General features: G+C 42.2%; 5 protein-coding genes across 14 annotated transcripts; all 5 read right to left on the reverse strand.

Moving 5' to 3' along the window:
- Window positions 1-1,910: 1,910 nt before the first annotated feature.
- znf711 (zinc finger protein 711) lies at window positions 1,911-9,037 on the reverse strand. 3 transcript variants are annotated; one of them, XM_030061387.1, is made up of 8 exons: window positions 8,866-9,037; window positions 7,487-7,510; window positions 7,264-7,361; window positions 6,038-6,898; window positions 5,758-5,904; window positions 5,438-5,617; window positions 4,905-5,039; window positions 1,911-4,771 (listed from the first exon to the last, which is right to left on the reverse strand). In XM_030061387.1, the coding sequence occupies exons 3-8, from the start codon at window positions 7,340-7,342 to the stop codon at window positions 3,591-3,593; spliced, it is 2,583 nt and encodes an 860-aa protein (XP_029917247.1). In that variant the 5' UTR covers window positions 7,343-7,361; window positions 7,487-7,510; window positions 8,866-9,037; the 3' UTR covers window positions 1,911-3,590. The 3 variants fall into 3 exon arrangements, with proteins under 3 accessions (XP_029917247.1, XP_029917246.1, XP_029917245.1); XM_030061386.1 differs by having other exon boundaries at window positions 7,487-7,566; XM_030061385.1 differs by having other exon boundaries at window positions 7,487-7,569.
- A 439-nt stretch (window positions 9,038-9,476) lies between these two features.
- On the reverse strand, window positions 9,477-20,359 carry LOC115366576 (SLAIN motif-containing protein-like). Of its 6 annotated transcripts, none has more exons than XM_030062090.1 (9): window positions 20,179-20,359; window positions 18,836-19,503; window positions 15,773-15,909; window positions 14,598-14,720; window positions 13,421-13,561; window positions 12,800-13,129; window positions 12,118-12,261; window positions 11,270-11,567; window positions 9,477-10,503 (listed from the first exon to the last, which is right to left on the reverse strand). In XM_030062090.1, exons 1-9 carry the CDS (start codon window positions 20,272-20,274, stop codon window positions 10,449-10,451), a joined length of 1,992 nt encoding a protein of 663 aa, XP_029917950.1. In that variant the 5' UTR covers window positions 20,275-20,359; the 3' UTR covers window positions 9,477-10,448. The 6 variants fall into 6 exon arrangements, with proteins under 6 accessions (XP_029917950.1, XP_029917951.1, XP_029917948.1 ...); XM_030062091.1 differs by having other exon boundaries at window positions 11,270-11,507; window positions 18,836-19,506; XM_030062088.1 differs by having other exon boundaries at window positions 18,836-19,506.
- A 6,533-nt stretch (window positions 20,360-26,892) lies between these two features.
- LOC115366550 (solute carrier family 25 member 53-like) lies at window positions 26,893-28,866 on the reverse strand. Of its 2 annotated transcripts, none has more exons than XM_030062055.1 (2): window positions 28,533-28,866; window positions 26,893-28,325 (listed from the first exon to the last, which is right to left on the reverse strand). In XM_030062055.1, exon 2 carries the CDS (start codon window positions 28,321-28,323, stop codon window positions 27,451-27,453), a length of 873 nt encoding a protein of 290 aa, XP_029917915.1. In that variant the 5' UTR covers window positions 28,324-28,325; window positions 28,533-28,866; the 3' UTR covers window positions 26,893-27,450. The 2 variants fall into 2 exon arrangements, with proteins under 2 accessions (XP_029917915.1, XP_029917914.1); XM_030062054.1 differs by having other exon boundaries at window positions 26,893-28,345.
- Window positions 28,867-29,760: 894 nt separating this feature from the next.
- LOC115366795 (ribose-phosphate pyrophosphokinase 1) lies at window positions 29,761-34,391 on the reverse strand. Of its 2 annotated transcripts, none has more exons than XM_030062427.1 (7): window positions 34,072-34,391; window positions 33,444-33,627; window positions 32,561-32,659; window positions 32,031-32,155; window positions 31,607-31,780; window positions 31,212-31,371; window positions 29,761-31,086 (listed from the first exon to the last, which is right to left on the reverse strand). In XM_030062427.1, the coding sequence occupies exons 1-7, from the start codon at window positions 34,191-34,193 to the stop codon at window positions 30,994-30,996; spliced, it is 957 nt and encodes a 318-aa protein (XP_029918287.1). In that variant the 5' UTR covers window positions 34,194-34,391; the 3' UTR covers window positions 29,761-30,993. The 2 variants fall into 2 exon arrangements, with proteins under 2 accessions (XP_029918287.1, XP_029918286.1); XM_030062426.1 differs by having other exon boundaries at window positions 33,438-33,627.
- Window positions 34,392-39,538: 5,147 nt separating this feature from the next.
- frmpd3 (FERM and PDZ domain containing 3) lies at window positions 39,539-57,126 on the reverse strand. The gene is made up of 15 exons (XM_030062110.1): window positions 57,071-57,126; window positions 56,358-56,512; window positions 56,069-56,171; window positions 55,668-55,713; window positions 54,684-54,788; window positions 51,330-51,437; window positions 49,953-50,084; window positions 49,431-49,550; window positions 48,848-48,984; window positions 48,170-48,296; window positions 47,646-47,735; window positions 47,224-47,403; window positions 46,826-46,961; window positions 45,194-46,072; window positions 39,539-42,595 (listed from the first exon to the last, which is right to left on the reverse strand). The coding sequence occupies exons 1-15, from the start codon at window positions 57,109-57,111 to the stop codon at window positions 39,783-39,785; spliced, it is 5,172 nt and encodes a 1,723-aa protein (XP_029917970.1). The 5' UTR covers window positions 57,112-57,126; the 3' UTR covers window positions 39,539-39,782.
- Between the last annotated feature and the right edge of the window lie 13,473 nt (window positions 57,127-70,599).

Here is a 70,599-nt window from a genome sequence, read left to right on the forward strand (position 1 = left end):
CTCGTATCAGCTGGGGAATTTCAGACAGCTGCACATAATATGATATCACCTGCAACTCTGATGCTGCTGTTCCTAATATCGTGAACATTCCAGTAATACAGTGTCAATACTGTTTTGTTTCCCTGTCCTTTAGATGAAGTGACCCATTCCTGCCAGTGCTGGCTATACTCATAGACTATACAACACAATGACCAGCAGTCATAACACAGCAGTTGCCATTGTGATGATTACTTTAAAGTTTTGTTTTTCCTTCTTTTTTTCATAACACAATATTGATGTAATAAGTGGTCATTATGATGTATGTTGGATGACTATAGCCAGCACTGGCCAAATGCTTCACTTGGTGTTGGGCAACAAGGGGGTAAGGAGTCTAGTTAAGGTGTTACTATCTTGAAACTGTGAAGCATTATGTCCTTGTTTTGTTTATATTAGGGTCAAACCCAATACAAGAGGTCAGAGGTCAAAGAGAACCTGGTCATTGTCATTAAATTTGCCAGCATTCCCATGTTGTTGCACGATATGCCAGGGTTTCCACCACATGAAATGTCCATGTAGGCTTCTATGAGCCATTTGGTGGCTATGGAGGAATCATGACTAGGTGAAAATTAAAAATGTGCAATGGTGTTTGCACAGCGAGCAGTGGTTTTGTCTGCATGCATTTGCAGGGGAAAACATGGTGCTTGTAGGCTCTGTTACATTGTGTTACAAATGTTACAGATGTCAGTCACTTGTAAACCCATGCACACCCCAACAACGTGAAAACAATAACAAAAGCAGGAGTATGATCAGTGTTGACTGATGGCTTTATTGAAATAGCAAAAACAACAACAAAAAATAATAGTATGCATGCCACCTTTACTGCCAATAAAACCCATTTTGAGCATTATGGTCATATTCTGTCTTGGGTTGCATATATGTTTTGGAATAGCAGATTTTTTTTTTTTTTTAAATAACATTGTAAAAGAAATTTAAACCTCTGAAACACCAATTTGGAGTTTTATATCACTTTAAACTGATGAGTGACTGGGGTCCAAATATAACTTCTAAAGCAAAGCTCAGGCCAGTTCAAAAATGACACAGCCTACACTGTCTACAGGGTCAAACTATGTAAAGTGTGTATGTGTTTAGAGTTCATAGCTGTAGCTACAGACCTACATGTGATTGACAGATGATAATTAACTTAGGAATTCAAGAAGCCAGGATGAAATAAGTATGTTTTGTAAGTCATGTACTCATTTATTTTATTAGGAAATAATTCTCCATGGGTGCATGAGGAGGCATCCTGACACGCTTGGGGCCAGTTGCCAATGGGAGCTCATGCCAAATGTGTACTCCTCCACTGCATGACTTGTATTCCTTCATTGACTCATCAAGAGTTGACTGCTGAATTAACACTGCTCACTCTGCCACAAAACATTAAGCAGAAACTGGTTTAAGGCATGCAAACAGCATTCTTTACAATGACAAATAGTGCTCCAAGGTCCATTGTGTCAGCTTTACTCAAAACTGGTGAAAAGGGTGCAACTGCTGTTTTAAGGCCACAATCATATGAAATCCTGTTAAAATGGACAAACCTCCGCTGAAGCAATGTGAGAATGTGAGAGCGATGTGGATAAAAGGCTGATGGTTGAGGTCATCACTACAAATTTGAAAAAGCTTCAATATTTCACTAAAATGTCCAACCTGGACAATTAATACTTGCATACAGAACTCATTTATTAAAACTATGCAGGATAATGTCACCCCAGGGAAAACAGCAAACCTAATGGAATAAGACAGGAATGTATGGTGCAATGTAACCTTTTTTCTGTGCCTTCATTTTGGTGAAAAACTAAACCAGAGGCAGAGAGGAGATAGGCTGCCATCTAGAGGACATTTCAATTTGCAGGACAAAATCAACAAACAGGATATAAAAAGATAATTGTTTATTTTGGTTCCTCCCCACCAGTAGTTTATCCACAATCAGACTGAAATAAAAATAGACTAAGGTACACGAAATGCATGGATCTTTAATATATACCACAATTAATTTTATGGAGACAGCATATGTGCATACTTTTAAGACTAATGCCAATATGTTGACCATTGAGTTCAAGGGTACAATCCCATGTTTGGGATTCAGTTATGTAGGACCAGGGTCTGGAAAATTGATGTTAGTGAGCACAAACACAAAACCCAATCACTTATCCATAGAACATAACAATAGATGGTTTCAGTCACCACTTTCAATGACAATTCAATTTCGATGGAATAATGTACATTCCCACCTGCTAGGAGATAATACTCACAACACTCTTTATCCACTCACAATGTTCAGTAATTGTTTATTATCCAGGGACTATATGTTTATATATATTCCCCATACATGTAATTAAAAAAAAAATAATAAAAATAAAACACATTTAAAGTGCTTTCTACCGACTCAAACATAATCTCTCAGAGAATGGTACTGATACAGCATGTTTGAGACTTAAAAAATCACTTGTTTTCTGATTAGCTGAGTTCAGTGCTTGGGGAAAAAAGACCAACAGATGTTAAGGCATGATTGCAATCAAACAGTTAGCTGAGAGAGCACGTCTGTGTCTTAGGTAACATCACACACATATGCCTCCTACAGTGGCAGTCAGATACCACTTCGGGGGGTTCCACAAATTCTGACGCCACCCCTCGGTCAAGCTCACCTAACATTAATAAACTGATTAATAATCTGCACCATAGAAGGGACAAACGCAGATTTGTCAGAAATGCATTGTACACTAAAGGGATATTCCACTAATATATCAACGGCACCTTTTTCCCTCCATTTCTCTAGACATTGATGATCTGACCAGTTATAAAGTCCATATTCAATGTTTAGCCATCTGACTGAATATACATTGTACATGATAATTTAAGTGGCACACCATGAGTGTGCAGGCTTAGGAGGAACATCAGTGTACAGAAGTACAACTATTAGATTATGAAATATCCTTTTAAGGTGCGTTACATATGTAAACATTGTTCCAAACCTTTTTTTTTTTTTTTTTTTAATCTTGCAAATGGCCCTGCTCCTTGAAGAAATGACATGATGGCATTTAAAACAAATGTCAGGGTAAAAGCTGGTTAGTAGGGGGAAAGGGATCCTAGTTGGTACTCTGGAGGCAAACTTCTCCTGTACTCATTCCACATCATCTGAAGAACTGGCATGACGTTCACAAAGCACCACTTTCTATTTTACAGGACACAGTCATCATCTTGCAGCATTTCAGCTGAGTGGGTATAAAAATATAGAAATTTGAAACCCTGAATATATGTTCATATGTGATTTTTTTCTGCAACAAAACAAGACAAAATTTACAGCTGTCCCACTAAGTGTATACACTTTTTTTTAAATTCACCCCCACCTAAAAATGCACTCTTGCATTGTCCTTGGGGGTAGATTAGACCCATTTCACCACAGAACACAGAATGGTCAGTTAGAACGGCATTATCATCATCAACAGTCTATATCCATCGTTCCTTTGTTAATAGACTAAAATTATCTCTGGGTGTGTGACACAGATTTACTCAGGAAAGAGGAGTGTGTGTTTGTGTGTGCACGCGCGATGACATTACATCAACATGTCTTTGTGATGCCTGGCTATGTGCTGGCTCTTCTCTGAAGGCCTCCTAAAGCCCTTGGTGCAGTAGTCACAGCGGTGAGGGTAGTCCTTGGTGTGGATGGAGATGACATGGCGTTTGAAGCCAGAAGCGTCCGTACTGTTGTACTCACAATACTGGCACTGGTAAACCTTTCTACCACTGTGTGTCTTCATGTGCTTCTTCAGCTCCGCAGGCTGCCGGAAGCCTCGCCGGCAACGCTTGCACTTAAACGGTAAGTCCTTAGTATGCAAGGACAGGATGTGGCGACTCAGGGTGAAGGTGTCGGGAGCATTGAAGTTACAATGCCTGCATTGGTGCACCTTGTTGCCCTTGTGTGTCTCCGCGTGTTTCTTCAACTCTGAGGGCCTGTGAAAGCCCTTCTCACACACGTCACACTGGTGAGGGAAGTCCTTGGTGTGCACGGAGATGATGTGGCGCTTCAGGTCACTGGAATTGGTGCTCTTGTGCTCACAGTGCGGACACTGGTGGGTCTTATGGCCTTGCACCATCTCTATATGACGCTGCAGCTCCCGTGCATCAGCATAGGCCTGGGGGCAGTGGCTGCACTTGAAGGGCAGGTCTGCGCCATGCTTGCTCTTGATGTGAGTCTTTAGGTTGGACTGATCTGCACAGCGGAACTCACAGTGCGGGCAGTGGTAGGGCTTCTCACCTGTGTGGGTCCGCATATGCTTCTTCAGCTCTGATGGGTGACGGAAGCCTTTGGCGCACTCCACACACACATGTGCAAAGTTCTTGCTGTGCACAGCAAGCAGGTGACGGTTGAGCAGGCCCTGCTCGGCCGTCTCATAATCACAGTACTTGCAATGATGCAGTTTGGGCTCCCGGTCCTTCACGATGAGCTTATCGGAACCCAAGGGGCTGGACTCATGGTAGCGGCGTGTATACTCTGTGTATTCGGGAGACCGCTCGCTGTGGTGGCTCAACAACTTGTGGCTCTCCAAGTGGTTGTGGAAATTGACTTTCTTGTTTGTGGTGAAATCGCAGTCTGTGCACTGGTACTTCTTCTTAAGCAGGTGGTCAGGGTGGTTCTTCATATGGCATTTGAGAAAGCCTCGGGAACGGAACTTCTTTCCGCAGATGTGGCATGGATAGACGGTCAGAGGCATGCCATCAGGGCCGATGATAACAGCTGGGAGAAAGGTTTGAGCAGATAGCATGCATTAGTTCAGAATAGTATGAAATTTGGGGTCAGCCACTCTGTAATGCCATTCCCATCATCACACAACCCTCTACATGAGCCCCAGTGTTAATGCTGCTCATACCAGTCTGACACTGCCGTGTCTCTCCCTTCTTCTTTTTCTTAGCCTTGGCTTTGAGGGCCCGGTTGGTGCCCAATCCTTCTCGGATCTGTAAAAAAGGCGTGGCTGTTCCATTCTTCACTGGATCAATGCTGTTACCTGCATGGACATCAGCAGAATGGAAGACTTATTACCATGGAACCTGATCAGAAAGCCCTATGTGAATGTTAAAGCTTCTTCTGTTATATTTTAATGCTATAAAAGGTGGTGTACAACCAAGTTTGTTATGTTCGAAGAATTTGCCCAGGACACAGGCACAAACTTCTTTTTTTTTGTTTTGTTTTTTTGTTTAGGGAGTCATCTAGCTTGCTGCTGTGCAGCTTCCTCCTCTTGATCTACAACCACCTTGTTATACACCTGTGCAGCCATGTTTATTTCATCTATGATCAGTAACAGAGAAAATCTGTTCAACTCCCTCCTACCACTGAAAGGGACCTGGGTGACTAAGTGTCAATTTCAACTGTTTGATCGGGAGGCTGTTTCAAAAGAAAACGTACTGATGTCGTCATCATCATCACTTTCATCATCGTCGTCATCATCGTCATCTTCTTTTGGATGGTTCTTGACTGCCATGTAGACCATCTTGTCACGGCCAACACCCAGTCTGCCTGAAGAAGCAGCCTCCAGATCAGGATGGCCGTTCTGGTAATCATCCTCTGTTATCACCTCTGTTCCACCTGGGGAAACAATAATAAATTATAAAAAAATATATAATATATTCAGTCAAAGACGTGAACCACAGACAATTGTTCAAGGTTGAAATCTACAGGTATTGTTGTATGTTGCCAGCAGATTGTGAAATTAGTCATCCACTTGCCGAGATCATCATCTGCCTCAGCTTTGAAAATGTAGACTTTTATGACCTCAGATCCATCCTCATCTTTGGTTTCCTTGTCCTCCATCACCTCTGTGCTGATCTCCAGGGGAGTGTCTCCTATGTCCAGCTTTTCACCAACCTCATCCACTAGAATAATACAAGAACATGTTCCCGCCTTGGTTATTCAAAATTGTATCTCAGTATTGATAAAGATTATGTTACACAAGAGCAGTGTTTAGAAATTAAAGTGTGCCATCATATGGCAAGCTGCCTCACTCACAAGAGATCATGAGGTAGTCCTCAGAGCTGCTTCTTGCATCATCATCCTCGTCTGTCTGCAGCGTGACAGCTTCAGTTGGCAGCTGCTCATGGATAATTGTCTCGGAGTTGGCCTCTGCCACCATCACCCCCTCAGACACAAGCTGCTGGTCCAGGGTGTTGTCCTGGTGCTCAGACAGGAGCTCTGCCACAAAAACCTGGTCTGGCATGTCATCATGGTGGTGGCTTGGGTCCTGGATGAGGTCTGAGGTCAGGACATGGTGGTGATGAGGGTCAAGAGCTTCCTCTATAGCAACCTCTGTGCCCAGAATATTCTCAGGCATGATCACACTGTGTTCTGAGGTCACCATGTCCTCGTGGCTCATTTCATGGCTCTCTACCCCTTCAGACTGTAGGCCTTCTACATCTACCTCTAGACCTTCAACCACCTCTGCCTCCAAGCCTTCCACTTCCACCTCCTCTTCCAGGCCCTCAACAACATGAGCTTCCAGGTCCTCGACGTCTACCTCAGTTTCCAGACCCTCGACCACCTGGGCCTCTAGACCTTCCACTTCCACTTCACCCTCTAGGCCCTCAACAACCTGAGCCTCCAGCTCTACCACCTGGGTCTGCAAACCTTCCACCACTTCTGCCTCCAGGCCTTCTACATCTGTCTCTAAGCTCTCCACCACCTCAGTCTCAAGGCCTTCCACCACCTCTGTCTCTAGGCCTTCCACCACCTGAGTCTCCAGGCCCTCCACCTCCAGGCCATGCTCCAGCAGGATGCCCTCATCTGTCATCACATCAGACAGAAGCATACCCTCAGGAACGGAAACCACAATGTGTTCCCCGTCGATGTGAGCCAGGCCTCCCATTCCTGCAACTGCAAATACAAATATTGGCATGTATTAAATTGCAAATCTGAATTTGATTATTTGTCTGTTGTATGTCTTGTCCTGACACCATGTTGAGGACCATGCTGGAAGTAAGTATTGTAGATAGTTGTATATGTTATCCTCTGGGTATAATTTACATCTTATGATTTGATGTATCTTTCTTACATGAAATAAAATCAGCCAACCAATCAAAATACATAAAGGGAGCAGGGAACGAGAGCTGCATAGCACAGAGCTTCAATTAATGAAATCATAATATTATTCTATGGAAATATAACCTATATTTGCATATATGAAATGATGTGCTGTTTACACTATGATAGACTACATCAAGCCTGCTCATCCTACCCACCAAAGTCTTGCATGATCATAGTATGGGGCATCTTCAGCTCCTGAGTGTGTAGCTCCAACACCCCTCCACCTTGGTCCATGTCTTTGTTCAGAAACAGACTGGAAAATACAGTTACACACAAAGTTTTGTATTTCATCTGGTTGTGTGCATTACTCAAAACGAAAGTGAATATAAAACTGGGAATGCAAAGTAGGTCGCGCTGATTAGATAATGACATACATACCTTCACATTTGATGCCAAGACTCTCTAGAATAAAACCAATAGGTTATTTATCATGCTTCCTTCCATCAGGAGAAACAATCCTTCTGACAAGGGGACACACAAACAAGTGGTACAAATAAGCATGTATGCAGCATGCTGATTTTAGAATGAGGATAGTGAGCATGCTTTAAGTAAATGGGGTTTGAAATAACCAAGTCTTATAAATGCAAACAAATAGAAAATCAAAAGTAAGTGACTGTACACATTCAAAGCTGTAACAAACTGAAATATACTTATTGTGGTATTAAGCTTGAGATACAAAGCTGATATTTCTCCACACCAGTGCAACAAAAGAGAAAAGCCCAAAGTACAACCATATCACTTGCATGTGCGACCAAAAATTTATTGTGTGCCTTGCAAATTATATTTGTGAGTAGCACTGGTGCAACAACACATATCTGCCTGGGTGCAATTTGTGTGCCAACTGCGGAAGTCCCCTGTCTGATGCCATTGTGGCGGACCGCTGCTATGTGTCTGCCCATTGGCTCCAGCCGGTGCCTATGGGGAGCAGTACGGGCAGCTCCACCCTGAGGACAGCTACACCTGGAGATATTTGAGCCTCATAACCAGAGCCCAGCCAACACAAAAGTCTACCTCCTGAGACCGACCTCACGGACAGTGTAATAGCTAGCTTGCGAGAGTGGAGCGGCACTATTGCTTTATAGGAGGAAATGCATCGTCGTCACATGACAGTCTAAAATGAGCCCAAAGTCTAATGCCTGCAGCGGCTTGGAGTATGTGCATTTTCAGAGGGCGAATACCTCATTTTGGAGCGAAACTCGGTGCCACTGTGCAACCGCCGACCTATTATGGTCTATCTGTTGTATTAAAATAGTGATAAGGTGTTATACACAGGGCTCTATGCAACAGACTACACATGCTCCGAGTTTATGGCCGCCAATGAAAGCACTGCAAATGTTATGCAATACATACTAGGGCGGCTACCGCCCTCCACCCACTGGGGCTAACTAGCAAGTAGGCTAGGGCTGTCACCCATCGCCATTTTGTTTAGCCTAATGGCTAACATCAGGATTTCGATAATCGATCCCTTTATGGGCAGTGGAGCATATTTTCAACAGTACAATACAGCAATCTTGAATTGCGCACAATAATTGACAAAACAATATATCGTCGTAGCACACTTTCAAACGAATTTCGCTGTATTATGAGCGACAACGACCGTCTGGTCGGCTAGCTAGCTTGCTAACCTAGCCACAGCTGCCTGTGCCGCATTATCTACCATGTTGTTTTCAGACGAGGCTGAAAGAGGCCCGCTACGGCCGACTGGGCCCTTGCGCCGTATTCAGTGTACCTTTCTAATCAATTCAAAATAATTTTACCTGATAACGACGTCTTCCGAGTATATCGGCGTTTCTCCCACTTGTCGGTTTTGTCTGTTATTGTTTTGGTTTATTTTTGACGGTAAGCTAAGTGCGGCCTGCAGTTTTGGATCCCCGGGCACTCTTTGCTAGGCCTCGGCCAATCAGGTTGCTTCCTGACAAGCAGAGGGAGGGCGGGGGGCAGACAATGCGTGGCCTCGTTTACCGCTGATCCCTTACTATTTGCGTCATGCATAAGAGAGCAGAGTTGTATTAACACAATCATTCTGTTGATGACAACTTATTTATTGGATGCTCTCTGTCTCAAAATAGCCATGGTACCAGACTGCTTAATAAAACTTTAGATGTGGTTACAAACTATGCGCTGTAAGTCGGTGTGCGCAGATGAGGCCTGTAGGCCATTTTGTCAAAAGTGGTGGGGCAGCATTGAGCATTCAATTCAGAACTACTTGATAGACTGACGCACTGCAATTAACCGGAAGCCAGTGACAGGACTACAGCCCTTACGTCCAGTTTGTCAGGGATGCAGTGCTGTAATTAAAGTATTCATGATACAAATTCATTTTGGCTGTATGTTTTCTGGATGAAAAATAATTACACAGACAAACGGGGTTTTAGGGTAGACTTTATTAATTTTCATAACAGCTCCTTATTTTCAGAGGCACTCTGCATGAGGGTGCATAGCTGTCTATAAGACAAAGGCCTTCGTGCATAATCATTTTCTTTATTACAGTGGTATCCAAAAGCAAATACTCAAATCCACCTCTAGATATGCAGTACAAACACCTGGAAAATGCAGTACCTTAACAGTACCGTCTTTGACCAAGGTTACTTCCGAAATTAGAAAGAGTTGCAGCTGAAATGCACCTTGGCACAAACATTTCCTCTTTTTATAGTGGTAGTTATAAGGGCAGTGTGGTCTACAGAAGTTGCATTGCTGTGTCAGCAATGAGCAAAACACAAGACAAATCTAAAGAGATTTTTACAACAAACCACCCAAACATTCATAAATCCACACATATCACTGTGGGGAATTTGGAAGATTGGACATATTGCAAGTACAGAATGATGTAGAGGCTGCACCATATAATGTAGAGAAGAAGAAAAACAACAAAACCAAGCATGCAACTTTCATTTCATCTTCATCTAGAAGAAATTCACAGAAAAATGGACAAACCAGCCATGTCTTCATTTCAATTACAAAAAAAAGAATAAAGTCATTACAACCCTTATTATTCCAGCAGTCTCTCACAGTTACCATAAAAATAATTGATATTGACACAAACAAATCTTCTGGAAGCTCTGAATTGGTCCATACTATAAATGGAGTGTGTATGTGTGCCTTCACGTCTGCCTGTATCTCCTTCCCTCTCTGTTGGTGGGGTGAGAATGTTTCATGCAAGGGAACGAGATGAGTCGTATCTACAGATCCAGTGCAGCCCAGTGCTCCAGTCTGACACGAGGGACTGGGAGGCAGTACAGTACATTTACGTACAGCGGTTGTGTTCTTTGTACTACGTGAGGTAAAGGAGAGAGGTGAGGTGGAGGTTTCAGCAGTGGCCATCCTTCATCACCGGTTAAGTTCAGTAACACCCATCTTTCCACGATTCATCTGAGATCTTAGTCATGCCCAAAGACCTATCAAAAAAACAAGAAGTTAGTATTCTTGCACAGGAGATGCTATACAGATGAAACTTGTTCATCAAGTTTATCCGAGTAATACTAATATAATATTTTCTCAAACGCACAAAAAAGCACAAAATTGTAATGATTCAGAGTTTAAAACAAATCAACAAAATAAAATAACATACAATAAAATAAAATAACAAAAAACATCTCTTCCACCCACTTATGTGTAATCTGGTGAGGTTTCTATTCTGATCACAGTTCAATACAATGAAGCCGGATAGGTAGTCACTTGTGCAGCTCCAGCCATTAAAAAATGACACGTGAAAAACTCAAAAGCAACAGCTTCTTCCAACAACAATCACACAGATACCCAATGTCATCCACAGCCCTCAGGGATGGTAAGTTTTGTTGTTAAGTATTTGCTAGCAAAGAACACCAGAAACTTTATTTCTTCACCCCAATGAGTATAAATTCGGGCCAGACAGATTGAGTTTGATGGTACTCTTTGGAAGGAAATACTTCACAACAAAACTCTTTGCAACAAGGGTGGTCGATTATGTCAGGAAGCTGTTACTGGAAAAAGTTGTTGAGGAATAACCATACAAACCCATTGTGTTGAGGTGCAGGGACAGGAGAGATTGTGTCAGTCTGGAAACCACAATAAATTACACGCAAACTGGATGGATAGACTACACTAGGGCTAAGTTGTATGTATGCCATGCTTCATTCATATTCTCCCGTGTCATATTCTACAGCGTCCAGTTGAAGTGCTCACCTCCTGGCGGGTTGTGAAAGTCTGCTCCTGGTGGATCCTGCAGGTGCAGCTTGTCCACGGCCCACAGCTGGCTTCCCTGCCGCAGAGGAGGCTCTCCCAGGCAGGTATGCTCCCCCATTGGCAGAGCCTGGGGACTGGACCCTGCGGACACCTCCTGTGGACGATGATTGGATGACAGGCAGACCTCTGGATGGCTGACGAGTTGCTGTCATGGAGGCCACAGGGCTCATGGCTTTTACTGGAGCCCGGAGGGAGAGAGGAGACTGGCCATTGTTACGTAGTCGACTACAAGTCATACCTTGAGTGGAAGAAAGGCATGGTGATATGATGGAGTCTTAAACCAGCTTCAAGATTTTTTCAGACAGATCTGATAAAGGCATAAAATAATAGATTACAAAACACATCAGAAAAACAGGAATTGTCAATGTAGTCGAGTTCCAAAACCGAGTTTGCAGCAGTAAGGAGTTGTAGGCAAGCCTGTACCTTGGAAAGGAGAGTAGTGAGTTACCAAGGATAAGTGTGGAGCAAAGTAGTGGAACACCTGTGCAGCAGGAGGGTGAAAGGGGTCCCTGAGTGGTGACAGGGCAAGGAAGGTTACCTGTGCATTATCAGGGGTGCATGAGGGAGGATGACTCTTTCAGGGAAAGAGTCAGGTAATCAGAGCTCATGAAACTAGATATGACCCATGTATAGGTTGGTTAGTAGATGAGGACACCTGAGGTACTGTAGCATTTTGGGGTGGGTGATGCTGTGGGACAGGAGTGACAATGTGCAGGGCTATCTGTAGGACAAATGAAGGTACCATAATATGGTACCTGGAAGACTGGTGAGGATCAGGTGAGGGTTACCTGTGGAGGGGGAGTGACTCAGGCAGGACATGCGGTTGCCGGAGCTCTGGAGGTTAGCCTCCATGCTGCGGCTGTTTCTGACCGCCTCCAGGGAACGCAGGCTGGTGCGAGGGGCCAGATTAGGCATGCTGTGCCTCAACTCCTCTGGAACCACACATACACACTACATTTAACAACAATGGTATATAGTTACAGTTTTGGTACACAAGTAAAACGCTAGGTTGGTAACACTGATCTTTACAGGGCTGGGTAAGAACACTGATGATTAATCATGATCTTCATTTGAACAATCCAACATCAATTCTTAAAATCCAGAGATCAGTCTCTTTCAATCTGAGCCTTTTTTTTTTAAGTAGATTTTTCCTAAATGATATTTGTAGCGTGCCTCCTGTGCTGCAGATGTTGTCTGCTGCATCATTAACCAATGGAAACTCAGCTGACCAAATTACACATTTTACACAAATAAACTAACGATGGTGGGAGATCAACAACGCAAAGCCATAAATAAGCTACAAAACTGTAACTAAAACTCATATTGTTATTGAAAGATCCCCATCTAAATCGATATGGAACTGAACTGAAACCTTCATTGCATCGGAAAACGAGTGCCAATACCCTGCCCTCGATCTTTCTAGGTTGCATCTAGTGTATGGATGCAGTACAGTTACTGATAAATACCTACCCTCACTCTTGGCAAATTTGAGCAGCTCTGGGCTAGGGCCCTGCAGAGAGCGTCTGGGCGTTCTTGCACGTGGGGCACCAAGTCGGTTGCTGTATTCCTGGCCGTGGTTGGAAGTGGAGGGCGACAGGCACCGGGGTGAACCCAAGGGTGAGGGAGTGAAGCGACGCCGACGCTGGGGCAGGGAGCAGAACTCATCTTCTTCATCTTCCATACTATAGCTGTCAAACTCTTGGTCGCTGTAGGTGCCACCCCGGCGCAGGGACTGCAGAGAGGCTGTGGAGCTGCGCCGTGATGCAGAGGCTGAGCTGGAAGCATAGTCCTGCCTCAGGCCTAAGATCAAAAACACCAACTGAATTAAAAAGACAAAAGAAGTATACAGGATGTGCACATATGGCGCCATCCAAATGTGTAGATACAAAAAGTGAATTAAATGGAAACTACACACATTTGTGTATAATAAGGATCAAGATAGGCACACGCAAATGTTTACACAAACTTTGTTTGCTTCTTGTCTTCTTTCTTCATCAGCTACCTGTGATAAACAGCACTGTACTCTTTCACCTTTGGAATCATAGTTATGGCTTTCATCCAGAACATCATGTACGCAACACTTCTACTCACTCTCCTCCTGTAGCCGAGCCATTATCTGGACATCAGTAAGGTCCTGCAGCTTGTAGCCCATGGAGATGGAGTCATCTGATGTGCTGAGCTCACTATCTATGGAGGACTGAGAGCTCAAGGCTGACTGCATGCTCATAAGGCCTGCAAACACAATAGGATGACTCTATTACAAACTGAATCTCACACCTCAAAGCCAGCAAAATATAGACTTTTTTGCAAGTTATCTCCACCTCAGTCAGGAAGAGACAGAACTATGTAAGTGAACACAGTCTGAGATTCAACACTCGTGTGTTTGTCTGACAATCACATGTGGCTCATGTTTGGATAAACATGCTCCTCCTGCCCAGACACCCCTTACTTCAACCCCCAACCCTGTCCAGAAGTGTTGCTCTGGAGAGGACTGTCTGCTGATGTTGCACAGGAGAAGCTGTATGCAAAGCTCCTCTCCCCTCCCCTGCCAGGCATGTCCGTCTGGCACACAAGCCGAACACTCAGACTGAGACAAACCGGTCACAACAACATCCAGGGGCATTTGGTTATGTAAAAGTCTGGGATTAGATAGGGTCACCGCCTACAAGCCAAGCATTTACAAGTTCATGCAAAGATTTGTTATTCATAATGTCTGCGCAACAACATTAGTGTTGTTGCTCTTTGCACAGTGCAGTGCTAAATACTGTGAAGTACTGCATGGAATAACAAGGGTGCAAAGTATTTATAACCAACACCACCACAACCCCAAGCTCGTTAACATCATACATTCCACAGAGCTTAGTAAAGCACAACACAAAACAATGTAGTACCTTCAATAGACCTTTTTTCACAACACCCATTTGACATGAAATAGCTGGATAAATACAGGTGTTACTAATGACATTAATTAAGCCTTGGTGTTGTGCAATGTGGCTCACTGGAAAGGCTCTGGTACATTCACATGGAACAGAACCTTAATTTATGTCATCAGAAACACCTGTGTTTACCCTGCTATTTCATGCCAAAATACCTGCTGTGAAAAGGGGTCTCTTTCCTTTCATATTCACCGACAGCACATTTTGATGCACTGCTGCACATAACATCTCAAACACATCAGTTGACCTGCATCCTTACAACACCTGCCATCAATCCCAGTGCTGTGTTGAGTAGAAAATGAAGAGCACTGTGTGTTAATGTCATGCCATACCTGAGCTGCCACAGGTTAGTAGGGATTTGTTAGTTGATTTGTGGTACCCAGGAGAGATCAGGCCTGAGCCTGCAGAGCCAGCGTCTGCTGAGGGGCTGCTGTACATGTTCCTCCATCGAGAAGCTGCAGAGAACAGGAGAGGAGACATTAGAAGTCCCTTGAGCAAGTAGGCTTCAGTAGGATGAGTCATTCACCAGAGCAGAGAGAAACAACACAACCAAGTATGGTAAAGACAAAACAACATCACTGAAATCACATGTTTAATACCAGAACTTTATCATACTTTATCATGCCTATTGTGATTATATGACATAGTAATAGGTGTGCTCTTCTTTTTGGTGACAGCCTGACTGATATCTTATATTCATATGCAAAAGGTACAGTTAAAATACGGTTTAAAGTGCAGTTAAATTAGGGTGTTGTTTTCATTACTTTCACTTGTTTCATACACCTTTCAGGGCAGCCATACTGCTTGTTCAGTTTCGCTGAAATTTGTGCTGTGCCGCCAGGCAGTTTCATGGCCTTACAGCTGTGTAATGGTGCCATTTAAAAAGGAGAGCTGACCCAGGGGGAAGGTAATCCAACCCCGTCCATGACTTCATGTGCTCATTCAGCTCTGGTGTGAATAGCTTTGTTGTTCAAGTTCCGCAGTGTGCAGGAAGCGCGAGCTGCGAGCAGGATAAATAATGAATGGGGTGTGCTGGATCAAACACAACTTCTGTCCACACAAGGAGGTGCACACACACACACACACACACTCACTGTCCATTCTTGAGCACTGTAATACGACTAAGACACACACATACACACACACACAAGCTCAGAGGCAGGCGTGTGCACAGTTGAGATGAGCTGTAAATAAGACTGCAGTGCATTCACAGGAGGGTGTAGGTAATCTCCCTGCAGTGAATGTGTTGAATTAGGTGCCTTTGAACTTGATTTAGGACAGGTGTCTCTGAGGCAGTAACACAAATTCACAGAACCTTTAAACAAGAGATTGGGGTTGTTTCAAAAAGGAAGGCTGTTGAAATTTAAAGTATAGATAAGCTTCGGGCTTGCATAGAAAAGAAATAAGATTTTAACACATAACGACATTTTCATAAAAGAGTCACACTGCAATGTGTTGTTACATCAATGATCTATGGCTAGTATAGCCAGTAATATTGCATGCATACTCTGATCCAAACGGTTGATCAGGGTCCGACAAGCCACTTCTGTCTCTGGACTGGGGTGGTCAAGAACCTTCCGACACCACTTTAATGGAGACTCTGGGCCTGGATCTGCCACTTGCTTCTTAGGAGATACATACAACCTGAAAATAGGAGGGAGAAATTAAACAAATTAAATTAACTGGTAGAAAGTAGAGCATTAACAAGAAACCAAAAAGGATGAGAGAAGGAGCAGAATGAACAAAGAAATGAGGAAATGAAAAATACAGGAGCACAATAACCATGAGGCAGTTGTAAAGAAGCAAGTCTAATTTACATTTTATTAAAACATGCCTGTCAAGAGAGCATTCAACTAGGCGTAGAGTGGAATGTGTGGATAAGAAAATGCTTTAGCGCATTAACATTTTTCACTGGTCTGTAAGGTATGCACCTAATAACACAATGTGTTTAAGGGTGTCTACAGAACTCATGACTAAGGCATGAGAGGCATAAACACATTACCCTTACAGAACTTTTGATCAGCCAATTGCCACTAAGAGGTTATCACGCAAAAGGACACCTGAGGTAAGAACGTTTTTACATCAAACAAACATGCTGGCTTCACAAGTATTGAAGTGATGTGATCAAAGCACACAGTGAGTGAGTAAATCCTCAAATTAAGTGGTGGATCCTTGTACACCCTTGCTTCCATCCTATTGGTCTAAAACAATCTTGCTCTCTCTGCCATGTTTCACTAAGGTCAGTCTGTACTGTCAACTCCTGCCCGATGTATTAGGCTTCCATTACATCCTAGCCTAGGTAGTAGCTATGTTCCATCTTTGTAATGATCCAGTCTCTTATTGAAGTCTTCAGTTTGGGCTGTGCTATCACTGTGCATTACACTTCACCGTGAGAACTCAAAAATAGAAGGGAAGCCTGCTTCTATGCAGCAACACAGTATCACTATATGAAATCAATTCTTGAGACTGGCGCACTGGGTATATCTCTGTAATTACTTCTTTGCTTGGTGTCTCTGGTGCTTCCTCTGAGATCTGTCCAGAGCTGCCCCGTGCTGGAGTCTGGCCACGATGAGAGCAAACAGCCACTGATTCACCAGAACGTTTGAACGAGCAAAGCAGTCACATGGGCTGAACCTTTGAGGCGGGCACACAAAGGCCCACACAGACTAGTTCTGGACTCATCAACTACTAATCATCTTCCCATTGGGCAAACACAAAAGGACCAATCTCCCACTGGGAAAAGCAACAGTGCAGACAGCAATATCCAGGTCACACGTCATGCCGCAGAGCACAGCTTCTGTGCGTGTGTGTGTGGGCAAGCAAAAGCCCTGGAGTTTACACTCTCTGTGGCTTCAAGGCCTACATGGGGAATCTTATGGAAAGGAGGCCTGGCAAAAATATCACAATTTTGTCTGAAAGAGAGTTAAATTGCACATTCATGCAGTACTTATTTGATGGGGTCTGACTTCTCAAAAGCCAATAACAACAAGAGCCTTTTAAGTTTCCCTCATTGCCTGTGTTTCTGTCCCTGTTCCAGTGTTGGTCACAGAAGGGGCCCTGGATCACATGCTGTGCAATCCCACCCAAAGCAGTTTATCCATGCTACAGCATCCAGCCCAGAGCAGATCAGATTATGTCGCTGCGTGGATTACTGGATGTTGTGGCTATGATAACCTCATGAAGCACATATGGTATGGCTAATGATGTAAAACTGGAAATAAGACACAAATGCTCTGGCCGTTAAGCCCGATGGCTGAGCTGCTAAATTAGCCACGAGAAAAACAATACGGTACCTGTTTGAGACAATACAAAATGGACAGCATCAGTAACACTCCAACACAAACATGTCTTAAGTGACCTCTGGCATCATGAGGGAGAATAAAATTAAGATGGCTTATTTGTAATTAGTCATCTATTACTGTTCCTTTTGGGCACTTAAACCCGGCTAATTCAATTCCAGAAAATGAGCAAAGCTTCTCTTGTCCCAATACAAGGCTGATTGGCATTTGGTAAGCTTCAACTGAACCAGAATGCAGGAATGAACTAAAGCAGATATAGCTTTGTGAATATTTAGGCCACTGTATCACAAATCTTACGGATTACTGATATAGGTCTGGTCAAGGGAAAATCACACACATCTGCAGTGAATATCTAAAACAAAAAAGAAAGAACGATAAATGGTTGTTTTGCATTTCTTACTCTGGAGTGGTTTAGCCAAGCATGAACAAATAACAGTCGCTTTGTGTCCAATTGAAATCTGCCAAGCAGACAGCAGTTAGGTCATGCTTGTTGATTACCCAGCCTATGAGAGCTACTGTAGTCTGTATGAACCAAGATCAGCTGAAAAGGAGCACCAGCCTCCTCCCACTCCACTGTTCACGTGTCAAACGCTCTGGGACTAAATCACTCTGGCTGGCTGCTTTAAGTACAAACCAGGATGCCCTTTCCTTTGCTGCCTCCAGTATTTATCTTCTCTCTCGCTCCTCTGACACTCGCCTTTTCTCTTTTCCTCCTAGTCACACATTAAGAGTCGTTGATCAAAGAGCTTGCCACTGACAAGCTGAGCTTTGCAAGTACAAGAATAGCTCAAATTACACCTTCTTTGCCTCTGTGGATGGGAATAAAAAAAAAACCCTCAAAATTCTTCTATGCTTTTTCTATGTGCCAAATATTAAGCCAGATTTCAATTCTAAATAACCTAAGATGGTCATTCTCACTTGGGGGAGTAAACAATATTAAAAACATTTACATAAACTGAGCAAAAGACTTGTGTGGCTGCAAGGGCTGTTGTTTGTTTGCACATTCAAATATAACATAACTGAATGTAACATACTGTCTGCTACCTGTATAGACAGCAGTGGGCATCTCTCCACTGAGGCTAATATCATATGCTCTACATATTTTGTATGCTTCTCCTTTTGTCAAACATCTAAAATGACTATAAACAGCAAACTGATCTACCTAGCTCTGACAGAGCTTGGTGAAGTGCCAAAAAAAAAACAGGTGGAATGAGTGGAAACTGTCAGAGCATAGCTGGAGATTAGAGACTGGTACAGATGATGAAACCTACCAACTGTCCTCTTCCTCTACATCTGCACACTCATCTTCCAAATCTAAGACGTCCACTTCATCCAGGGCAGTCTGGTCAACCCCTGAGTCGCTCTCTGCAAGTGTTTCTGACTCATAACTATCCTGAGAGGGGCTCTCCGGTGTCTGAGTTTGCACTTGGCTCTGTCCTGGTCCGTTACTGCAGGGCAAGGTCAGAAAGCCACCGCACAGCCCTCCATCCCCCTCTGCATCCTCCTCTTCCTCCAGCCTGGTAGCCACAGGAAGAGGGGACATCTCCTCACTGCTGCTGCTGTCTGGGGGAGGAGACAGCTCAAAGTCTCTGGCACCCAGCTCACCACTGTGCTCCAACCTGAGGTGGGAGTTTGTCACCCCTGCACAAGATAGCCTCTCGTTGAAATTGGTGCTGGCTGTGAGGTTGCTGTTGCTGCTGGCTCCTCCGTGGATGATGTTCTTGCTTCCCCTGTTGCGGAGCGTCTGATTCTGGACCTCCAGTCGGCGAACAAGCTCCTGCAGCTTGCGTACCTCCTCCAGCTCCACCTCTGCTAGGTCCTGCTCCTCCTCCTCCTCCTCCTTAAACCCAGGCTGGGAGCTCTCCATGAGACCACTGGAGCTACCATTATCAGGCTGCTGGACCACAGTGGTGTTGTCCGGAACCACCATGCTCCCACTCTGCTGAGAGGAAGGACACACCAGTCACAGAATGATCACAGCGCTAATCCAGATGCTAACTTCATAGTTTACAACACAAAAACAAAATCCAGGGGACATGCATGCTCGTTACTTGTTAGTAAATACATTATGAAATTAGTTCTTTTGAATATTACAAACAATGTAACATCCACACACAACATAAGGCAGCTGTAAACTGGAGACAGATGCTTTGTGTAGAATTATTATCTGAGACATGCAAATGCAAACTGTTTCAACTATCGTTGGATTACTGTTTCCTCCACGTTGCTCATATTTGATCGCGCCACTTACAGGCTAAACTAGCTAATTTCAGCTACCAATCAATAATTAACACACGCCGATCATTTTTTGCCGTAGTAACTCTGCAATTGCAACCACTACAGACGAGCTAATTATACGCTGCATCAAAACGGCTGTGTGACAGCATTTGTTGTAATAAAGCATGTTCATTCATAGGAAAACGATGGAGCAACTTCATTAACGTTACCTTGGCTAAGCTAGCATGCTAGTAGCAAAACAATCCTACCGGTGAGTGAGCCGTGTTGTCCCTGCGAGGTTGACTGAGCTTGCCCGATGGTCAGAGCCTAAACTCTCCTATGCACCAGCGATTGCATGAATTGTGCTGCTAATTACAACCACCGTCTATGCAGCTACCTCGTTATTTAAATGGTCCAAAGTCGTATGATTGTCGAGACACCGGCATAACCCTGAGTCCGCGTCCTCTTGTTCCCACTGCCTCACCGATAGCATTCACCATCTCTATTTTGCTAACTAGCTTGTTGATAGATCCTAGTTAGCCCAATGATCAGACCCACAGCAAAGCTAACCGCTCCCCCTACCGGCTTTCTCTGTTATTTGGCGCCCCCTATGGGAGACACTTAGTGCTGCCACAACAGGATGTGTAGTCCCTGGACTAAGCAGCAGATGTAGCTGCGTAAAATGTTCAATATTTTGTATAATTAACAAGTAATGATAATTGAAGTCATAGCATTTAAACAAGCGGCTAACTGGTGTTTACCGAGCAAACCGTTAATAACGGTCACTGGTGAATTCCGGTTGGAGCAGTAGAGGTGGAAACTGAGTTTGCTAACGTGATTTTTCTCTAAGTTTTTGAAATATTTTTTTTCAGCCAAGTACCTCCTGAGCAGTGTAAAAAAGGAAAATAGTAGAAAAAGTCTATAAATTCATCAGTGTCTGAAACAACCTGATACTGACGATATTTTGCCGGCTCTGTCTTTGTTGTTGTTGTCTGCCTTCCCGGTCTTAGTGAACAAACATCCTTGCTCAACTACTACGACAGCAGATTTAAATCACAAACACACACATTTGACACCCACGGGAAACTGGAGGGGAATACTGAATATAAAATGTGATTTATCAAACGCCTAAAATAAAAAACGCCTACATTTTTATTGAACTTATTATGTCAAAGGCTATTTGTTATTATTATTATTATTTAGGAATTCAAAATCTCCATGCAGTAGGCTACTCCAGAGTACCCCCATTGGAGAACCACTGTACTAAACTACTGTATTTGTGTATAATTTCCAGGTATTTGTACTTTACTTGAGTATTTACAGTTTATGAGACTTTCTACTTTTATTACAATACATTCAGAGGAAAATATTATACTCTACCCTCTGCATTTATCTGACAGATGTTGCCTAGTTTCTTTGCAAAATCAAGTTTTATGCAAAACAAAACATTGTGCAATGTTAGAGTTAGTCAATATGGAGCATTTAGGATCACAAAATAATTTTTCCAAGTACATTTTACTGCTGTGAGACTTATACTCAATTCTTTTCTTCAGTATCATTTTGAGGGCAGGAGTTTGTTAATGGAACAGGCCTATTTTCCCCCTGTGGTACTGCTACAAGAGTTATTATTCATTAGTTTTATTTATTTAGTTTTTATTGTATTTGTTTTTTATTTCACTGTCAGTTTTGTTTTGTTTTGTTTTGTTTGCCTTCTGTGAAGGCAGCTGACTCCCAGTCATGTAGACATCCAAGTCTAAATAAACACCAGCACCAACTTCTCCTCATGTTGTGCTCACACAATTAATCAAATTGACAAGCACTAAAACTAAAGACATATCCTGTACATTTTTTTTTATTTTATTTTAGTTGGTTTTGTTAGTGCACTATATCATTTCAGTTGTTTTTTTTTAGTCTTGCTTTTATCTTTATTTCAGTTTACTAAAATGTTTTTCACACCTAGTTTTAGTTTTTTGTTCAGGTTTAGTTAACTACAATAACCATGGGCACTACTTTTACTTTAGTAAAGGATTCAAGTGGCCTAGTTTTTACACCACAACAGCACAGCTGATGAAGTGCCATAGAGTAACATGTGAGTCTAATTTCAATGGTCTATAAAAGAGAGGGATAGTATAACAAATGCATATACTGTGTATACTGTATATTTAGTACATATTATATTAAATAGGTGTATTCTAAAGTATTGGTTATATTACAATGGTGTACAACAAAGTCTGTCAGTTAGAAAATATAGCCCTGAATGTTTTACATCAAATGCGAAAAAGATACTCAGAGCATGTCAGCCCTAGAGAAATAGTAGGCCTAATCTATGCCCACGAGAAAAATACATATGTAGACCTCTGACTTCTTAGGTAATAATATCGTGGAACCCGTGAGAAAGTCGATGGCAGTAAATCTACACTTCATCTTGTGGCATATTATCCCTGTAGCTGTTTGTTGAACCACACGGCTGTGGTCAGAGGAGGATACTAGGGTGTGGTCTGAATAAATATAACAAAACACTCCATTGCAGATAGACTGCAGAAATCAAAGGAAGGAAATAAGTTGATAATGTTCATACCTTCATTATCTACCTGGATAGATGTCGCTGTTCAGTGACAGCACCCCAGGTTTTTCTGTTTCTATTTTTGCTACACAAGCTGAACATTCAAGGAAGCAGTAGTGACACTGAAAGTACCTGTGTAACTTGTTTTGGTGTAACTTGATTTGGTGTGCTATCACACTACTGTTAGAGAAACAAAACAAGGATCAAGCACAACTGAAGCCAGTAAGACACAAAGCAACCCAACAAGGCTATATCTAAATTACAATTAGAAGAATACCTGGAGCAGATATTAGAATAGACACATGAAAAAGTGGTGTTGTTTGGCAAAACAATTCCAGGGCTGACGTTGTTGTCTGCGTGCATACCACTTAGTTGTGTTTTTATCCGTTTCCTATCATGTACAGCTATGTCTGACATAGACAAGTTTGCACAGACACGTCTGCACCACAGAGACGTCAAAAAAAGATAAGACAAAGATGCATTTCTTACATTCTTTTTCTGCTTTAGAAACATTAATCCCTTGGGAATCAAAAACCTTTTTTTCCCCAGGGTGAATTCATGTTAAAACTTCTACAATCTCATACACATAATTATCACCTGCAATTAATGTCATCCTGTTTTCAGCAGGCATAGACTTGTTAATAAACCAGATGGAGGAGTTGACGTGATGAGTGTGACTCCGAATCATAGAAAATTTAAGTACAACTGACATAATCCATGTGCAACTGAAGCAGACTGAATATTGTTTGTTAGTACCTGTGATTATTGTCTTGTAAGAAATAGCAGTTACATGGGAATGCAACCTCTCTTTCACACAGGTAAGCAGTGTTACACCTGGCCTGAGGTGTGGAAAAGTGTGTTGCAATAACTGAGCTTACAATGTAATTTCATTTTTGCTTCCACACATGTGCGACATGTGATTGTCATATCCATCCTCAGTTACAATTAGTCCTGTCTTGATGTGGCCTGTTCAATATGTTTTGAACAAACCTGTTCCACAAAAATTAAATAATAGCAACTCAGACGTATTACATGGAGATTTTTATTAGAACAAAAATATAATCTTTTAACTTTAGTTTACAGAATATTTCCTGAATGGTAACAATTTGAGATGTTGTCAACATGTTGGAATATTTTTTGACAATTCAACTGACACAATTTTATTTTTATTTTTTCCAATCTCATTGTCTCTTCTGTTCACTCCTTTAAAAATTGCATGAGAAAGCACAATAATAAAAAAAAGCCATCCCTTCGAGTAATTTTACCAGGGATGACCACCAGACCCTCACCCATATAGCATCTAATGTATTCCCTTAATCAATTACACATGGTGGCAGGAGAGCAGAGGCAGAAGCAGAAATGATGGACAGATTTCAGAAGTGGACTGGAAGAGATGCGTCATTTTTGTTGTTTTGCAGCCTCTTCCTTCTCCTGTTTAATGACTGTGTGCGTTAAAAAAAAAAAAAAAAGGAGAGGGACAGACAGAGACAAAGACAGATACGAGATCATCAGTACAAGGTGTGGTTTGGAATGCAAAGCCAACAATATGTTCTTGTCACAATACAGATCTGCAGAACTATAAAATTCATTGAAACAGCACCGTGCACATTTGAATACTGCAATAATCTAATGTTTCAAGGGATAAAAGCAAGGATAACATACTATGCTGACGATATTTGCTCGCTGATGATGTGGACGAATTTGAATTTCCCAATGGAATTCTGACTAGATAAAAAATTACGTTTACAAGGTTGGAGATGACCAAGATTTTTTTTTTTTTTTTTTTTTTTTTAATTATCATTTATAAAGATGACAATTTGACTCATGTTAAGCGTACTTGTATCTCAAAGACATTGTGTGTTGTAAGGAGTTGTCTATAATGAAATATTATCCTGTGATCAAAAAAAAAAAAAAAAAAAAAAGTTTCAAATCTTGATGCACACAGCACAGAATACTAGTTTTCTGAGGCCTCGACATCAAAAATGATTTGCTGTGTATGATCTGACAATGCAGGGCTGAGGCAGCTGGTGCGACAGATGGCTCTTCTCCCAAGTTTGGCTCTGTCACTATTAATCTACCACTGCTTCCAGTCAATGGTCAAGTGTCTCTCTGCTATGAACTCCTCACAGTTACTGTCCTCAAAATAAGCTGTGTATTGGCTGGAATGACAAAGAAAAATAATGCATTATGCCTGACTTTACTGTATGTTTTCCGCAACAACGTATGAAAATGTGGACTAAATCCCTAAAATGTGTCAGTGTTTGGCTTGGGAGTGAAAAGCAAACTAAAAGCAGATGTGAACTCATGTGTCATGGTTGCAGTAAAGTAAATATTATTTGGAAGTAAGATCATTGATTGATTAACAGCACATATGAGCTTATAAGACAGTATTTCAGGTCCAAACTGGACAGTAAAAGACTACAATTCTGCTCTAATTTTTAAGATACCTAAAATGCTTGATTAAACATTGACAGCATGACACAACTATAAAAAGCAGCAGTACTATTTATACATAAAAGTTTCAACCTCTACTTTGAATGTTGGAAACTACTAAGTAACACAAAGGTGAAAAAAAGAGGGTGTGGTTATATTTCACACTTCTAAACAAGCCACTACTGGTTGGGATAAGGGGCTGGTTCTTTAACAGGCAGCAGCATGTGTACCAGGAGCAGCACATCCAGTTGATTGTTCTTCACTATGCTGTGTTTACAGTGTTTTTTTTTTTTTTTTGATATGATGGGGAGGGAGGTGTTAAGCTGCAGTGAACAAGGAAGTAATGACATGAGATATGGGTGTGATAGATTTTTTCCCAGGATCGTACTCCTTATACTCTGTACATACACGACACATACCCTCTTCGGTGGGAAGAGGGTTCTTTTCTTCCGTGTTGGTCTTCTTTAGGCTGCTCCTTTTAAAATGCTTCACCTCCTCCATGGATGGTTTTTGCTCCGTTTGACAAGATTGCTTAAGGAGAAATGTGGCAGAGACAAGAACAATGGCACTTTGAATAAAAAGATACATTCTGACTGTTAAAAGAAGATGACAAAAATTGTTGAGTGTTCAAAAGAGAGAGATAGAGAGAGAGAGAGAGAGAGAGAGAGAGAGAGAGAGAGAGAGAGAGAGAGAGAGAGAGAGAGAGAGAGAGAGAGAGAGAGAGAGAGAACACAATATCAATCCAAGCAAATAACATGCAGGTAAGATCCAGCCCCGCCTCAGCCAAAGAGAGACACAGCAATCCAGACTGGATTTATGGAGTTGAGTCACTAGAAAGAACACACGTCCACGGCACCTACTTTCTCAAGATGAGGAACAAACAGTTCTTATAGCTGCAAGAGCTCAGGTGTCATGTTACACCGTACTGTTACATTTCCAGGTTTTTTGCATTCACCTATGCCCATGAAAAACCTTCCTGTAACACCTGGGTGACAGAAGCAGTTAGTAGAGACGTAAGAGCCTCATGCAAAAATGAAATGTCTTACTTTTTTTAACAGACTGTAATCACATTGGTAAAAGTTTGAAGAAGCCATAGCTTTTTTCTCCCATCCAAAAAAGCTGTGCGACCATGATATACACATTATGTGCTTGTATGCACAGTGTTTTCACTTTAAAAAGTAAATTTGATTTGGTGACCTGACATAACAGTACTGTAAAGTCCTGTCAATCCCATATTGGCATGGTCTACATTTTCAGGTACTTCACCATGTGAAGGAATGTGAGTTATCTATCCAGCAACATGGGCAAGGATGTCACAAGTGGAAAGATGTCATGACACACAATGATTAAATTATTATTACGCCCACACAGGAGAGAGCGGTGAAAACAGCCTTGCATGTAGTGGAATGTAAGGCTGTTTGACAGATAGACTATACAGCCCCTACACAATACAGGTAAATACTGATAAATCAACATGACAAGGAAGAACGTAAAAGCACAAGAATAATTAGTAGAATAATTACTATAATAGTAAAACAGCATGTCATTACTTTATTGAGCTTCATTATATTGATTTTATCATCTTATTGACTGGAGAAACTGGTGAGAGGAGGTGACGAGAAACTCAAGTGTTACCTGATCCATGGCTGCGAAGTGAATCTTTGCATGAAAAAGTGCGTCTGTAAAAACTGTGCAAAGCAAACGGTTTAAATAGAGAACACACGCCCTTCCACACGACGACTTGGACACCAGTCCGCTGGCATCCATTGGCTCCAAAGCCGAGAGGAAGGAGATTATTGGATAAATATCATACTGGACTTCCCACTTTTATTATAGGCGTCACCTTGGACGTCAGACTTAAACCTGGAACTGGTGCAGCTACAGAAAGCAATGAATTCAATTATATGTTCCCCGTGTACCTTGGCTTGTGAATTTAATGGATTGAGGCCAAATTATTGGATGCTATTGGGGATACTGAGCACCGAGTGGGTCTGCAGAGTTTATAGGGAAAAATCACCTTTTTTTTTTTTTTTTTTTAAACGTAACCGTACTGCCATCTAGCGTATTGAACATTATATGACAAAATCCGTACTGTAAATGTCGGCGGCATTTATCGCAATGACAAGAAGATGGACATGCACTACAAAAGCCACAGATGTACAATAGTTTATTAATGCACATGGAGAAAAAAGTACTAAAACTTTTATTGTATCATTCAGGTAGGTTACAGTGTTAGTGTTAAGGTTACATAGGTCTATTAATGCATAAAATGTATTCTTTCTCTCCCACACAGATATACACTGTTTCATTTTATGGGCTACATGGCAAATAATACATTTTGTTACTCCACTCGCCTTTTCATTGTATTTGGTCACATTTGTGTAGTGTATCACAGTAGAAGTAAATCCATTGATATATTGACAAAGCACCTTGAGAATTAGCTCATCTCCTACTTTGAGGTGATCAAAATGAAAGGCACCCAGGATCCTTCACGCCTTTACAATAAACTTTGGTGTATTAAAACCTGATTTCTACCATAGAGAGGGCTTTTAAATCTCAGAATCCCACAATTAAGCCCCAAATAGCTGCAAAGATGTATGCTGGATGAACTTTGTCAGTATCTGGAGAAAGAGATGAGTACCCATTCAATTCTTTATGCACCTGTGAGCCCCCTCAGCTTGCACTTCTCTCCTGCTTGTCATAGATAGCAGTGGTGATTCCCCATGTGATGCAAGATCTCAGAATAACAAGGGAGCCTCCTCTGTACAACAGAACCACACTCCGCTGTCGAGATTCCCACAGCATCCTCCAGCAGCTCCTAAGCCCATGCACCTCCCCTTCAACCTGTGCTTGCATGTTTGCCACGAGCACAGACAGTGGGTACAGGGGCAGACTGATTGCCATGGAGGTCAGGGTTCCAGACAGGAAGGAGGAGGCTGTGGTGGAGAGCCCCTGTCCCTCCACAGCGGCACACATGGGCCCCTTCAGACCAAAGTAGAGGCAGCTTCCCAGGGCGTTACGGGCTGCGATGGGCAGGAAAGCCCTGTAGTAGCCGGAGGCAAGCCTCTCTGACCTCAGCCTGATGAGGACACTCCTCAGGGTGGGCAGCTGACGGTCATTTTGGCCATTCTGCAGCACATTTTGGACACGCTCAAAGGGGGTGAACACCACAGCCTCTACCACACCTGCACCCAACCCTGCCAGGGCTGGGAGAGCAGAGGTAGGAATAATACTGGGAGGTGAGGAGGACAGCTGATGGAGGAGGGTGTCCTGCAGGCCAAAGAGCAGCGTGCCATTCAACGTCCTCATCAGCAATGGAGGGGCCACTCCCCTGTACAGCTTGACCGGTCCCTCCTTGTAGAGCTGGCTCACCGTCTGGCTCACCAAGGTGTTGTGGATCTGCTGCCGGAAAACGGTCTTGTAAACAGGGAAGACAATGATGGTGGGGAGAGTGGAGAGCAAGCTGGAGGTTCCTCCATGCAAATAGCTGCGAAAACGAGCCACTGGGTCGCTTCTGTGGGGCTCTTCATCCTCAGTGCGCACCATCGCTGACATGAGAAATATTCACCTGGTGATTTTACAATAATAGCTTTAGGATGACTGACATGCGTCGCAACGAGAATAAAACAAAAATCTGTGAGATAACAATAAAGTGGTAGAAAATGACAGCTACGCCTAGTCGTGTTATAGGCTAATGGAGTGATTTGGATGAGCCGATGGCTGCAATAAACAAATCAGAGAGGAGATTTACTTACTTTAACTGTCCGCTGTCAGTTGCCGGCAACAAATGAATGAAGAAGAAAAATATATAGGCTACGATTGTCTACTTTAGTTTCATTTTCATTATGCGTCTATACGGTAGCCTGTGTGCCTATAATTACACTGTGCCTAAATATACACTGACGATACTAAGTGGAGTGTACATCCGCTCTGCCTCTAACAATATCATGCCTTCACCTCGTGGACAAAGGACAGGAACATAGTAACAATAATAATAATGAAACTTATATCCGACGAGGCGTGCCGCTATAAAACTGGGCCACACATTATGAGAGGCTGAGATAAAGTGCAACGAAATGTACACATGCGGCTAGTCCCGCCCCCTCTGGAATAACCACTGGTCAGGCGGGTCCTACCACACCTTCGATGATTGGTGCTTTCACTCGTCAATCAACGTGTCAGCCGGCGATTTCATTTCCGGAAACTGACGCTCCCTTTTGCTGTGTTACGGCATGAGGACGCTCCACGAGGACATATTCTCAAGTATCCGGATTAACGTTGAAAAAGACGAATATATCCCAGGAACTGTGATTTGAGTGTTTCAATCAAAGCTGAATGTTTTTAGGCTTGTGACTCCGCCATGCACGTTGATGGGTCTAAAAGTTTGCAAGAGGGGTATATCATATGGCTTTTTTTATATTATGACTAATGTTACGCTGATCTAAACTTATGAATGATTTGCTCACCTTTAACGAAACATTGTTTAAGCATTAATACAGTTGGATTCCTCCTGCAACTCTCACACACTCAGTTAACATGGCCTGTATACACATGTAAACATACCTACTTCTGAGACACACTGACTACATCATTGAGGACCTCAGCATGCATTAGGGTTAACTGAACGGCACAGTGGATGTGCTTGACAGTACAGAGAAGGGCTATGGAAACTCAATACCCAGTGAAATAATAGTTGTAAGAGTTAACCATCTTTACTCGCTTAGCTGCCTTGCTCAAAAAAATACATTTTGCTTCATTCAAAGACTGAGTGCCTCACTTTTTTTTTTTTTTTTGGTTGTCTTCATCTGGATTAATATCAATGAAGACATTCGGGATTTTGTCTCTAAATGAAATTTAACATCCCTGATTAAAAAGCACCTGTCATACGAACCACTAATAAAATCTACTACTTTTGTAAACTGAGCAAATCTGACACAAAATCAATAACCTTTTTTTTTTTTTTTTTTTAATATTTCAAGCATATTTAATTTTCACAATCTTTATTAAGAACACATTCTGCAATCAGATATATGGCGCATTCACCCTACTTAAAAAGTAAACACAAAGGTTTGGAATATGCACATAACACATCCTTTGTCCAGACATACAAAAAGACAAAAAAAAAAAAAAAAAAAAGCAAGTGAACATTTCTGAAGGAAGCTCCAGCCTGCAGAGACCCCAACCTAAAAACCCAACAGCTTCTCTAGAGAAAGATCTATCTAGGACCTGGAAGGGCAAACCCACTCAACCAGTGCACCTCAAGAGTTGAAAGAAACATCCTCCAAAACCTCTTTAAAACTTGTCTAGACAAAAACAAGTTAAAGCTTTTAATCCAGTTAAAACTCTCCAAGCCATTCTATGATGTGCAATTACACTTTTTTTTTTGTTAAACAAAACATTATTTTATAGCATGTCTATTATATTTGATTGGCCATGAGTTGTACGTGAACCCCTGCCATTATAAGGTCATGCATCTTGGCTTGCCAAATGCCAGGATGACATCCAAAATATGGGGGGAGACAGAACGTGTGTGAGCGTGAGTGTATGTGTAATAGGGTGGTGGTGGGATCAGGAAGAGGAAGTAAATTCAGTTCAGACTGCTGAGGCACTCTTGGTTGAGTGGAGCTTCAGTGGCAATGTAAACTAGAGCTCTACACATTCACTTCATTGAGCCTTAAACTGTTCAAACAGATGCAGAGAATTTGACGGCAACATGAAAAAAAATAACCTCTGGACATCAAACTTTGCACGTCCGTTCATTGTAACATAGTCAAAACATTGTAACAGCTTCATCTTGGCCAAATGCTTTTCTTGACCACAAGAACTGGCCAGCGGATATTTGTGAGCGCTTTCAAGTGTGACATGAGCTCAGAATTACCCCTGGAGAGGTGCAATGGTCAGGCCAAACTCTGAATCTAAATGTTATGAAAGGAGAGAAACTTCACAGTGGATAAAGATTCATTCACGTACAATAAATAAGCTGGCCTAGATCGGTGACTCAGAGTTGAATGCTTTGGTGCCCCCAACTCGAGGGGACACTGCTCAGGAGAAAGGGACTCGTGAATGGGATCAGTATTAGTAACAGACATGACTGTTCAATAATTATTTCCATGGTTAGTTAGCAGAAGAGCTTTGCTAATGGTTGTGTTTGGGCAGGGAAATTCCCTCTTCTCTTATTTGGTGTAACAGCTCATGGCTGATGGAGGACACTATTTGTTACAAGGGGACATGGCTGAACAGGTACGACACAGACTCGCCATTGTGAGTTCTGCGGATTGCCTCTGCCAGGATCATAGAGATGTCAATAACCTGGAGGAGGAGCAGAGGGAGTGTTGTTAAGACCAAAAAAACATGACGGCACAAAAACTTCAACGTCCTCAACAACTGTGTTTAAGAGGAAGCCAGTGAATGTGAGGTGAACTGCAGACCCTGACCTGTATCTTGGGGCAATGCTTCATTTTCTCCTCCTGAGGGATGGTGTTGGTGACCACCACAGCTTCAAAGCAGGCGTTGTTAATACGTGAGATGGCTGGGCCTGAGAAGATGCCATGTGTCAGAATGGCGTACACCTTGGTGGCCCCAGCAGAAATTAATCTAGGGAAGAAGAAACAGTGAATTTAACAGTGATAAAGACCAGTCACTGTATAATCCAAGCGGAAAAACTGCATTGTTTAGTAAACGCAATTCAGTAATGACATCTTTATAACTTTAGTACAACAATCTTTTACACAAATGCCATGGAAACCACGGTAACTTGAAGCTTAGAGGCAAGTATTGATCTTGCATGGTGAAGTTCCCTACGTAAATGCCATGTAAGCATGACGCTTACTTGTCAGCAGCATGGCAGATTGTGCCACAGGTATCTGCCATATCGTCCACAAGAATAGCAACGCGATCGGTCACATCTCCGACCAGAACCATGCGGTCGACCTCGTTCGCCTTTTTCCTCTCCTTGTGGATGAGGGCAAAGTCCACGTTCAGCCGGTCTGCTATAGAGGTGACCCTGCAATGAGAAGGACAGCGTGCCTCTGTCGGTGCTGGTGCGAATATGAAACAGCAGAAACAAACCGTAATCGTACACCTCCATTTCTATCCACACTAAAGATAAGTAAGGCACACACAAGTTTGAATCCAAAGTAAATTTAAGTGGAGATATGGTGAAGGTTCAAGACTAGCTACGCTCAAGGGTACAACCCCTATGGCTAAAGTCAGGTTTACACAGTGTGTGTGGATGGGGAGAGGTCGCGGCATACCTCTTGGCTCCTCCTGCGTCAGGGGAGACAATAGTACAGTTTTTCCACTCAGGGATGTTCTCTTTAATCCATTTGAGAACAGCTGGCTCTGCATACAGGTTATCAACAGGAATATCAAAAAATCCCTGGGAGAAAGCATACAGAGTTACATGGATTGCAGTCACAGAGGCTGAAACACAGCACTAACAAAAGAATAGTTGAAGGCTCATGTCACCTTTGTCTGAATGTAATGCTATGTACTGTGTGAACTGCAAGACTGCAGTACATCAAGTTTCTAGTACAGGGGTGCATACATTTAGTTTAGGATCCTAGTGACAGATTGTGTATCTTGTCCTGGAAACCTGGCTCAGGAAATAATACTGCTTTTGTGCCCTATTTTGGGCCAGTACCAGCATTTAAAATAAACTGGCACTGATGGTTTCATGTTGCATATCAAAATAGTTTACTGAAAACGAAGAGGACTGATCAGTAGAGGGGATATGAATTTGGCACTGGACTGTTCTTGTGTCTTTCTCCTAACTGCTGCTTACCTGGATCTGCGAGGCGTGCAGGTCCATTGTAATGATATGATCGGCGCCAGAGACTGACAGCATGTTAGCCACCAACTTGGCAGAGATGGGGGCACGGCTCTGCAAGGAAACAGATCCCTTCAGTCACATGAAGCAAGCTGTCAGCTCATAAGCATGGCTTGTTTCTAAATATAGCATTAAACTGTACAGCTTCTAGGAGGTGCAGCAAAATTATACTGTAGTTTAAGAAATGTATTTGGTAGATACAACTGCTGCATCACTATAGGTATATAATACCATTGACAAAAATGTTGGGATGGGAGCAAGTGAGTGATATACAGGCAAAATAACTAAACAAAATGTAATAACTTGGCAACCATAATCAATCAAGCACAAATGACAGATAAAGTTAGGGCTGGGCGATATTATATTACAACATTGTGATAACAGACAAGATATTGCCTGGTGCAATATCTTGCCATTGTGCTGCCATTTACTAGTTTTAAATTCTGCATTACAGCAAAGAGATGTAATTTTCTGACCCTAAAAGACTGTTACAGCTGCTCTGTTGTTTGTCTCTACTTGCTTGGTCATTATATCCAGAGTCTGTTTTCCAAAATCTCATGCCAAAACATCTCATGAAAGCACCAATCCGTACACTGTCACAACATTGTTGCTGTGGTAAACAATGAGGAATATCTTGGTGTTTGATTTTGTCCATATTGCCCAACCCTTCTGAAAAGAGAAACAATAAATAAATAAATAAATAAATAAAATAAAATTTAAAAAAGCAATATGCCTTGTCGAGTGGCTGAGGATGGACGTGGCTGCAGGCTTCGGGTCAATGATGTGGGATGGCAAATGGCATGAGAGAAGTAACTAGACAGATATCCCTCACCCCCACCTTGTCCTTCTTGTCTTGTCTGGCGTAGGGAAAACAGGGGATGACAGCCGTGACCCTGGAGGCTGAGGCAATCTTACAGGCGTTGATCATGATCAACAGCTCCATCAAATTATCATTGATTTCGCCACAGCCGCTTTGAACAATGTAGACATCCTCCCCTCGGACACTCTCCCCTATCTCCACACTGCCAGAGGGGAGAGAAGACAGGAGAAAACACCACTTAGCGCTAACACACCATGGCAGGCAGGAGATTGATGAAGAGCAGAGTAAACAAAGGCTTGTGTAGGTGTGCTATGACCTGAAACAGGGCATAAAAATGCTAAACAGAGGCGATATGAGTCATAGTATAACAAAACAGTTTCACTATGGTGTAAAACAGGCTGTAATCCTTAGCTTATTACGGCAAATTTGTTAGCATGTTGCTCAAAATAACAGCAGGGCAGACGCTTAGCAGAGTTAGCATGTGTCCGCTGCCATGTGTGGACTACAAGTTCCAGAAACCACCGCGAGGGAAATTCATCGTGACACCACGTTTCTAATTACATTCGTATAATTTATCTGCGCACAAACGTTAAATGCAGCGCTAACCACTGGCTGTTCCAGTTAGCCGCCACCGTAAACGACTTACCATGTTTCCTGGTTGCTAAATTTTTTAGTTACGACCTTCCCCAGCTCCAGACCGAGGCGGTCTGCTATTTTCTGCGATAGATCCGGGTGAGAGCTGCCGCTAAAAATTTTGATGTTCGGCATTTTGGCGCGTTCCAGGGCGTCGTTGTGCAGGAGCGTGGAGCGGGAGCGAGCAGCCGCCGAGTCACAAATGTCGAAGCGTTCTGGATGAAAGTTGTAGATAGATCACTACTAGTTGATGGCTACTCTTACAGAGCTAAGTGTGATCCCTACCTATCCACCTCCATTATGTCCCACATCACGCGTGCAACGCTTGTCCGAGCGAGGTGGCACGCACGTTTTCACTTACGTCCAGGCGTAATGCCGTCATCGCGGTGCTGGGGGAGGAAAGAAGAGCCCGTGTCCGCCCGTGTCTACATGCACTTGTGGCCACTTTATTAGGTCCGCCTGTACCTTCTAATTCCTCCAGTACAACTGTTCTGCCATAAAGTTTACTTTCATGATGCCTATAATGCTCAGGTTTTCTTTTTGCCACAGTAATAGAGGTGCACATTCATTTCTATGTTTGGCATTGAGCGCATAGTTAGTGGTGCTGACGGACTGGACTGCATTTTACTTGCATTGAGAGCTGTTTCTAATATTCTGTCCGACCTCATGTATATAAATAGGGAGGACAAAAAATTAGAAACACCTCTCAATATAATGTCCAGTACATGACCTTTGCAAACTACAACCTCAATAATAAACATGTAAGCATATAATAAATTTACAAATTCTCCACAATGCTAACAAAAACTGAACATTATAAACTTTTTTTTTTTAAAGAGAGACTTTATGACAGAGCTGTTGCAGTGAAATGCATTAGACTGCACAGGTGGACCTGATAAAGTGGACATTGTGTGTATATGTATGATGCAAAAAATGACAGGGGCTGGCCAAACACAGTGCAGGGATTACAGGGACACATAATACTGGTAATTCAAATTTAGTCAGATAAAATGCTGAATGAGTTAGGCCTTATATATGGATTATATGCAAATACAGAGATTTGATATAATTTAGGACATTATACTTCATTGTTAAATTAAGTCATGTAATTTCTGTTTGGCATGCACTGAGGTGTGCAGGGTGGAACAGGCTCCCAGCTGTTCCATGTCACAGAGCCCTAAGTTACTGTGCAGCACTAGTCCAGTTGGATAAGACCTTATTTTAAGCAATGCCATCTAAGGTTTTTGCTTTTTGATATGACCCTACAGAATCACGCATAGTATCGGTCTTCCATGGCACCTGTACCCTGCAGGTGAGGAGGCAACAAACAGCCATCGTTGTATGTTGTCATTGTACTTTAATCTTAAGTGTTTAATAATGAGCAACTCCTCATTTTTACCGGGCCCTGCTTTAGGAAACATTACATATAGCCATGATGACAAATGTTGGGATTCCCTGTACAATCTTGCATCTCTCCTCTCTTCCAGCATTTCCAGCACAGCAAAATTCGGCTTCAGTGAAGTGGAATCTAAAAGTCAAAGTGAGTTTTATTGATATTTTTTATTGAAACATGCAGTAGCACCCAATGGAGGCTAGGTGTGATTGGTCTGTAAACTTGTGAATGTGTAATATTTCAGTGAGTAAGCAGGAAGTTGGATACTGTCCTGTTTTTTTTTTTTGTTTTTTTTTTTACAGGTGTGTATTGCTGTCATTAGTAATCTAAATACAATATTTTCACAATGACAATGTTTTTTTTTTTTTGGCAGAGGCAAAGGGGGGAAATGCTTGCTTGCGAGCAATGCAAGTAATACATAATTAATACATGAACTGCTTTTAAATGTTCACAGCACAAATCCCTGTTACTCTAAATGTATTTGAAAAGAGGATTAAAGGGCCGCTAAGTCAAGTCAGTGAGGTGTGGACTGCATGGCCTGTGGAGTCAGTATCGTTTTTTTTTTTTTTTTTTTTTGACAAACCAACTGCAGCATAACAGAGCCTGCAAGCAACAGCCAAAGAGGTAGCTCTAATAATTAGCTTTCACTTGAAGCTTCAGTATCTCTTTCTGAGGAACGGGCACCCTGTCGCTATCTCTAGCTTACTGCATGCAATGTCACTGCCAAATTCTCTGAAAGGGTTTATCTTCAATATACTTTATTGCTCTTAAAACATGAGATACTTTGTACACAGACAGAAGACCACAGTGACGACAAGATCATTGACAGTAAATAAAGACAGAAATGAGTAGGTGCACATAAAAAAAACAACAATGGATTAAGCCATGGCGGGCTCATCGTGTGAATGAAGCACAGACATATCCACACAATTTGGTAAAGCAACTGAACAATGACAACCACAGAAAATGTTTATTATAATGTTAAAATGTTCAAGTGCTGATGAGAGAACATTGCCTGATATTTTTGTTTATAAAAATAAACACGTCCCATGCTTTATACTCATAATATACTTTTTAAAATATATGTTTTGCTATTAGTCTCTATGATACATTACTACTATAAATAATCACCCTACAGACATGTTTCGTCTTTTTTTTTTTCCTTACAAAATTGTGAAGAGTTTTGGATAAATCTTCATGTTACAAGTATTTGATGTTTTAAAAGTGTTTCTCAGTCTCACAAATATTTTATCTTAGGATATTTACATTTCCAGTGTAGAATAACACATTTCCATATAGAATATCCATTGCAAAACATTGTCATATTGCCACCATGGCCTTTCATTTTTATGTGTTCTTTCCACTTTAGGACTGGAAAATTTTCTGTACAAACAGTATCATCACCTTCAATGGTCAAAGTTTCTGCCCCTGAAAGTCCAACAGGTAAGGGGGAAACATGCAGTACAGTGAAAGAGAAAACACCACAGGGTTATGGAAAATGCCAGCTTAACAGCAAAGAACACTGTTAAAAGAGAGGGTCTCCAAACACCGTGACTGGGTTTTGAAACTAAGAAAAGCAGCGCAACAAAGCTGCGACCAGGTATTTATTTTTACATTGGTGCTAAAACCCATTAGAAATGTGCCAGAACAGTAAATGTGATGTACAACACAAATAAGGATCTCTGACATACCAAATGAGACTGTTAAATTTGAGTTTTGCAAACAAAATTGGTTTTTGCATATATGCCTCACACCATTAGTAACACATAATTTGGCTAGAGAGCAATCGGTTTACTGCAGTTGAGTTTAGCTGAACACATCTGGAAAAATCTGACTGCCAGCCAAACCAAACAAAGAGCCTGTCTCTCCTGTGCAAATACATATATAATAAGAAAATGAACCTTTTGTTCTAACAAATAGTACTTAATGTCATTGTCTCTGTATTTCTCCATATACAAATATGCACTACTAATAAGTTGTATGTAAAATAGTTAATCACTCGAGTGGTTAAATATCTTAACCACTTGATTGATTAAATATGGGTGAGCATTTGTATATAGCTGTAATTATTTCCATAGAGTGTCTGTCAGTATCTGTTAGATGACAAATTATTTGCCCTCTATCAGACCAATATTTTTTTCCAGGGGATGTGCATTTACTGTCATCAGTGCATGAAAATAATGCCATACAGTACTGAAAAACAAGTCTCGCCAATGTTCTGAATTTCTGAAAACATATAAGCTTCAAAACACCCAGTTTGGCGTTTCAGAGACAATGCATAATATTTTGTAAACTTTTCATGTAAGTTTCTCAGTGTAGCGCTAATTTACCCCCGCAGGACTGCAAATGTTTCTGGATGCTCTGGATGAGTGGTTTGAAAGCACCAGCAACATGAGACTTTATTTCTTTGCTTTGTGGCAGCTCTGTTGTTACCACTAATTAAGTTTCAGAACACCCTCTTTGAACAGCGTATTTAGTACACGTTTGTGTTAGGCCAACACAACTGGAAAGCCTCTATGATTTGTCTCGAAGTGTGACAAGAGGATGAGACACAAAGAAGATTTCAGACAGGAAACAGAGGTGTTAGTTTTATTAAAATACATAGAAAACTACTTTGTGTGATTCTTATATATTTGCTGGATTGCACAATGTATAAGCACATAGAAAGCAAAATTGTATATATTGTATCTGAAAACCTGAATAACAAAGGATCCTATGAAACAGGTAAGCTTCAGCTTGGAGAGGATGAACCGTGTAAAAGTGGTGGTGTGGACTCAAGTGAGTTCTTCAGCAGCAGAGTGAATAAAAAACACTGAACATTAAAAGATACATTTCAACTTCAGAGCTAATTTTGGAGGTTGTGCAAAATTCTAGAGACAAGCTTACTCACTTGCAAGTGGATTGCTATTTAAAATTGTAATGATTCACATCAAGTGAAATGCAAGTGGAGTGTGGATCATCGATCACTGAGTGTAAAATACTCTGTGCGTGCGTGAAGTACAGTGTTGGTATAACTCCGTTTATGTGATGCCAGTTGAGTGAGGCTAATAAACTCCACTCGCTGATTTGACTGTGAGTTGGGTTTCTGCTACATCGTCTGCCCTGAGCAGGTGTGTGACCTGCACTGTTATCTGTTAGTGAGAGAACGGGCTTCTATCAGTCAGTGTTGTTTAATATATGATACTAATCTTTCAGAGGTTTTCACTTTTCAACACTGTCAGTGACATTCAGACTCGTATTTCAGCACGTCTGACATTGATCTCCATTTTGCATTACAACAGTTAGAAAAATCAACAGACAAACACATCACCATCTAACCAACCAACGCTTTGGACTACCTAATTCACAGAAGTCGCTACTTGACGAGCTCTGTGGTATTTTTGCCCAGAGCATACATTTATTTCCGACGATTCATTATGGTTTTTATATTTCTCTTAAATCAATACATTTCAAATATTATTCTCACCTGTTTTCTTCACAAAAGTGTATATTATTTGCTAAGAAGACACAACTCAAATATACATTACATAGAAAATAGTATATCATAATGATTTCTGAAGTGTGAATATTGATGTGGGGTGGTTAGCCCTGTATCACCCAGTCTGTTATAGGGGTTCTTAATCCGTTGTGCATTAGTTTGATGTGATCTTTATATTTCCAAACAGGATCCACTAGGCTACCACAGGGCCTGTAAACATGAGATGGAACAGCTGCATTGCAATTTTTACTGAAGACGAATCATTGCACATCTTGTAAAAAATGTAAACAATAAATAAATAATGAATTTGGAGAAAGTAGCCACCCATGCTTTCAACTGTTTCGATTACATCCCTGGTACGTCCATCTGCGGAGCCCTGAAGAGGCCACAGAATTTTTCTTTTTTGTGTGCACAATGTACCAAATTATGCCCATGAAATGCTAAATTGATGTCACGAAATTCTAATTTGTGAATGAGATTCACTTATTTTAAGCTCTCAATTTTCTATCTTGTGCTCTCGTCTAAAGAAAACATGCCATACACTGAAACTCTACTGTTGCATGTGCACACAATACACCTTAATCAAAGAACTATAACTCAGATGGCTGCTGTCAGCTTATCCATTAATCATAGGAAGGTTTCTTTAGGCAAGGGTACAATATAACTAAAATGTGGGCACAATTTTAGGAATCCGAGGGCTTGAAAAGTCAAACTGAGAGCATAAAAAAGTAAAGTGTGTGCACAAATTAAGATTTCATGACCTCAGTTTAGTATTTTGTGGGCACAATTCAGGGTTTTGTACACACAAAATAATATTTTTTCTCATGGCCTTGCCAGGGCTCTGTTTATATCTTTACTGGGCAGGAAGAGTTTTGATGGGTCGAGTGAGAGAGCTCATATTATTGGTGTTGGTGGAAATTTGAGGGCTCACTGTCTTCGTCGGCAAGCTGCTTGAATGTCCCATTGATTCCTCTGCTGCGCGCAGAAGCAAAGTGTAGTTGATAGCTACTTCCTCAACTTTTCTCAGCAGCTGCAGCCTTTGGGTTTCTGAACGCACACCTCTGACCAGTTTGATGAAGGTCTGAGTTAGGTCACACAACACTTGAAAGCTGGCTGTCACAACAGCAAGCATACGAGTTGGGCTCTTTTCAACACTGGCCACTCGCCGACAAGATGCCCGAAATTCTTTGAAGCGAACTGCTAGCTCCTGTTTATACTCTGCAATCCGTGAGGGCTGGAGACGAGCCTCTCCCTCAGCTTGTGGGCTGTTAGCACATTGACGCAGGATAGCTAGCAACTCATTAGCATCCAACTGGGCATTTAGGAAGCCATCAGGGAGGCTGAAAGTCTTCCCCTGGAGTGCCTGTACTCGGGCCAGGCTCCCCTCCAGTGTTCCACAGGCTCTAAGGTCAATTTCTTGTGTCTGTGGCTCCTCCTCCTCTTCCTCTTCTTCCTCCCCACTGCAGTCTTCTGCATTAAGAACCTGGAGAGTTTTGCTGACTACAGGCAGGGTACGTGAGTCTAGCTGCATGCCTGGAAGGACCTGAAGGGGTATGGAGTATGAGAGCTCATCCTTCTCACTGCTTTCATCTGCTGCCTCACACTTCCTGTAGCAGAAGCAGAATGAGCAGCATTTCTCCCTGTCATCACTATCTTCACTGGGCAGGGCCAGCAGCACCTCACTAGCTCCTTCTCTATTATCACGTAGTAGCTCCTCTCCCTGAATGAAGAACACTCCCTTCTTGCCTTTTCCCTCTGCCTGATGAGAATGAGTGTGGACTGGCTCCACAGGGGTGGGGAGCCTCAGTCCTGTGGCTCTCACTCTCTCCATCTCCTTCTCTAGACTCTTGGCTTTCGGCTTCACCTCAGCATATACAGGTGTACTAGTGCTATTATCGACCTCTCCAATGCTGTATCTCCTCTGGAGCTTCTTATATTGTGGACCTCCCATGCAATCTGTTTGAGATGTGCAAGTGGGCAGGCAGGAGCCCTGCTCTCGCCTTGGCTCTCTAGATTCAAGGCTTGTAGAGCGTATTCGTGTGGTCTTTATCTCTAGGGTCTGAGGTCTTCTTGTACCACCTTGGGTGTGAGGGGCTTTGGGGACTGCTGGAGGGGTTTTCGCAATATTCCTCTCTCTGCCCCTGTGCTGTGGTTCTGTAGTTGAGCCAACTGGTGTGTCAGGTAGACGCATACCTCTGCACATTCTCTTACAGTCACAGCTACGTCGCTGCTCCCTGGAGATTCCTGGAGCCTTCAGGACAGGACTGGTACGGAGCTGGCAGGCACAAGGAGTACCTGAGGGCACTGGAGAGGATCCTTGGGGCAGATACTCTCCCTGCGATGACTTGGGCTTCAGTAGCTCCTCTAAGAACTCCAGCTCATACTGACGAACTTTCTGCAACTGAGCCCGTCTCTCATCTGTCTCTCTTCGCATTCTGGCTGGGAACGTAGCTGAAAGCAGGTTTCTGAAGCTCAGGAAAGGAGCACTGCGTTGGGACTTTCCCTTGCCACTCCCCTGTTTCTTTGAGTCACTGGCTGGGAGAGTGGAGACCTTTTCTACAGAGGTGCTGGGGTGTGTGGGATCTTCCAAAATAGGTAAAGATTTTGAGGGACATTTCTGTGGCTCAGGGTGTGCTTTTCCCTGGGAACCCTCAGTCTTGCCCTCAGCTGCTTCTTTTCTCTCCGATTTTACAGGCATGCGAGGGGAGTACTTGGTTTGGATTTGATGGCTGGGTTTAACTAATGTGGGATCTGCTGCTCCCCCTCTCACTGCATTATCTTTATTGTTAGCCAGCTCAAGGCCTTTTGCACGAAGCCGTTCATCGTCTGTGGGAGAGGAGGACTGAAACACTACTACCTTTTGAACCTGTGGATCTTTTAGTCTTAGCTGAGGCCCAGGCTCCACACGCACTGGGCATGTGCAGAAAAGGTCATCAATTGGCAGAAGTTCTTTAGAGCTTGAAGGCTTCATGGTCTCACTAGAGGCAGTCTCGGCATCTTGGCACATGATAGTGGGGGTACTCTTGGCAGAGACAGTTCTGTCCACAGGTAATAGGATAGGTAAGGCTTTGTTGGTAGGGTCTGTATTAGGAGCTGCATTTGTTTTCCCCTTTACGCCCTCAGAAAGATTTTGGCTCAGTTTTTCCCCGGAACAATTTGATGACTTCTGATCTTTGCTGCCTTGGCCTGTTGGTGATGGATCAGACACTTTAAGTTCTTCTGGTGACTTAGAAGGGAGATTAGGTGTGTTCGCTTTGGTGGACTCTGGTTTTGCTTTGAGATCTGTGTTCTGTTCTGTCTGAGTGTCTTCATTGCCCCCATGTTCCCCAACAATACTGAGTGTTGCAGTCTCTTGACTGGGGCTGACTTTAAAGGGAACAGTCTTGCTGAGGATTACTTGCTTGGGTGGACAGCCGGCACGGATCTGACCCACAGAGAAGGCCCCAGTACCTATGGTCTGTGCAGTGCAGCCAGGGATAGCCAGGGGGAAGTCACGGCGACAGAGGATACGCTCCTTGTTGATGTGGTGAGCCAGTAGGTAGGCCTGGTTCTGGTGCTGCTTCATGGCTGACACCATCTCAGAGACATCTGTTAACTCAGAGGAGTTGGTCTCATGGCCTGAGTCCAGTGATGACTCAGGTGTAATGGCAGCCAACACAATCAGCCCTAGGGAGGAAGGGAGCACAGCATACTGGGTTATCAAGAAACAATAAATATTATAATTAAGAAATCAACTTGTTATACATCTATTCTTTTACTGTGGATAAACAATGAAACATTTGCACTTAGTAAATGCACCCTGTTGTCCTTTAACACAAAACAGTTGCAGTGATAATGCTAATAGGTTACATTACTATGTAATGCTTACCCACTAAAACACAAATTTCAGACATTTTCACTGTTTTTCCTAGTAAAAGGGTTTCACATCAGAAATAATCTTTGTTTCAACCTGGCATCAGGCACCAGCCTTACTTGGAACACTAGTGCACATCAACAGGTCAGTAGGGTATGAAAGCATTTCTCACTTGCTATTACAACAGCTGTGGAACTAAATTCAATTTTTGAATGTTCTGTTGAAATTATTTTATTGAGCTATAATTGCTGAGTATTCTCTGGAGGCAGCTGAGAAGTGTTGTGGTTAAAGTGGATTCATAATTCATGGAGGGACACAGGTTCAATCTCCATTGTTCCAAAGTGTGTCAGCCTTTGTGGAAATGGCCTTGAGCTACAGGACACGTTATGTATTAACCACCTCACTCAAATGTTACAGAGTGTGTGAAGCCACCTATGAGAATATCAAATGGGTACCTCTCATCAAAGGCACTTCCAGAAGTCTCAAAAGTACAGTTTTAGTATCTCAGAGCTATTCCATCTATACCCACTCTCAATACCAAATACCATGATAGTGTCCCACAGTACACCACTGTTTACCTACATTTAGGTTTGTTTGATTTCCAACATTACCCTATTTTCCCTATTGGTCTCAACAGCAATAGGCTACCGGGATCAGTTCTCCTCTGGTTTGAAACAGCTCATTTAGCACTTCAGACATGAAATTGTATCAGCCAACAGCCTTGTTAGCCTTAGCCTTGTTGTGTGAGGCACCAAGGGTTGAGAATTGTTTATTACTCAGCACATCGGTAGCTATATTAGTATATTATGCAGTATAACTCTTCTCTTAGTCTTGTGATAGATTTCTGTGTTATAGACCCCAGCTACTTTTTTCAGCCAGATTAGATACACTGCAGCAAAGGGTTAAGAGTATTGTTATGCTACCAAACCACCACACTAGCTGACCAAAATATCAATAAACACATAATTAACACACAGCGGGGTATTAATAATAAGATTATGCTTCCAAACTGTGCTACTAAGTCAGTATACCTTCATTCTGATTCAACATTAACCTCACAAACATACAACAGACAAACAATATATCAGTCAGCACACTATAAACAAATGCTAACAAACCAAGTATACTACAAACAAACAAATGGCCCCTAACCTAAAATAGTCACAACTATTTCCTTGAGTGACACAGTACTCCCATATCTTTTCTTTTCAACTGTAGCAACTCACTTACTCCCACTGCTGCTGCATTGGACATAACCTTTATTTCCTGCTTTAACCCCATTCACAACCACCCAACCCAACTACAAGTGCTAATTTTGCTTCTTTTCAGCGTCCAATTTCCATGAGGTGGACTTTCCAACCGTGTTGTATACCCAAGCATTTTCTTTTCTTACATTTACTGTGTCCAGTCATGGCACTGTAAGCTCATTGTAGCTTACATATCTTATTCGTGTTAGCTGACAAAATTATATCTGTCCATTTTCTCTAAATTGCTGATGCCGGACACTTAAGCATTTGCAACAGACTCATGTTAATGTCCGAATAAATTAAGTCTAATAGCTATCCTTGAACAATAGGGAACGATAGGATCCTTGCCTTATCCTTATCCTTACAGTTGATTCAGATTTTGCACAGATACTAATACATCATAGTCTGTGCAAAAAATGTAGTTCAGTTTGTCTCCATAATGCATAACTGACTCCTTTCAGCCAGGGTAAGTCCTGTCTGCATTTTCACAGTTTAACCCTGGTACTTTCAAAGGCCACATTAGCTAAGGCAGCAGAGTACACCGCAGGCACCTCAACTTTAACTTGTCTGGTAGTCATCATCCCTCTCTATGTTCAGAGTCTTGGCCTGCCTTTGCTCTTGAACATTCTCTCTGCCATTTAGAGGTAAATGAAACCATCGTATGCTTTTGACAGACTTTTGTCGTATTTAACTAATGCTTAATTCACCCCAATTTAGGTTATTGTATGATTTGCTCAGCAATGTTTTGTTACAAGTTGCTGTAGTAGCATAGTAGTTATGCTGTCTTTCTGTGCCCCCATGGATGGGAGGTGCAGCCTTCCCTGCAGCCTTTCTCTCCCTACCACCCTCTTTGATGCCTGAATAATCAGTAAAATATCCTTCAGTAACACCCGAGCATTCTATGTTAAGGCCATGCTTTTTTGCTATGCAGATTCATTGTGACCATAAAGTTCCAGTATTAACTATTGATGATTTACCTGCTATCACCCAAGCAGACCATTTCAACTGAGTAATAGCAAGCTGTTTTACTGTAAATGTATTGTTATAGCAACAAATCATATATAATGTTCAATGATAAGAAATTTAAATAACATTTTATTGAATTAGTACTACTGTTAAGTCTGTGAGTAAGATGAGGGCCTTGGCGTGACTCAGACTGTTGACCTGCAGTCTGTGCTGGCTGTTGAGGATGATGGGGGTAGTCTTCAGAAGCTGCCAAAGCCTCTAGTGCTTGCAAGGTAGACACCAAAGCATCATCAAGCTCCTGGGCATGATCGCGCACTGTTCTTGTGGCCACATTATCAATCAGTGTCACAGGCACATCTTCCTTGGCCTGGACCAACTTCCCAGAGGCAGCTCCTGGGCCGGCACTGGTCTGAGCCTTCCTCCCTCTCCTAGGGTCATCCTCATCTGAACTGTTGTCCCTGAACCCAGGTGGTGGGGCAGCAATAGCAGGTGGTGGTGGTTGCAGCTTCCCTCCTCCATTATCTACCTCCTCCTCATCCTCTTCTTCATTCCCTGGTGGAGGCAGGGCCATGAGGTCGACAGCACCTCCATCACGAGAGGCACACATGCTGGAGCACTGTTTCCCTGAACTCCCACTACTATTTGCTGTTGATAGACCCTCTGCCCTAAGCCTGGCTTTGCACGAGTCACAGAAGTATCGTGTGGTTTTCTGGGACTGACCCAGTGTTTGGGCTCGGCTTCTATAACTTGCATTTTCCACTGCTGGGCTTTCTGAAACCCTGCCTATTTCCTCTGTACTTTGCAAGGTGGGGTCAGACTTGGTGCGGGGCCTCCCAGGGGGCTCCTGGGAAATGAAGTTCTCATTGATGTCAAGCTCAGCTTCAGCCTGTGTTTGGAGCTCCTGAAGCTGCTGCTGTTCTCGAAGGTGGACATGACACAGGCCTAGGTGTTGAGGCTCAGCAGGAACAAGGGCCCTAGAAGACCCTGGCTCTCTGTGTGAGCTTTCCCTCTCGTCTCCTCGTCGTCCTCCACTTGATGAGCCTGCAGCCCCAGAACGTTGATGGGCACTTCTGTAATCTGAGGACAGAATTGTCAGAGCAGTGGAGAGTTTGAGGAGTTAAGAACTACTGTAGATCCAGATGGGAAAGCAGAAGCGACGGCTGGTGCTCACATGGGGGATTTTTTGTTATTTCAGAGATGGATGTTGAAGGTTGAAGATTGTTTGAGGTTGGAGGGTTAGATTCTGGTGGAATGCAATGGGATTTTATGATGATCCTTCATTTAGGTGAACTACAGGTGGAGACAGAAGATGTCAGAAGGTCTGTGCATGCTTGAACACTACATGTTTGTGATTACAGCCATAAAGACAAATGCATTGTAAAATTCCGTAATGTTACCCTGTCTTGGGAAAAGGAAGTGGATAGTCCCATTCCCATGAGTCAGGATGGAGATGAGAGGAGAGACAGCAGAGGGCGCTATGGGATGGTAGTACCATGATTATCTGGTTACAGCTGGTAATGGTTTCAGTTCAGATACAGATGGAGAAGCAGGTCAATGTCCATGTAGACTGAACACATAATGAACGATATCAAACACTCTCTGACATGCAGTACCTAAAATAATGTTAATTAGACTCTGAAAGAAAGATACTAAGACTTATTAGCCAATATATATGTGCTATGAATGTTTCATACTACAGTTGAAAGTAAGTTCTTGTCAATTTTTTTTTTATTTCTTTTTGTGTAATTCTATTGTATGTGATGTGTTGTGCATTTTTTGGAATCAGTTCACAAAAACCAGTTGAAGTCAAGAAGGTGACGTCAAACATACCTGCCTTGGTCAGTTGAGACTGACCCGGTGTTCGGAAGTATATGGTTCTTTTAGGGTCCACAAACAACTTGTAATAGCCAGAGATGAGGCTTGCAAAATTACTGGCATCAGGCCACTCCATCAGTAGGACCAGGGGCTGCATGGGGTGGCAGGGAGGGGAATTAGGAGACTATTTAGGGGACAGGCAATAAGCATTGCCTGCACTTATTGTAATGATATACCTGTTGAAATGAAAATGTGTTGTATTGTTGAATAATAGTCCACAGAAATCATTAAGAATTTATGTAACTCTAATGTCACATGGCTATAAAACAAGGTGCAAAGGCTGCAAAGGTAACTTGTCTTGTTGTTACTTGATTTTATGGTACCATGCAATTTTCTTGATGGTGCTGTGATACCTTGGCCTCATGGATGGACACCTCCACCCGAGCCACTCCTTGATTCTCCCGATAGAGTTGGATCTTGGCAACCCTGCTGAACTCAGCCAGAACTGTTGTAAGGTTGTTTTTCAGATCAATCACATGACTAATACCATGTCGTGGACCCACCAGCAGAGTTGTGGCAGACTGTTTCTCATCCTGTAGTAGAAACACAAGAGGATTTTCAACCAGATATATACCAACACCACACAGAATGCAGTTAAGCACATAATCAGTGCCAAAAGTTACATTCCTTAGAAATGTTACAGCAAATGCAAAAGAGATTATCTTATCTTGTGTGACATACGCTACTCGCCAAGATTTTAAAAGGAAAATGCATCAAATAAGATAGGAAGTGTATGGGATACAAATGGGTTGCTCTAGTTGCAAAAAGTAATTACCAGTCCAACAGTGTGGAACAGCAATCCACCAAAAGGTGGAAGGTCATTGAGAACACGCATGTACTGCAGCTTTCCTTGGAGAGGAGGGACCTGTTAGCAGAATAATAAAGGAGAAACATTCATCCTTGAAAAAGGAATCTTCTGCTTCAGTACTCTGTATGACCTCCTGGGGGCAATGATGAGCCACTGATTTCGCTTATGCAGTCTTATGCAACAATCACATCTACAGAGATAGTGGGCTCACCCTGAGATAAAGAATTGGTCATCCTGCACACATAATCATAGAATACAATGAGTTTCAAATCCCCTCTAAACAGGCAGCAATGTTTTAGAGATTTAAATATTAAATCAACTATATGGTAGTAACACAGGGTTTATACAGTTCTACAGTGCTAAAAGTATGTTACAATATAGAAACACAACAGAGGGCAATAGAATCATCCACCAGGAATGGTCTTTAAATATACCAAATTCAAAATCGTTACAACAAACAGTTAGTGTCAAGCAGTAGTTATGGGCAGCACCTTATTCCCTGATGGTGGTGGATGCTGATAGGTCTTCAGCAACTGAGACAGGGTCTTACACACATTCTTCTCCTTGACTGTTGGAAGCAGAGTGAGAGGAAGAAAAGGCTCTAGGCCCCACTCTTTTCTGTAATGGAGAGCAAAAGGACCGATGGCAAAATAAATCACCCCACACACAAAAACAGTGGAATTATTTAATCAAAGTCCAGAGACGGTGTCAGAACTGACAGAACAAGCAAATCTTTTCTTCCCATGGGAGTGTCCCTGCTACAAAACTCGACAAGCTTCACTTACATCCTCTCCCCTACTGGCTTGACAAGGCCACCCTAATACTATTACAGTCACAATGGCTCTGTTCTGCCTCTGTGGATATGACGGCAAAAGCTAATTAGTTGCTAGGTTGAGGTTTTGAAGACCAAATGAGCAAATTGAGGGAGAGATGTAATTTCAAAATGCAATGGATTTCTTTGTCTCATAATAACCTTGGGAAAATGATCCTTAGTAATTTCAGTTTTTAATACTATGGGGATTAATTATTAATCATTTAGATATTATTTAATGAACAAACTTGGTTATGGAACTCACTGATATGAGGTGAGAAATTGCAAATGAGATTAAAAAAAAAAGAAAAGAAGTCTGTAATTTCTCAAAAAAATCATTCAAAGTTTGTGGACTTACTCCACATGTTTGAGAGAGATCTTCTGATTGGGCCTTGCCGAGGACACAGTGATGTAGATGTGGAGTGCAGCCAATCGTAATGTGATGTCAGATTTCCAGTCCATGCCAAAGCGTTCCTTGATGACGTCATTGCGACTCTGTGGGCACATGAAGGAACGATTTTTTTTCATTCTGTGTCCTGCTGATGGCAAACAACATTGATGGAGACTGCAAGACATTGTAAGTCATATCATTAGTTTAATTACTGGGACTGCCTCCAAATGGCTCAGAGTATTGGATGGCTGTGGTTAATGTGGAGGCGGTTTTTGGAGAGCCTACAATAGTCTTAGGGCCATTGAGTCATTGAGTCTAAACCTGGCTGTAGTGTACAGTATGCATCTTCCGAACTCACCTCAAAAATCAGAAAAAAGGTGAGGGCAAACACGATGAAATGGAAACAGTCAAAGTAGCCACCCTTGAGAGCTTCTATTCTCTCTGACTGGCTCCCAGTTGGCACCTTCTGCTCCCTGAACTGACAGCTCCCCAACAATATCACGAGACTGAATTACATCCTTTTAAATTCCCCTTTAATCTAGTGCTTTACCTGTATATAGAGGTACTCAAATGCAGCGGGGTCCCTCCTCAGCAGGTCTGCAGGATCCTTGGGGAAGAAGCAGATGCGGAACAGACACTTCATCCCTTGGAAATAGGTTCTGTGCACCACCTGAGGGAACATGACAGTATCAAGCTAGATTACTAACTACATTCTGTGGCATGAGTCACCCATATGACAGTGTCATTTTCTGCAGATGAACAGGGTAGGCTGCATTCTGGATGCATGTGTAGCACCCTCTGTCACTTTGTAAAGCCACAGTGAATTATGTGGAGTCCCAGAAGACTGTCAAGGCCTGCCTTTACAACTGCATGATGGCTATATTAAATGTACTGTATTCAAAAATGCATTGTAGTGCCAATAGGAAGGGATAACAGAGCAGAATAGGACAGTTCAAAAATCCCTTAAACATGTCCATCAATACAAACAGCATTATTTCAATACAAACAGCAGTATTTCAACACGTCCTGATGCCACAGACAGTGTTAGAAGAAATGTGCCCTCATTCCTTACATGTGATAGAGGCTGGTTCTCCTGCAGCAGATGCAACCTCTGATTCTGGTCCAGACCACCTGCCTCCAGCACCAGGGCAAAGTGCTCAATGTAGCGTAGTGATAGGCGGTCCTGCAGGGAGGAGATCACATCCTGGAAGGAGAGAGAACAGAGAGAGAGAGCTTGATTGAAGTTTGGAGGATGTGTCCATAGCATAGCAAGAAACACCTCTGTTGCAGTAAAAAGTGTATTTTTGAGGGAAGTGTGAAGACAGTTTTCAGTTTTGTGCTGAATGCATCCCCTATTTGGACTGAGAGGTTTGGCAATTTTGAAAATCTCCCATCCACAACAATGAGTTTGGCCTTTTGTACTGTGGGTTGCCCCCATAGGCTTCTGTATTCCCCATAGTGAATGCACTACAAGGAGGAATATAAAATAAGTCTCTGTGTTCAGGATGCACAGTGTAAAGACAATGGAGAGCTTTGACATTTGCTCTTGTGTGGATCAATACATCTTAAGCGATGCACAAAGAAATGTGTATGTGTGAGGAATCTCGGTTAGCCACATCTTACCTTAGGTTACGCCTGGGGATACAATTTCATAATTTCTTTCAACCCAAAATATGTTTGAGACAGGAATGCTATTGTAGTGATATGCTATTCTTTCCACGTAACTCTAAAGTCTCAGTTTGGCAGTTCATTAAGAGCATAATCAGTAAATGCACATCAAACTATACTCTCTAAACACTCTATCACTCTTATAGTGGGCACTCATTGATGAAATCCTAGCAACAAATATCTATGAAAACAAAGGATATGCTCTTTTAATGGTATTGTCAGTTTGTGGTTTAAGTGAAATAAAGCCTCTGGGAAACCCAAATAATAATAAGGACACCACAGAATGACACAGACTTTAGCCTAACATACTGCAGAAAAGCCTCTTAAGTCGATAGACAGGCTAATGGGCACACATCTGGGTATCCTATTGTGCCACTGACTTATTATATGGCATTGTTTTATTGATCTGAGTTTGTTATTATGTTGGAAATCCATTTAATTAGGCTGACTGAGGAGAGTGTTGTGCCTCTCACCTTTAAAGTGCTGTTCATTTTCTCCTTTTTTCATTTACTCTCTCCCCCAATGAGCAGAGGAGAAATTTCTGAAATCTAATAGAGTGGTTTTAATGAATCTACTAGCACATGTCAGAGTCATCCTAGAGGCTGAAGTAGAGATAAAAATGACCTACCTCTTTCTCTAGTCTGAAGTTGCTTTATATCATTAACCACATTATGGATATTTTAGATTCAAGAAAGTGATGACACAATGTTTCACAAGTAGAGCTGTTTGAGACTACAATTGCCTTTCATACACTGTAGGTGCAGTTGTGGTGAGTACATACCCTAACAGTGGTACGGCTATCAAACGTAAAGGACTTAATCTGTCCATTCTCCAAGAACACCTTCAACACATTTGGTATGAGTAGCAAGGAGTCGTCCTTGAGCATTGTCTGAAAGAGATTGAGGGAGAGAGAAGGGTGAGAAAACTATTGAGTGTTTAAGTTAACGAAATAGACGGTATGCGAGAGAATTTGTAGAAAAGGTCGCCCAGACTTTTTATTGTGCAGTAAATAAAACCAGTTCTAAAGGTCATTTTGTGCTTTGCCACTGAATGAGGAGCATTGGAACAAGCAGGAAGGAATAAATCCTTCAGAGGACAGTTAAGAAACTAAGACTCACAGAACAATACTTTAATTTAGCTTGGGACTGTCTGGAAAGGAGCAAAACGCCTTAGGATGGTCTCTCTTTGCATTGTATCAGGATCAAAGAAGGGTTTATTCATTTTTTTTTTCAGTTCATCCATTCAGTATGTATGCCTTGCACAGAAAATTGGATGGTGGGATTGAATGCAGTCACAGTATTAGCGTTGCGTGAATGGAGGCACAAGAGCAGAGACCTGACTCAAGGTTACTGCTTTTACTCAAAGCTCTTGTTAAGAGGAAAAGTTTTGATATGCAGTTCAATTCATTGCCGGCAGGATGTGATGTGCTGGACACTCTTCCTCCTAGTATCTGTTTCTCTTTCTCATTTTCCCTTTCCTGATATTGCTGAGGGCTTTTTTAATCCAATTACTCAGCACTCATTATGAAGTTTCAAAGAACTGATGTCTGAAAACTAGGATGGAAGGGTATCTTTTCGTGTGTGGAAAGCTGCGAGTTTTGATGTGACATGAAGCAGGGTTGTAGGAGTAAAAGCCCTCCAGCCCAACTGAAGTCCCTCACAACACTGTGCCAAAATGAAACCAATCCTTATCTTTTCCCTATATTTCAAACATTTTTCATCAGATGATGGGATTTGTAAAAAAGGCAACCAGATTTCACTCTTGACAGTAAAAGGATGTGGATTTACTGCAACAATATATTGTTACAAATGTACTCAGCTGATATGGAGAGTTGTGTCCACACCAGATGCCTGGCAGTCTGTTTTTTTGGAGAACTTAAGTATTCAGCAGGCTCCATGAGCTGTCCTGCTCCTCTGTGCAAATTGGAGGCAGAAAAGGCTGACTTATGAGCCAACAGATCTTCCACAATGCTGTAGCATTATATTGAGGGTACACCAGTGAAAAGACACCACTAACAGGTCCATCTATTTCCCATTACCAGAAAATGCCTTCAGCTTTATGGGTGTGTGAGCCGGGAGGTGAGGTACAGTCGATTTGTGACATATAGAGAAATGAAGCGTTATGAGAGGTGAATTGCATCTAAAACCTTATGGCCTCATCTCTGTGCCCCTTTATGTCGATGCAGGCTGGGTGGTCTGCACTGATAAATTAGTCTTCAAATAATCAATCGCTGCCTGCAGCTCTTGATCATAGGAGACAGAGGGACCTGATTAAACATCTTGCCGTGAGTTCAGGTCTGGTGGCTGGGGCATTTGATCCTTATTGATCCCATTTCTTACCCTGCCAATGCCATGTGTTCTTTACCCCAAGCTCTGATCAATGGGATTTACAATCACAAGACAAATAGACGAGAGGAGGAGCTGAGTGAGAGGGATGATCCACCCTGCTCATTACTCCAGCTGTTAACAATGGTCTGTGTTGGTTTACAGGAACATCTTTCCTCTGAACCAGTATGATCCTCAGTAACTTTAACATGTTTTGATCACACTTTATGTTAGGGTACACTTATCAGCTATTAATTTGCTGTTGAGTATTAGTGTGAGTATTAGTAATTTATTAGGTCTCTGTTTTAATCAACTACTTAGTAACACCTCATTTTGCATGCCTTATTCTATACACTATACACTATTAGTATTTTTTTTTTTCAATAACCGCATAATTACTGCTTCCTAACAGTTAGTAAGTAGTTTCACCTGATTTTAACCCTTCATAACATTTTCTCAGTATGGGGCTAGTATGGGGTTATAGTAATATCTGTTTTGATGCAGCAGTTCCCTTAATCCAAGACAGTTTTCTCCTATGGGAGACAATAAGGTAGAATAGAATAGAACAGAATGGAATAGAATAGCTTTATTCTCATTGTACATAAACTCATTGTACAATGAAATTTAAAGTACAAGGTAACTTAACCCTAGGGGCAACAGATTATTATAATTACTATATGTAGTTGTGGTTTTCATTTAGTATTTAGCATCTGTTTGTGACATGAAGACAAGGTCTGACAATCCTAACACACATGTCTGCTACAGTGGGCTTTAATTCCACAGTTTCAGATAATGCGCCTCAAGCCGCATATGTTTATTTGTCAGACTGAACAGATGTCAGTTAGTATGGTAAGCTCACTGGCTTGCCTGTGAGCATAACCGCGTGGGGAAAGTGCGAGCTCTGCCATGTGCATCCAGGCAGGATTGGACCCTAACGGCCCAAAAAACAACACTCCCAAGTGTTAATGTAGCTGTTTACAAAATGTGTGAGAATCTTTGAAAGAGTTAAGAGGTGCAAGTTGCTCCTCTGTGAATTCAGATCAGCCCAGAAAGCATTTTACTGTGTAGAAACCAAACTGTTAGAAAGAAGACTGGTACACTGCGTCCTGTGCAGCCTTGGATACTGTGGCATGAGGCATCTGTGCCCCCTATCTTTTTAAAAAAATAAATAACAGTAAAACAAATAATAATAATAATCTGTTTCGGTAAATTTGTTTAATTTGTCCTGCATATTTCTTGTTAAATGAAGCCCCAATGTTGATTAAAACAGTAAAAATGCATTGTCACTGGAAGCCACGTGCTGCAGGGGAAGCACAGAAGTGGTTAAATGGAATATTTAGGCTTGTTTTGCCTGTTGTCTGTCAGCCTCGTCTGTAATTTTATTAGAATAAGTTGAACTGAACTGATGGAGAGCTATAATGTTAACTACTGGTAATGTTTGTTGTTCATCACCGGTACATGACAGTAGACACAAAATTCAACAATGACCCAACATGATTGTTACTTTGTTATCATAATGTTCATTTTGGTGACATTCCAGTGACACCGGTGTGGTACGCTATAATTATAGCAGTTGCTATTTTTAGGCGTGGGGCCCGCTCACTCTCTGTACACACCGGCGCCGACCCTGCTTGGATACCTCTGCATCCAAGCTGCACAGGCATACGAAATGAAATAAGGGGGTGGAGAGAAGATATCTGAAAATACCTACTTCTGATGAAAAAAAAGCATACCACAGGAAAAGGAGGAAGAGGTCAAAAGTGTGTGTTTACATGTGCATTTGTCACGAGAATGTGATGCGTTGGACTTACTGAGTCTGGGTCGCTGATGGACACTTGCTCTGAAAAGCGCACTTTAGGCGGGTTAGTTCGCAGGCGGGCCTTTTTGGCTGCACTTATGAAGGCAGACTTAGGTGACTGTGGATGGGAGGAGAGAAAAAAAAGCTGTCATCTTGAAAAATGAGAAGAAAGGAGGAGCCCCTGTGTCCACCACTACTAACAAGATGCATGTCGGGAGGCTGTTTGCGGCTAATGCACCTGCAATGCGACAACAGGCAACCTGTGTGAAGCACGGCACTTACCTTGTAAAAGTTCAAATGTGTTTTTAACTTTTAGTGCTTGGTGCACTGAGCTCTAAAAAGATTGTAGCGTCTTCAAGCTGTCAAAAACACAGAGCGGCACGACCTTTCCATTGAAAATAATGAGGAAAAGAAAGGCAGCGCTGAAAAGGGAGGTTCCCGGGGGATGTGTTGGCTAATCCCTGCTACATAGAATGTGATTTTTATGAGAACTGATGGCTTTGAGGACCCCAGGCTCCAAATGATCAAATTAAACAAACAAACCAAAAAAAAAAAAGAAGAAAAAAACAGCTTTAAGTCACATTTTAACTAAAAACATCCAGTTCACTTAGATGGTTAAGTAAATGGTATGTTTAAACCTCTATTCCATGGATGGATGCACAACAATCTGTAATTAGGTAATGAGATCTCATTGGTGCTTTTGTGTCTCCATGGAGCTTTTCAGGAAGGGTGCACCAGAAAGAGAAATTACTCAAATATATACTCATGGCCATGAATGCTAGGGCATGCCTACGCTAGAAAACAGCATTTTGTATATGCATTTTTAGAACAAAATAATACATGTGCAGTACTTTTGTTTGAGACAGAGTGGAAGGTTAAGTGTTAAGACCACTGAAAGGAGAGAGAGAGAGTGAGAGAGAGAGGGAAATCATCAGGGAGAGGAACAAAGAGTGAGAAACAGAGAGAGGGAGATAGAACGAAATGCCTATTGTACTACCTGATGGGGCTGCAGCACAGTGAGAACTATAGAGTCTTTGCAGCGTCTGTGGAGAGAGAGCAGAGAGAGTGGAGTGGATTAGATAACACCATGGACAGCCATGGTATTTGGAGAGGTTCTTCAGTTTATATCTTTGCCATTTCCTCACTGTCCTTCAGCTGTGAAAGGACTGACTCATCCACAGTTGTGTGTTGATGTAACATATCACCGGCAGAAAGAAACTGTTTTTTTTTTTCCCACCTTGTGATTTAATCTCGTCACCCCCTCGTCCTCTTTACTTTCCCCTGCCCATGTTGGTCCATCTCCCCCCGGTCCCGCAGCCCGAGACCCAGCTTCCACCTGCGACTCACCTCCTCCCTCCCCCACCCAACCCTCCCTCCTGGGACAGTAAAGGATGTTACCTTACAAGGTCTATGACTCTCTCCCGGGGCGCGTCGCTCACCGGCTCCTCGTTAATAGCCAAGATCTGGTCTCCAGGGAGAAGCTTGCCAAAGGAGGGGCCGTCTGAGGTCACGGACAGAGACGGGAACACACAGGTGACACACACAATCAAACACGCAGAGGGGAGCTTAGTGTGAGTCGGCGCTGGAAAGCAAATGTGTGGCGCAATTGCTCTCCCAGTATTCTCTCTCTCTCTCTCTCTCTTTCTCACACACACATGCATACATACACACATGTGCACACACTAACCAGCAGAGACGGAGCGTACAATTACAGGCCTCTGGCTGCCTGCAATGAAGCCGAAGCCTTGAGTGGGGTGCCGCTGGATGGTAACCTGTCGAGCTGAGCCAGGAGTTAGGGTACCACTGTCCATACCATCCTGGCTCTCCTCTAACATCGCAGAGCTGCAGAACACACACACACACACACACACACACACACAGAATTAGTGTATTCCAAAATAAATAAATAAATAAAAACAAAATAAAAACAAAATAAAAAAATAAAAAATAAACTGGTGCATTCTTTGAAGAGATGCCACACTTAAGTTTAAAAGAAAAAGAAGACAATGGTATAACACAAAGTGATACTTAAAGTAAAGCACAAAATCACTCGGTGCATGTACATGCATTATGCATCTGTGTTAATGCTACCCATTGATAAGCGTCACTGTATTTGGTCATTGTATTTTTTACTGACTTAAGTGTTTTTTTTTTTTTTTTGGGAAACAACTGTTGTGGGGGAATGATTTGACTTTGAGACAAGCATGCAGTGTTTTGGTAGTTTTAGTTCACTGCCAGTGTTAAATTAACTGTTGTGCCAAACTGCAAGTTGCATGATGATGAGTTTTGAAGAGTTTTTAAGGAAACACTAGTAACCAATTCTAAAAAACAAACAAACAAGCAAACAAGCAAAAAAAGAACTGTAACTGCATGTGTATCTATCTCATGTTGCTCTTGTACCTGTCACATGCGTTTGTGTGTCCATCCTGGACCTTGGCCATCCCCTGAGAGGAGGGAGGAGCATGGGGCAGGGTCTCACTGCAGAGGCTGCTCTCTGTTTCGCAATCATTCACCTGCAAGATGGATGAGAGTAGCGGGGGAGTTACAAGCAGAGGGAGGTCACAACATAAAAGATTGAGTTTGAAGATAACTTAAAGCAATATTGATCAAAGAAATTAGATCCCCAACCCCCTTGCTCCAGTGTAAAAATAGTCGGTGTAAAGCTTTTGGAGTTCAGTTCATTTTCTGTTTCTTCCTACACATGTTGCGAATGCTTCTACACAGAAAAATAAACCGATAAATGTGTCGGTGAAAAACGTAACCGGGCAGTCACTGTCATCTTGCTGTCTCATGAAAATGCATTTGGCTCCTTCTACCTTCAGTGTTGGACTGGAGAATGTATAGGATGAGATTCACAAAATAGGCATTCTACACCCATTTAAACATATTTTTTCAAAAGCATCCAACATTTGGAGCCGGCCTTTACAAACGCGGTAATGATGAGGGGCCTATGAAAGAATGCAGGCATCCACACAAGCCTCTGAATCCTGCCAGTGTAGACAAAGCTACTGCTGAACCGTGCATGCTTTTTTACAGATGCCTGCGTGGGAAGTAGTGAAAGCAAAATGATTGAGAGACTGTGTGTGTGCTTGTTTGTGTGTGTGTGTGTGTGGCACGTGGGTTCATGTGTTAGTGTGTGGCAAAGAGAAAGGGATGGAGGGAGTGTGTGTGGGGGCGTGTGTGTTTTTGTATGTGTGTGAGGGAAAGAAAGAGAGATATTTAAGCTCATATCTGTGATCTAGGACTGATGGTGATTGCTGACTATAGATGAGACATTGATTGTGATGCTAATGGTGCAGATAGACTCAGACTGAGAGAGGAGGATAAGAAGAATGGCAATACTGTTCAGAAACATTATGCAGGGATACCTTGCTGAGTCCCTGAGGCAGAGAACAATCTGTCAATAACACGAGGGCGAGCCACATTAGTTCAGATTCATATTCCTGTCACATGCTGTTTCTGATAACAGTGGCTTACGGAGGAGCATGGCACATTTAAAAAGCCAGTGATGCATCACTGGATCGTGTCATGCTATCAGATGAGAGTTGATGTATCATAGATAGGCTTCAATTTGAGCTCACTCCATAACTAAATATCCATTGTATTACATGTGCTTTGAATTTCAATTATACTAATCATTTAAAAAGATTAGATTTGAATAAAAATTTTCTGTAGTCAGTATTCACCTGACTGGTAAAGGATCATCTGTCTGTATCAAAGGTGCACGGTGGTGACAAATGAAGCTGCACCAGGTTCTGCCTCCAAAAAGGATTACATGTTTTTGATTGAGAATGATTATTCTCTGCTTTCATCCTCCCAGTAGATTCTGACAATACATTTCTCTGTCCCTTCATACTTCGTTTTCTATCTCTCTAATATCTTCCTCATGCCACCATCTGTCTCCTTCTCCAGTTGCTGGAAGGACACCCATTCTGTTGCATCATCAAGGAGCGCCAGCGCCTGGCTGTTCATCAGGTGTGTGTGATTGCTGTGTGCCATTATGAATGTCAATGACTCCTCAGCACCTCTCCCGCGGTCCAGACAAGCCGAGATTTGTGACCTCAGCAAGGAAACAATATAAATATCCCTGCTAAGGAGAGCCTGCACAAACCCTCACACCATCATTCACAGACCCTGCAATGTAATCTAAAAGGCCAGCAGAGTCTCAGTCTCTTCAATCTTTTGTGTGCTCGCACGGGCGGAAAACATGGTCAAATACAAATTGAATCCAGCAACAGACCCACTGGCATCATTGTTTTATGACCAGCTGACCTGAAAATGACTTCCTGCATCAGACACGCAGTCACAGGTTGTGCTCTGTGCAATATGCTGAGTAACAGTGTCTGTTTTTGTCCTGTTGCTTTATTGGACACAACGCAGCGTCAGCATCAGAATTTGCAGCTTTTTTAACAGTCATTTTTACAGAGGAGGAATAGCATTCACAAACAAGCGGTGAGAGAGAATAGAGCAGGAGAGGGGAGCGGTAAAGGTAGCCGGGGGACACAGAAGCTCCCGCGCCTGCAAAGATAAACAGCCATTCAGCAGTGGGGCCGACCTTTACTGAGAGAGGACACCGAGGAATTCTGTCAAGAAATGGTCCCCAGGGGCATCAGCAGGCCTGCCCGTTGCTATGACTACCGCTCTCGCTGCCGTGTTGGGGCCAGGGTGGACGGAGGGATAGTGGGTGGATGCGAATGGTGATGCAGCTGCTATGGGAGAGAGAGGGAGAGAGCAAGAGAGAGCGAGCGAGATAGTGAGAGAGAGAGAGAGAGAGGACAGGCCTCAGGTCCCCCTGCAGTGACTGTGGCCAGATGCCAGTGTTTCCTCAGGCACCACAGGCCTGGGCAACGGGTATCTGCTGCATGGGCCCCAATGCCACACTTAACTCTCCAAGCCTCCGGCTCTGTTTCTGGGGAGAATTTGACCAGCACTGACCTTTAGTTAACATCCTCCCAGGTTTGCATTCTAACTATTATTAGCTGGGAGGGACACTGCATTTGACAAGGAGGCAGCGTGAAACAGGTCCAGGTCTACAGGACAACAGCATTAACAAATAACTGATAATCAAATGCTCGTTGTTGCATGATTACGTAAATGAAGCAGATCAAGTTAAAATAATGTGAATTGCATTACTGCATTATTGAGGAGAGAGCAATGGCCTATAAGCCTATAGTTAATTTTAGGAACTGGATGAGCTTCTGTGAAAAAAAAAAAAAAATGCAGGAAATTAGCTCAGTCTCAGAGCAAAGATGAAGGTCATCTCAGCCATTGTAAATGCAAATGGTACTGGCTCAAAGCATTGGTCCTGTTCTGGAAAATTAGGCATACCACTGAGAGTCTTGTGGAGAATAATTTAAATAAGTTGCCTTTTCATCAGATATCGCCTTCTCTTTTCCCATGTTTTGCGTGGCAAGCAGCACACAGCTATAGCTCCAGCTGCCAGCTGGCCCATTTGCTCAGCTGGAATCTTTTTGTTTTTTTTTCCGTTAACAAGTTGTTGCCAGGTGAATTAGATAATGGTTGGATTATTCAGTGGAAGTGGACATATTTTTGTCCTAATTATTTATGTTATCCTTGCCCCATGGAAGATGATGCTCTTGCTGTTGTTTTAAATTTATTGCAAATGCCTCTTGCTGTCAACCAGACAAAAGATAATCTCCTCATGCTGTATGGAGTAATAAATATTATTTAGTAATAAATATTAATGATTAATGATGCAATGTCTTAACACATTTCTGGCAACACAAAATCATCAGGAAATGAGTCTGCTGAACAATGGGTTTTAGACTGAAAACCTAGAAATGCCTATAAGCACCTTGCATAGTGATTAAGCATTGCTGTAGTTGGAATGGATTTGCAGAGCTAAACGTGCACAGAATTGCAAGCTAATGCCACCACACATCAACACACCCTTGGTACAGTTTATTTGCCTGCAAGCTAAGACTGAACTGGGAACTAGCTGGCAAAGCTAGTGTCCTAAGTAAAGGGAGATGTAATGGAGATTTTATGTCCTATAAAACACGAGTAGCCTGTAATGGGCTACACAAATAATGTTAGTGTTATACAGGAAACAGTGGAGGTTTTACCAATAAAAGAGTCATTCCTCAAATCCAACAAGCTTATTTCTTTATCACACATGATTCAGAATTCTATGGGAGAGATGACTTCGTACATTTAGGTTAAATGGATTCAAAGTCATTTCTCTCGCAACGTTATTCAAACTTCTAATTTGGCAAATTGGTTATTTCCTTACGGAGGAGATACAATTAGTCTCCTGGGTGCGGCTTACACAGCAGTCTCATGCATAGATTTCTGGGGTTTAATCTATACAAGTCTATCTCAGTGTGTCCCACAATAATAATAATCAGAGACTGAATCCAGAAATCTGGGAGTTGGGTACCACTAATGGGAAACTGAGGGAGCCTTGGGAAGCTGTATGTTATTGGATGGTTGCTGTGGGAAGGCAGACTGTGTATATGTGATTATCTATGACTGGCACATAGATGAATATTTCTAGCTTATATCTTCTGTCAAAACGACTAAATAATTCATGACCTTGAGAACGCTGGACTTCACGTATGACTTTTTGTAAATTCCAGGCATTCCTGTGTGAGGATTCACCGCCGTGGTGCTCTGTGTGTAGCCGCTCAATTTGTGGTGGAACTGCTTCATTAGAAAACCGGTGTGATCAGACTGATTTATGTTTTATTATGCAGCATGTAGCTTTGTCACAACTTTAAAGCATTTCTCTGTCGGCTTATGCCTCCCTGCACTAGATTAATCAGAAGTCAAGATGTGTCACAGTGCGAGCACCCTTTTTACTGAAGGTGTCTTAAAATCTTAAAATCATCGCTACAGTTACTCAATATGGAGTAATTAATATAGCTTTATATGAAATTTCTGCCAGTAAGTAGAATAAGCTATTGAACTATGTAATGATAAGAATTTATGTATATATTTTTTGGGGATGCAATTGTATGCATGCCTGATGAAGCAATATGCAAAACTCGTTACAGGCCATGCCATTTACTTGCAAAATATGTAGAAATAAATAGCATACTGATCAAGTGAGTCTGGGGCTTTGTTAGTGTGCGGCAAGATGTTTTCACTTGAGCTTGTTTGAATTTCTTGCTCTTGACCTGCATCCGAGAAAAACAAGCAAGAGTTTGCCGGTGTAGGAGGCGTCCTTTTTGTAAGTTAAAAATGTAATCTTTCAAACAAGGACACCTTCAAGGATGTCTAACTCTCCACCTGACAATTTTTGGAGAGCCAAAAGAAAGATGGGTGACTTTGCTAAAAAGTTACATAGGTGAACAGTCTATTTCTAAACAGTTAGAGTGAGTGACATTGCCAATATATGTGCATGTTGATTTTTTTTTTTTTTTTTTTTTATGCCTCATGCTGTGACCCATTGAAACAGATATGGGAGAACATTGGAAAGACAGTAATCGAAAAGGAACAGACCATTATCTGTGCAAAGAATATCCATTAAGTACCTGAGTAGGATCAAAGGCTTAAAGATAAATTATTTAGTCTGAAATACACACAGTAAAATCCTACCTCCTAGTTATAGATGACAAAGAATAACACGGGAAGACAACATCAGTGGTGGGAGCCAGAATCAGTGGATGTAGTGAAAATGGAAGTGCATTTCTGCAAATCCCTCACAAGCTGACACTGCAATCTTATACTGCACATGCATCTTGCTACTTGTGATTCTAATATTCCTCTCCATAATATTCCCCGTGCACGGCATGAAAAAAAAAAAAAAAAAAAAAAAAACTCATCCGCTGAAGCTCCAGCTGGTAGGAAGTGAATTTGTTGTCTACAAGATTATACAGAATATTCCTGAGGTGAGCCTCTCCCACAAGGACTTTTCTGCAACTGTTATCTGAACGGCATTAGAGAATTAGGAGCAGATGTTCCTTTTATTAAAACATGGTTGTTATTGTTGGAAGACTAAAAAAGAGAGAGAGAGAGAAGATTATTAGAAGTGAGTCCTCTTTGTCATATTTAAAGACTTGCAATTAAAGTGACTCATGAAGCGTAAAACGGTTCACTTTCTGTGTACCAGAGGATGTTTCTCAGGAAAAACATGCCCTGCAGTGTGGGACCATGTTACGAAAAGCAAATGTAAAAACAACTCATGAGCTGGTTATTAGTGTTTCATCAATGGTGACAGAAAGTAATACGACAGACAGATAAATGGCAGATTGTTACTTTTAATTTTTCTCCATAGTTTTCAGAAATGAAGTTGTCTCTGAGAAACATTATTTTTGTTGCTCCTTTCAGGCCAAGCTAATTTAATTTAATGATGCCTGCTTCTGATTCAAAACATTTAAAAACAAATTGTATGTGAAAGGAAGCTGATGGCAATGTTAAGTGCCTAGTTTGTGATTCCAAAAAGATTTTTAATGAAATTTATTTTACACAGTAAGCAAGAATGAATAAAAGTTTGTGTTTGACGTGTAAGCCCAGATTCAGTATCCTGATTTTTTTTTTTTTTTTTTTTTTTACCATTCTGCCTGGCAAGACAAACCTTAACCATGGCTAACAGATTAGTAATGACCACCATCACTAACAAATGGCCACTAGGAGCTAAAAAAAAAAAGAAAAAATAGTTCCACATATAATATAAAGATGGACTGATCTTTATTTCAATTACAGTTCTGGGTGATTTTGCAGACATATTTATTGAAAATCATGTTGCATATTGATAGCTCCCATTCAAACAGAGAGAAATCCTCTGTCAGCCTAGAGCAGAGACTGCCAATATTTTGCATCAAATTTAGCAAATCCTTGAATCTGCAAAAATCCTGTTAGGATTATGAAAGAGGCGACACAATAATCTCCCCCATGTACTGTGAAATGAGCCTTCCTGGACAAACAGATACCCTGCCTGTCACATGTCTGGCCTCCAGGAAGCGCCACGCATGAAAGCCACTTTTTTTAACCATGTTTGAAAAGTGCTATACAAATAAAGTTTATTGTTATTTATCATTTCGGGAGCAATATGGCCACCCCCTGTCTTGTAGTTGTCGATAGAGATAAACCCATGTCAAAATATTTATACTGTTTGCTGGGAAGAATCAGAGATTTGTGAGTTGCAGTGGTAGAAAGGACTTTTCGCTGAGAGAGCCAATCAAATGAAACCATCGGCACTGAGCCTAATCCCTCTCCACCACTGCAGGGGTGCCCGGGCCAGGCATGGAGAAATCCTGCAGGACAGCACAACCATTCATTCTGCTGGGAGAGTAAAGGCTGATCAACTTTTCATTGTGTATTTTATCTATGTGGGTGAATCAATTCAAACCTCAGCCAGACGTTTGACTAAAAATGGAATTAGCTCGCATAGTCGCTGTTGCATCTTTTTTCTCTCCCTGCCTTCCTTCCTTCCTTCCTTCCTGCTTTGCTGCTTTATTCAGTCTGTCACTTAAATATGTGTAGAGACACCCACATGCATACACACAAACACACACACACACTAATTTGCACCAGCAATGGAGTCTTTACTCACTGTCAGTCTCATGTGTTTTTTCCCCCAAACCTTCTCATTTCTGTCTTGAAGGTAGAAATTCCAGCCTACCCCTCTTATCCCTGATGTCACATAACAAACAATCAAGCCTAAAGTCAATCTCTGTCAGACACACTTGACATGCCAGCTGCTGGCAGAGTCCAGAGAATAGTCTGTCATACAGAGTAAGGATACAGAAATGAAGATGTGTGTGCAGCTGCAAGACCCAACCCTCTCTCTATCTGCCTGTCTGTCTCTGTCTTACTGCGTTCACCTGCCGGCCTGCCTGCCAGCAGGGCCCCCTACATTACTCTCTCTCTTCACAAATGGCCTCCCTACTAGGGCCAGATGGCATCCATTTAGGAAGTACTGCTAAGTGGTTTCTCACTTTCGCTTTCTGAACTTGTTGCCCACCTAGACACTTTGCTATTTTCCTTCCTTCCTTCTCTCTCTCTCTCTCTCTCTCTCTCTCTCTCTCTCTCTCCCTCTCTCTCTCTCTCTCTCTCCCTCTCTCTCTCTCTCTCTCTCTGTCTCACTCTTTCTGTCTCCTACCAGCCAGAGCTGACTGCCTATTTGAAAATGGATTACGCCTGTGGGTGAAAATGACAGCTCCAGAGTGGTGATTGATGCAGCACAGAGAGAGCATAGGCTCTCTGGGCTGTAATTTGTGTGGAAAATTTCCACTGAATGTTTACAGAGAGTTGTATAGCTCTTTCCTTTTCTTGTCCTGCCAACCAATTAGCTACTTTCCTTATTTGCACGGTCCAATTTTGGGCCCACAGACATAAAAAGTTGCCATGGTTAATTAGCTTATGGCTCAGTGGAGTCAAATCAAGACAGCCAGGTTCTTAATGTGATATATGGAGGCGGGAACATGCACCTGTTGCAACTACGCAAGAATTTTTGTGTTTATGCATATAGGCACATGCTCACTGTATGCTTTTATGTACATAACTGGATGACTGTGTCTACACTGAGCGTATGAATGCTGACTGAGTACTGGACTATAGGGCAGGGGGATATAACTTGGCATTGAGGCACTGCTGCATCAGCACGACTTGCTCAGTTAGGTTCATCAGAGCTCTACTCTGTCATTGATCTCCAAGTGAAATTACCACAACACATTAGGCACCCATCTGGACAGAAAACCCAATCAAGGGTCTTCTGAGACCAAGCAAGCACAAGATGATGAACACTTAGGGGAAAGTTTTGGACGAGATGCAACCGAGGGCAAACAGACTGCAAACTGGAGAGTACTGTCGACTTTGTCCAGATTGAAACACTGCTGGAGAATTGTATTTGCTTTTTTTTTTTTTTTTTTTTTAAAGTTACTCTCTCAATATTGGAAACGGTTAAAGGTTACAAAGACAAGAGTAACTGAATTAGATTTGCAGCCGATGTAACTTCTTGTTCATGATGTAGTATGCAACCTTGAGGTGGATGCAGCACACACTTTTCCTTGCCTTTGCAACATGAAACCAGCAACTAATACAAACTACATCGAAAGCGAACTATCACTCTGGGAAAGTGTCTATGGATATTCTCATTTATCCAGGTCATCGTTCTCTTTGGGCAAAAATGAATCATAGGCAACTGGACTTGTATTAGTCTTAGGAAGACGTTTCGCCTCTTATCCAAGGGGCTTCATCAGTTCATGCGCATCGGTCTTTCTAGTCCGCACTAGTCTGACAAAGGACAGTGGGGTAAGGTCCAGGTATTTAACCTCTGTGGGAGTGTCCACCCTAATGCCTGTGGGTGTGTTCATGCAGGCACTGGTTTCACTTGACCATTGTGATGGTCTAGTGTTAACGACAGTCGTTAGGTGCTGGTTTCACAGTCGTCAGAGTCAGGTGAAACCCTGGTGAACGACGATCGTTGAGAGTCGTCTGAGGTTAATTTGTTGAACCTCCTGGGTACCGATGAAAGGGCAACATTATAGATTGGAGATAGGTGGTGCCGCAGACCCCCTCCCCTGTTGAGGGTTGGTTTTTCCACTTTCACATATATGGCCTCTTTTACTCCTCTCTCAAACCATCTATCCTCCCTGTCCAAAATCTTAACATTGCTGTCTTCAAAGGAGTGTGCCTTTTCCTCTAGATGTGAATAGACAGCTGAGACTGGACCGGAGGAGTTCGCCCTTCTGTGTTGAGCCATGCGTTTGTTCAATGGTTGTTTTGTTTCCCCAATATATAAGTCCTTGCATTCCTCACTGCATTGGACGGCATATATCAGGTTGCTCTTCTGATTGTGTGGTGTCCTGTCTTTGGGGTGAACCAGTTTCTGCCTTAGAGTGTTTCCGGGTTTGAAACATACAGGGATTTGATGTTTGTTAAAAATCCTCCTGAGTTTCTCTGAAACCCCAGACACATACGGAATTACAATGTTCTTGCCTTTGTCTTTCATTTCCTCAGCATCATCAGAGTTGTTATTCTTTCTGGGGCGTGCTTTGCCAAAAGCCCAACTCGGATAGCCACAAGTTTTCAGGGCTCCCCTAAGGTGTTTGTGTTCCTCAGCTTGGGCCCGAGTGGAGGTGGGTACGTTATCTGCCCTGTGTTGCAAGGTTCTGATAACCCCCAGTTTGTGCTCCAGTGGATGGTGTGAGTCAAAAAGAAGGTATTGGTCTGTGTGGGTGGGTTTCCTGTATACCCCAATGTGGAGGCTCCTTTCCTCATCAAAGTGCACATCACAATCCAAAAATGGTAAGTGGTTGTCTTTAACATCTTCTCTAGTGAACTTGATGTTCTTGTCCACTGAGTTGATGTGGTCGGTAAAAGCCTGTACCTCTTGGGTTTTGATCTTCACCCATGTGTCATCCACATACCTGAACCAATGGCTTGGAGGTGTTCCTTTGTATGAGTTACAAACTCATACAAAGGAACACCTCCAAGAGTTTGAGTTACAAACTCATACAAAGGAACACCTCCAAGCCATTGGTTCAGGTATGTGGATGACACATGGGTGAAGATCAAAACCCAAGAGGTACAGGCTTTTACCGACCACATCAACTCAGTGGACAAGAACATCAAGTTCACTAGAGAAGATGTTAAAGACAACCACTTACCATTTTTGGATTGTGATGTGCACTTTGATGAGGAAAGGAGCCTCCACATTGGGGTATACAGGAAACCCACCCACACAGACCAATACCTTCTTTTTGACTCACACCATCCACTGGAGCACAAACTGGGGGTTATCAGAACCTTGCAACACAGGGCAGATAACGTACCCACCTCCACTCGGGCCCAAGCTGAGGAACACAAACACCTTAGGGGAGCCCTGAAAACTTGTGGCTATCCGAGTTGGGCTTTTGGCAAAGCACGCCCCAGAAAGAATAACAACTCTGATGATGCTGAGGAAATGAAAGACAAAGGCAAGAACATTGTAATTCCGTATGTGTCTGGGGTTTCAGAGAAACTCAGGAGGATTTTTAACAAACATCAAATCCCTGTATGTTTCAAACCCGGAAACACTCTAAGGCAGAAACTGGTTCACCCCAAAGACAGGACACCACACAATCAGAAGAGCAACCTGATATATGCCGTCCAATGCAGTGAGGAATGCAAGGACTTATATATTGGGGAAACAAAACAACCATTGAACAAACGCATGGCTCAACACAGAAGGGCGAACTCCTCCGGTCCAGTCTCAGCTGTCTATTCACATCTAGAGGAAAAGGCACACTCCTTTGAAGACAGCAATGTTAAGATTTTGGACAGGGAGGATAGATGGTTTGAGAGAGGAGTAAAAGAGGCCATATATGTGAAAGTGGAAAAACCAACCCTCAACAGGGGAGGGGGTCTGCGGCACCACCTATCTCCAATCTATAATGTTGCCCTTTCATCGGTACCCAGGAGGTTCAACAAATTAACCTCAGACGACTCTCAACGATCGTCGTTCACCAGGGTTTCACCTGACTCTGACGACTGTGAAACCAGCACCTAACGACTGTCGTTAACACTAGACCATCACAATGGTCAAGTGAAACCAGTGCCTGCATGAACACACCCACAGGCATTAGGGTGGACACTCCCACAGAGGTTAAATACCTGGACCTTACCCCACTGTCCTTTGTCAGACTAGTGCGGACTAGAAAGACCGATGCGCATGAACTGATGAAGCCCCTTGGATAAGAGGCGAAACGTCTTCCTAAGACTAATACAAGTCCAGTTGCCTATGATTCATTTTTGCCCAAAAAGAACACTCTGGGAAAGGTTTTCAACAGGAAACATAGCTTTGGTAATTCACTAAGATCTTACTCTTCTAACCTGGCAATGAAATCCCTCTGTGCTCTCTCGACCAAGACAAATGAAGATGAATGACAGCGGACAGCCTTTATCATGCTATGCCTGACAAGGTTATCTGAGCAGTATAAACAGATGTGTGTGCCATCTTTTTCGCTGACATGTTGTGTTCTGCACATGATTGTGATCACTAACAATTAATCCACACATCCTTGCAATAATGCAAGCTTTATTAGGGCTTTGCTGATTGGTTGCCTTTTCCATGACTGCCACACCATTTGTTTGCATTGTTGATTAAATGTGTAAATGACTCGCTGGCATACATACAATTATTGTATGTACGTTAGACATACAGATATTGGATTTAAATCCAGGATTTGGGATTGAAACTCAGCACCCTGCTCTTATGAGGGGGGATCCCTTGAGGGAAAAAAAAAAAAACATCCTTGAGACCAATCTTGATACATAAATAAAAAATGTTACGAAAAGCAACACCTGCTCGGCCTGCATGTTTGAATGGTTACTTGGTTCCACTTGACTTGACTTGGCTGACCTGCAGGTCTTGGGCTTAGCTGCTCGTCTGACTCATCCCTACATTATTAATGTGATCATTTCCCTGCATGACCTTCATCACAACATGGAAATTAATATGCCGCCTTCTAGAGAGCATGGTTTATCCCTACAACCTCGCAGCTGAAAAGGAGCAATAAGCTGGTGCCGGCCAAAAGGTCCTTTCTAAAAGGGCCATGGGTTAGAGCAGCATAACCTGCCCTGTGTGTCGCTCGCCTCTCAGAGTCTCTCTGTGTTGATCTTTTACCTACTGCTGCCCTCTCCTGCCCTCTATTTTCAATTTGTCTCTCCATATCCTTCCTGCTGGCTGTCCTACTTATAACACTGCATAATGTCACTCATATGCTTGCCACCGCAGAGTCACAGCATTTCTCTGTTATGTAATCACACATATCAGCTGTAGTTTTACTGCCTGGGACAATATGATACAATGGCAACAAGCACAAACTTCCACTGACCCAAAATTCTTGTCCCTTTTTATATTTCACCTCCTCCATGTCTTTTTTTTCTATGATCTAAATATTAAAAGAAAGTGTAATTAACCACAAATTCCCCCAGCAGTATTTTTCTGCACCATGTAGTGAATAAATAAAATGAGCAAATCTCGGAGTTTCCCATAGATTTTTCTGATGGAAGCATTGTCCACATTTACAAAAATGTTTAGCAGACTAAGATTATTTTAACTTTAAAAGAGTTTACCATGCCTACTTCACCATTAGCCAAACGTGACCACATCTATCTGTCACAAATATCAGCCAGATTATGAATTGGGAGCCTAGAAGTTAAGGCTAATGTTGGCTCCCATTCAGATTCAAAAAATGTGAAAAACCAGTTAAAATTTGTGTATTATTGTCATACTCAAAGGCCTTAAAATCTGTTTGAATAATTACAATCACTGTAAATTTTATTTATTTATTTTGTATCTGTGCAATAATATAAGTCTCTCAAATAAAAATAATAAGATCCATAAACAGGTCTAGATCCAAAACTGGCCATTCAAGTTATTGATTGTGATTTCTGAAATTATGCTTTGCTACCTTGCCTCCTTGAATAGCATCTGGCTGGGTCAAACAAAACAAAACAAAACAAAACAAAACAAAACAAAACAAAACAAAACAAAACAAAACAAAACAAAACAAAACAAAACAAAACAAAACAAAACAAAACAAAACAAAACAAAACAAAACAAAACAAAACAAAACACACACACACACAAAAAAAGTCACTGCCCACAGCCACACATCGTCTAGTACGCATAGTTTGGCGTATTTACACTCTGACTCGGGAAGTAGTGAATCGGGTACAGCCCTTCTTACATTTATTTCACACTTAATTTCTATAAAGCCAGGCCATTACCACTGTCAGTTTGACCCCAGCAGTTGAGACCTTGTCTCAGTGTGACAGCATCGTGTCTGACACTGGGCTTCTGCTTCAAACTTGTCACTTAAAACATGGCTGTGCTGTAAAGACTCTGAGCCTGGTTCATTGAGTTGAAATCAATAGCCCGGCCTTCTCTCTGGCATGCAGACAGACACACAGACAGATATGGAGAGGAGGGACAGTGGGTGGTGATGGATCAGCATGGTGCTTAAGAGCTTGTCTGT

Source organism: Myripristis murdjan, chromosome 10 (genome assembly GCF_902150065.1).
Source record: "Myripristis murdjan chromosome 10, fMyrMur1.1, whole genome shotgun sequence".
Taxonomy (NCBI): domain Eukaryota; kingdom Metazoa; phylum Chordata; class Actinopteri; order Holocentriformes; family Holocentridae; genus Myripristis; species Myripristis murdjan.

Coding starts and splice junctions, on each gene's coding strand:
- znf711 (XM_030061387.1), bottom strand. CDS start 7,342: ATGGACCAAGGTGGAGGGGTGTTGGAGCTACACACTCAGGAGCTGAAG. Junction 6,899..7,263: donor TATGATCATGCAAGACTTTG/GTGGGTAGGATG, acceptor TTGTATTTGCAG/TTGCAGGAATGGGAGGCCTG. Junction 5,905..6,037: donor GGACTACCTCATGATCTCTT/GTGAGTGAGGCA, acceptor GTATTATTCTAG/TGGATGAGGTTGGTGAAAAG.
- LOC115366576 (XM_030062088.1), bottom strand. CDS start 20,274: ATGCTATCGGTGAGGCAGTGGGAACAAGAGGACGCGGACTCAGGGTTA. Junction 14,721..15,772: donor GATCAACCGTTTGGATCAGA/GTATGCATGCAA, acceptor TGTTCTCTGCAG/CTTCTCGATGGAGGAACATG. Junction 13,130..13,420: donor GGCTCGGCTACAGGAGGAGA/GTGAGTAGAAGT, acceptor TTTTGATCTTAG/GCCTGAGGCAGGACTATGCT.
- LOC115366550 (XM_030062054.1), bottom strand. CDS start 28,332: ATGTCAGCGATGGTGCGCACTGAGGATGAAGAGCCCCACAGAAGCGAC.
- LOC115366795 (XM_030062426.1), bottom strand. CDS start 34,193: ATGCCGAACATCAAAATTTTTAGCGGCAGCTCTCACCCGGATCTATCG. Junction 32,660..33,437: donor ACAAGAAGGACAAGGTGGGG/GTGAGGGATATC, acceptor GTTTCCTTGCAG/AGCCGTGCCCCCATCTCTGC. Junction 31,372..31,606: donor ATCTGCCATGCTGCTGACAA/GTAAGCGTCATG, acceptor CTTCTTCCCTAG/ATTAATTTCTGCTGGGGCCA.
- frmpd3 (XM_030062110.1), bottom strand. CDS start 57,111: ATGGCCAAGGTCCAGGATGGACACACAAACGCATGTGACAG. Junction 54,789..55,667: donor CTGTGCTGCAGCCCCATCAG/GTAGTACAATAG, acceptor TCCCATCCACAG/TCACCTAAGTCTGCCTTCAT. Junction 51,438..54,683: donor CCATCAGCGACCCAGACTCA/GTAAGTCCAACG, acceptor AATCTCTTTCAG/ACAATGCTCAAGGACGACTC.